Consider the following 72,089-nt stretch of genomic DNA (forward strand, 5'->3'; position numbering starts at 1 on the left):
GAGCTTGCTCTTTCTGAGCTTGGTGGTTTAAGTGGCTTGTGAACTAGGTGGAGTTCTAAAACCGGAGTTGAAAAGAGGAGTTGAAGCCCCAGTAAGTACTCTTCTTTTCTTTGACAATTGTTCGCTGTTTTGGTGTAACTTGGATAATGGATAGCAAGATTGGAGGTTTTCTTCAGTGCACAGTTTGTCATATGTATACACGACTGGAGCCGGAGTTCCAGGGTGAATATCTCTGTGGCAGATGTGAGCATGTTGTTCACCTGGAAGCTCGTATTAGAGATCTGGAGGAGCAGAATGCAACACTGAGGAGGATAGACAATTTTGAGCGGAGCTTGCTGCTCACAGAGCATGCAGTTAGTGGGTTAGAACTGGAGGGTGAAGACATGGGTGAGCAGGATCAGGTAAGTAGCTGGGTTAATGTAGTTAGGGGCAGTAGAAAGGGGTCAAAGACAAGGAAGGCCGATCCGGTTTCTGGCATTCCAAGCAAAATTGCCAGGTTGGGTGATGATGCGAGGGTGTCAGTCTCAGAAAAGGCAGCCCTAGTGGATACTGATCTCCCTAACAGCCGGGAGAACAGCCCAGCTAGTAGTCGGCGGGATGGTAATGCAGGCAAGCCAAGACAATTGATAGTTGTAGGGGATTCTATAATCAGGAAGACGGATAGAATAATTTGTCGCCAAGACCGCCTCAACCGAATGGTTTGCTGTCTCCCTGGTGCCAGGGTTCGGCATGTGGTGGAACGGGTGGACAAATTGCTGGGAGGGGCTGGTGATGATCCAGCTGTCGTGGTCCATGTCGGTACCAACGACAGAATAAATGGTAGGTGGAGGAGCCTTAAGAATAATTTTAAAGAACTAGGCTACAAGCTGAAGGGAAGGACCTCCAAGGTTGTATTCTCAGGAATACTGCCTGTGCCATGCGCATCACAGGAAAGACAGCGGGAGCTCAGGGAGTTAAATGCATGGCTGAAGTCTTGGTGTAGAGGAGAAGGATTTGGGTTCCTAGAGCACTGGGCTGACTTTTCATTGGGGTACAAACTGTATTCTGCAGATGATTTGCACCTAAATGGAAGGGGGTCCGCTGTGCTGGGGGAGAGAATTCTAGCTGGGGTGGCGGAGTATTTAAACTAGGGCTGAGGAGGGAGGTCAATGTAGAAAATAAAGGGGTAGCCAGGTTAGAGAGGGGTCAGACTATATTGGTGGGGGGAGAAACAGAATGTGGGGAGAGGACTAGACAACAGGATAAGGAGATCCTTTCGTTACAAAACATCAGTGTAAATAAAAAGGACCGATTAATGTCAAATCACATTTCTGATAATAAAAGTGAAAAACTGACAGGCAAGTTAAAGTGTATGTTCACAAATGCCAGAAGTCTAGCAAGCAAAATGGGGGAGCTGGAGGCCTTGATACTGGAAGAAAATATAGATATAGTTGGTGTTGCTGAAACATGGCTGGACTCTTCACATGACTGGGCTGTAAATCTACAGGGTTTTACACTTTTTCGTAAGGACAGGACAAATAGGAAAGGTGGTGGTGTATGTCTGTATGTGAGAAGTGATATGAAGGCGAGTGTGAAAGAGACAATAGTGGGTGAAGACTGTGAGGAGGTTGAAACCTTGTGGGTGGAACTAGAAAGGGAGGTAAACACTGAAAAAATTACTTTTGGTGTAATCTATAGACCCCCCAATATAACTGAGGAGATGGAAGGTCAGATATATAAACAGATGGAGCGGGCTGCACAGGCGGGTACTGTAGTGATAATGGGAGATTTTAATTTCCGGGATATTAATTGGTGTCATGGTTCGGCTTCAACTGCAAAGGGGAGACATTTCCTCAACCTGTTGCAGGAAAATTTTATGGGCCAGTTTGTGGAAGACCCGACTAGAGGTGAAGCTCTGTTGGATCTGGTCATTTCTAATAATGCAGATCTTGTTGGGAATGTCAATGTTCGTGAAAACCTCGGTAACAGTGATCATAATATAGTTACATTTTACCTATACTGTAAAAAACAAACGCAGGCTGGGAGGGCAAAAACATTTAATTTTAAGAAAGCCAATTTCCCCAGGATGAGGGCTGCAATTCAGGATATAGACTGGGAAGAACTAATGTCAAATAATGGAACAAATGATAAATGGGAGATTTTCAAATCTACTTTGAGTTATTATAGTGCAAAATTTATTCCTACAGGTAATAAGTATAAACGACTCAAATTAAACCCCACATGGCTTACACCTTCTGTGAAAGGGGCAATACATGACAAAAAAAGGGCATTTAAAAAATACAAATCTGAGGGTACAGCTGTAGCCTTTGTAAAATATAAAGAGCTTAATAAAATCTGTAAAAATGTAATAAAATTAGCAAAAATACAAAATGAAAGGCAGGTGGCCAAGGATAGTAAAACAAATCCTAAAAAATTCTTCAAGCATATAAATGCAAAAAAGCCAAGGTCTGAACATGTAGGACCCTTAGATAGTGGTAATGGGGAGTTGATCACAGGGGATCAAGAGAAGGCAGAGTTACTAAATGGGTTCTTTAGCTCTGTATATACAACAGAAGAAAGAGCAGCTGATGTAGCCGGTGCCAGTGCTGTTAATATATCAGTTGATATACTGAATTGGATGAATGTAGAGATGGTCCAAGCTAAATTAAATAAAATAAATGTGCACAAGGCTCCGGGACCAGATGGGTTACACCCTAGAATTCTTAAAGAGCTTAATTCAGTTATTTCTGTCCCCCTTTTCATAATATTCAGAGAATCTCTAGTGACTGGTATAGTGCCAAGGGACTGGCGCAGGGCAAATGTGGTGCCTATTTTCAAAAAGGGCTCTAGGTCTTCCCCGGGTAATTATAGACCAGTAAGCTTAACATCCATCGTGGGGAAAATGTTTGAGGGGCTATTGAGGGACTATATACAGGATTATGTGACAATAAATAGCATTATAAGTGACAGCCAGCACGGTTTTACTAAGGACAGAAGCTGTCAAACTAACCTAATCTGTTTTTATGAAGAGGTGAGCAGAAGTCTAGACAGAGGGGCCGCTGTGGATTTAGTGTTTTTGGACTTTGCAAAGGCATTTGACACTGTCCCCCATAGACGCCTAATGGGTAAAGTAAGGACTATAGGTTTAGAAAATATAGTTTGTAATTGGATTGAGAATTGGCTCAAGGATCGTATCCAGAGAGTTGTGGTCAATGATTCCTTCTCTGAATGGTCCCCGGTTATAAGTGGTGTACCCCAGGGTTCAGTGCTGGGACCACTATTATTCAACTTATTTATTAATGATATAGAGGAAGGGATTAATAGCACTATTTCTATTTTTGCAGATGACACCAAGCTATGTAATATAGTTCAGACTATGGAAGATGTTCATGAATTACAGGCAGATTTAAACAAACTAAGTGTTTGGGCGTCCACTTGGCAAATGAAGTTTAATGTAGATAAATGTAAAGTTATGCATCTTGGTACCAACAACCTGCATGCATCATATGTCCTAGGGGGCGCTACACTGGCGGATTCACTTGTTGAGAAGGATCTGGGTGTACTTGTAAATCATAAACTCAATAACAGCATGCAGTGTCAATCAGCTGCTTCAAAGGCCAGCAGGATATTGTCGTGTATTAAAAGAGGCATGGACTCGCGGGACAGGGATGTAATAATGCCACTTTACAAAGCATTAGTGAGGCCTCATCTAGAATATGCAGTTCAGTTCTGGGCTCCAGTTCATAGAAAGGATGCCCTGGAGTTGGAAAAAATACAAAGAAGAGCAACGAAGCTAATAAGGGGCATGGAGAATTTAAGTTATGAGGAAAGATTGAAAGAATTAAACCTATTTAGCCTTGAAAAAAGAAGACTAAGGGGGGACATGATTAACTTATATAAATATATTAATGGCACATACAAAAAATATGGTGAAATCCTGTTCCTTGTAAAACCCCCTCAAAAAACAAGGGGGCACTCCCTCCGTCTGGAGAAAAAAAGGTTCAAGCTGCAGAGGCGACAAGGCTTCTTTACAGTGAGAACTGTGAATTTATGGAATAGCCTACCGCAGGAGCTGGTCACAGCAGGGACAGTAGATGGCTTTAAAAAAGGGTTAGATAATTTCCTAGAACAAAAAAATATTAGCTCCTATGTGTAGAAATTTTTCCTTCCCTTTTCCCTTCCCTTGGTTGAACTTGATGGACATGTGTCTTTTTTCAGCCGTACTAACTATGTAACTATGTAACTATGTAACTATGTAACCCTGGCTTGCCTGACTATTCTACTGCTCTGTGTTGCTACTACGTTTTCTCCTGGTTTGATTCGGCTCGTTCATCACTGTCTGTTGCTCACGGTTTTCCGTGGGTAACTGCCCCTACTTCTCTTTTGCTTCTGTGTGCCCTTGACTTGTGTTGCAGCCGTACTGTAAATTGCTTTTATTTTTGTACAATAACAACAACAATGTGTTTCAAGGCTGTACCGGCCCCTTCATCAGGTTAGGTACAAGTGATTAGTCTATTCACGATGTCTGTGATTATATAGCTGGTTTAGAGATCGGTAGTCTAGATGGCTACCGGGTTAGGTTATAGCTGCAGCAGGGCCAGGAAACCAACAGAGAAGAATCACAAGCAAAGGAGGAACAGGAAAGGCAGGTATAAATAGACAGAGGGCGGGAGCTAGCTCCGTCTGGCCAGGCTGTGATAGGCTCTCCCACTCCTAAGCCTGCCATCCTGGGTGGTGGAAGATGGAGTCAGTCTCACAGACATAGAAGCAGGTGCAGACTGATTACCTATGGGCGTCAACACAGAAGTTGTGTCTGGCAGATCCTTTACACACGGTGTTGCCGTGGGCAACCGCCCCTTTTCCCTTGCTTCTGTGTACCCTTGTCTGTTTGTCTGTCGTGCACTTATTGAGCGTAGGGACCGTCGCCCAGTTGTACCCCGTCGCCTAGGGCGGGTCGTTGCAAGTAGGCAGGGACTGAGTGGTGGGTAGATTAGGGCTCACTTGTCTGTTTCCTTACACCCATCATTACAAGTTTTTTATGTTTTACTACTTGTACAAGGAAAAAACGTTTTGTTAAGAAAAACATTTTTTTGTGTTGCTGTTATGAGAGCCATAACTTTTTGTATTTTTCCATCAATTAAACAATGGGAGAGCTTGTTATTTGCGGAGTGAGCTATAGTTTTTATTGGGACCATTGTAGGGTACATAAATCTTTTGAGCACTTTTTATTCCATTTTTTTTGTGGGAGATGAGATGACCAAAACAAGCTATTCTGGCATTTTTGTTTTTTTACAGCGTTCACCCTGTGGATTAAGTAACGTGAAATTGTAATAGTTCTGACTTTTACAGATGGTGGTAATACCAGCTGTGTTTTTATAATTTATTTTTTACATGGCTTTTTTTAACTTTTAAAAATTTTTTGTACATAAAAAAACTTTAACCGTTTTTTACTTTTTTCTTTAGTCCCCCTAGGGGACTTGAACCAGTGATCATTGGATCGTTTGCATGATATAGTGCAATAATAACGTATTGCAGTAAAACGTGATTTTCATAGGATTCTATTAAACGCTGTTGCAGGCAGAGCTTAATATGAGTACAAAGACGGCAGACCAGGAGGCCTTCATTTGGCCCCCAGGCTGCCATGATGACGATCTGCACCCGATGGGCTGTCAGAGGGGGCCGCCTCTCTCTTTCTAACAGCTAAGATGATGGAGCCGTGAGCCTGCTCCATACTCCCGCTTCCCTTCTATGACATAAGTATAGGTCAAATGTTGATGAAGGGGAGCCGGTTTGGCTCTGAAACATGTTGCATGTTACGATATTAATAAAAGGTTAACATTTGCATGACTCCAGAGGATCATCCTTAATATCGCAAAGGAAACAGCGCCTTCGTAAAGGGTAATTTTTCACCGTTTTACACTCAGAATATCCTAGTGCATCTCAGCATTCGATACTGATTATTCTCTGACTGGGACTCTAGTGGCTAGTAGTCCCCCGAACCAGCACTTGGACTATATAGACATCTTTTTGACTACCAGGTTGTCGTGTCCCCAACACAATACCGCCAGGGGAGTGTACACCTCTCACTTTCCTGCCTCTCCTATTTATCATGAGATGATTCCCGCTGTTGCGCCAATGAGGGCTTTTCTTTAAAATAATTAAGAAGTATTGGTCATGTTGCTAAAACAGTCCATTCCCATTTATTAAAAAGTGTTTTATTAGATGTTACAGGTTTAGGACTTGCTTATATTTTTCTTTGATCGCACCTGATTTAACGGTAGGTTTATGAGAATATACAAATGCAACAATGAACTAATGACATCTGCAAAAGTGGGAGTGATTTTCTATAAGGCACATAATTGCCATTGTAGCAGTTTTCTACTAGGGTATGGCCCTTTAATGACCAGCAAATTTAATAGTGACAAATATCAAAATGCTGCTCAGATTTTGTATGGCTGTGAAAATGGTGAGAAAATGCAATAACTAGAATTTGGAGGATCGGCACGTTCTCGCATTATACCGAAAGCCCATAGTTTTGAAGTGTGTAATTCATTGCCTTAAAGGGTAACTTAAACGTTTCACAAACTTCTGACATGTCATAGTGACGTCAGAAGTTTTGATTGCTGGGGTTCCAAGCACTGAGACACCCTCCAATCGCTAGAACGAAGCAGCTGAAGCGCTTGTGTGAGCGCTCAGACGCTTCATGTCTGTTCGGCTTTTTCCTGAAATAAATGTATCGGTGTACGGACTCAATAAAAAGTCTATGAGCCCGTACTCCGATACATCGGCTTTCCGGAAAAAGCCGAACAGACACAAAGCAGCTGAGCGCTCACACGAGGGCTTCTGCGCCTTCGTTCTAGCGATTGGTGGGGGTCTCAGTGCTCGAACCCCCACCAATCAAAACTTCTGACATGTCACTATGACATGTCAAAAGTTTTTCAATCGTTTAGTTACCCTTTAACCCTGTTGGTGGCACTGCAGCGAAATAAAGCCTTTCATAGATTACATCTGATCGCTGGGGTTCTCAGCAACATCGACAACCTCTTCATGTTCCTTCCAATCTTTTCGCTGGCCGGACGGCTGAGGGGTGTGGCTTAGTAAGGGATGGGGGAAAATGGCTGATCTTGGACCCACACAAAAGAATTTCTCAGGCAAAACAGGACGAAGTGGATTGTTTTGATTTATATGTATTTTTTACCTTTAGGCTACATGCACACGTTGTGTATTTTACTGTGGAAAACACACAGCAAAACCTCAGGAAAAAAACACACCTGAAGGTGATGCGTTTTTCAGTGCGTTTTCTCCCATTTGATTAGTTTTTCGGTGCCTTTTCATGCTGAGAAATTTTGGTGCGATTTTTCCTCTGCACTAGACAGATAGAATTTGCAAGCGGAAACGCAAGATAAAATGACATGCTGCGGATTCTAAACAATACACCACAGGTCAATTTCAGTCCCGAAAAATACCGTACCGTGTACATGAGATTTCTTGGAATCTCATTGAATATGCTGGTACTGTATTACTCTGCAGAGGTGCTGCACGCATATCCGCTCTCCAAAAACGCGCGTAATACGCATCGCGTGCCATCGATCCTTAGTGTTCCTTTATAGTAGTAGCATTTATATGGATCATATGATGTATTTCTCTTCTGTATGTGTATATTATCCAATGCTTCATGGAATCAACCATATTGGATTATCAGCAGCAAAATAACTATAATAACCTCCCATAATATAAACTAATACCTGACAGCTATATAATATTGAGAAATGACGAGGAGACAGAGCTTTCATTTTTAAACACAATTTATTTAAATAAAATTCCTAACTAAAGCTATTGATCCAGAAGAAGGCAAAAACCCTGCGCACGTTTAGCCAATTTGTGCCACAGGGGAAAATTCCTTGTTGACCCCGAGAAAAGGCGATCAGTCCGAGAACCCAGGATCAGAGCTTGTAATGCAACTAACTAACTAACATCTTACTGATAGCTACGACATTATATGGAATAGTAAGTTATAAGATGTCCAATCCCAGATGTTCTCCACGACGTCCCGGTATCATGCAGGTCGCTCCTCCACTTATCGGACTATGGAGATCATAGCTCGGCTATGGTCATCTCTGCTGGTGAAAGAGAAAGAAAACACTGCCCTCCTATGTCACAGGAGAAGGCCAGTTCCATTATACCAGGTCCCTGATGTGGTGTAAAGCAAATGGCCGACTCCAGGAGGGCAGGGATTAGGCCTTTGGTCTGAAAGCCATTTTTTACACAATCAACTTCTTAGACTCACAATTGATGTCCTCCCTCTTTGAGTTTTTCTCCTCCTAATGGCCACAAGTAACATGCAATTACCTCCTTCCCAGCTTGGATTTGCCTCACTGGTGAACATAGCATATAGCAGATGTCTTCTGCTTGAACTGTGGGAAACCATCTTTCCCTGTTATCCCACCAAAAAATAGTCATGGACCACTGAGAAATGTTCAGCCTCTATGCAGACCAAACAAGGTCCATGGTCTAGGAGGACATAACCATGAGAGGCTATGGGATAACGTGTAAGGAATCTTGGCATGTGTGACACGGAGGAGTTATAGGATGACATCAAACATGGGTCTTGCTAAAGTCATAATACATTCCATGTAGAGATGAGCGAACTTATGAAAAGTTCGGTTCGGCTGGTTCACCGAATTTCACGAAAAAGTTTGATTCGGACCGAACTAGTTCTGACCGAACCTGTAATTTCCGTGCGCCGACCATGGTACTGTCCAGGGTGCTGAAAGAGTTAATGGGCTGCACTAACTCTTTCAGCAACCTTGACAGTACCATGCTCGGCGCGCGGAAAACACAATTTTAATGTAATAAAAAAATTTTAAAAATACGTTCATACTTGCATTCCTCCTGTCCGGCCTCCAGCGATGACGTTTCATCCATGTCGCCGCTGCAGCCAATCACAGGCTGTAGTGGCGGTCACGCACACGTCACGTGACCGCCTCTGCAGCCAATCACAGGCTGCCGCGGCCGCTGCAGCCAATCACAGGTCAAAAAAAAAAAAAATGTCTCTCTTCAGGAAACATACAGAAGTTAGATTCATGTTTAAAGGTGGGTCATGAGAAATTCATGACCTTGTGACTAACGCAGTATTGAAACATGTACATATACACCAGGGGTCTCAAGCACGCGGCCCGCGTGCCGCATGCGGCCCCTGGGGCTGTCATCTGCGGCCGCGTGTAGGAGGAACTACCGCTGTCGATACGACTTCTTTTATACTTCTTTACTTCAGCGAGCAGATAACAGTAAATCTTCTTCTATGGAGCAGACAGGAATCCTGAGGTTGAGGACTTCGATCCCGCTGGAAGTCCCCCGGAGAGAGGTTGTGCCTGACCCCACGTTGCCGGCTTGGCTAGGGACACGCCGCGGTCAGTCACGGCGGGAGCTACCCGCTACTGGCAGCCTACCCTAGGGTAAGAGTCACACTCTCGGCCCACGGGTCGCGTCGTGGGAATCAGCGACTAACGTACCTACTAGCACCGTCACGGGTCCTTGCGGAGCTATCCGCTACCTTTCATGACAACCCTCTCTCTCCTCAGTCGGTGGTCCGAACGGTGGACCCCCTAGGACGCAACTGAACTGGCGGGCTGACGCTAAGGTTTACACGAAGTCCAGCTAATAGTCCGATAAAGTTCCGTCAACCCGGCCGTTCCTTCTGCCTGCTCCTGTTCCAGCAAGATTCATCAACAACAATTCCATGCAAGTATTACAGGCGGTACTTTGTCAACAACAGTTCCATGCAAGGGTTACATGCGGTGCTTTATCAACAACAGTTCAATGCAAGGGTTACATGCGGTGCTTTATCAACAACAGTTCCATGCAAGGGTTACATGCAGTGCTTTACTCTGGAGGACACGCAGGGACAATGGCGCGGTTAATAAGCTAGCAAGTCTGCCCTGCCTTTGGGCCTAGCTCAGGATGAGTTGTTTGTCCCTTTTGGGACTAGTCTTCTGGGCGTACGGTGGCGGTAGTTAGTGAGGGACGTCACTCCAGGAAACAGTCACTGACAAGGACAAGGGCACTTTCTTTAAGACGGGACTCTAGCTCTTGGTCAGGGGTCTTAAGGTCTGGGACCGGTAACTGTGTCTGTTGCCACACTCCTTGTGCTCCGGCAGATCCTCTGTCCTTCTGAAGGGTTGTAGCAGCAACACCTGTGCTGTTCTTTTGTCCTCTGTCTCCAAGGCTGCAGTGGGGAGTCCACGTGCTGTCGGGCTCCTGCCTCCTCTCTCCCCGCGACCTTCCTTGCAGCTCACTTTCCCTGTCCGGACCCCTGTTCGGCGGTCTCTCTCTCTGGTCCGGACACCTGCTCTCTTAAAGAGGCTCTGTCACCAGATTTTGCAACCCCTTTCTGCTATTGCAGCAGATAGGCGCTGCAATGTAGATTACAGTAACGTTTTTATTTTTAAAAAACAAGCATTTTTGGCCAAGTTATGACCATTTTTGTAGTTATGCAAATGAGGCTTGCAAAAGTCCAAGTGGGTGTGTATTATGTGCGTACATCGGGGCGTTTTTAATACTTTTACTTTTACATTGCAGCGCCTATCTGCTGCAATAGCAGATAGGGGTTGCAAAATCTGGTGACAGAGCCTCTTTAAACTTCTCCTCTTGTCTCTCGTCACCTCTCCGTCCTACTCCTTTTTCGTGCCACTCGCTTGCTCCACCCCCCTCGCTTGCCGCGCTCCCTGTCATCCGGCCGTGTCCCTCCTCTTCTCTCCTCCTCCAAGTCCCGCAGCGCGAGACTTCGCCCTGTTTGCCATTGGGCGCATGCGTCATGGCTGTCGGCAGTGCAGCCGTTGCCATGACGCCCAAGATGCTCCTTCGTCCGGAGCCGACTTCTGAGCCGCCCGACAAGCCCGTATTCCTGCGTTGGCCCCCCAGGGAGAGGTAAGTACGAGTGCACCCTTACACTTCCCCCTTGGTTATCAAGTGCAGTCCTCTGCACTAAACTTCATAGTCTTGCAAATAGGCCGGTTGTGGGTTGCGAGTACACCTCTGGGGGTAACGCAGTCCACGATTCACTTCCGTTGCAGGTGTTTCCACGCACTCCGTTGGGTTCTCTGTCCCTGTCGGTCGTGACGCCCAGGGTACGCTAAGGTCGTCTGATGGAACCACCAACCACCAATCTCAGTCAATATTTGTCGGCGGAGCACTCTGCGGTTCTTCTTGCCTTGATGACGTGACGGATTCTGGTGTCCGAAAGGTACATGGCCGCAATAGGTTGCGATGCAGCCTTCTGCTCGGTCCCTGGTCACCCTCTGGTTTCACTTCATACACAGGAAGCCCGGGGTCAACGCGTTTTACCACCACATATGGTTTCTTCTCCCATCGGGGTTCCAGCTTACGGCCACGTGCCGCCCTGCGATTCCGCACCAGCACCTGATCCCCTGTATGAAATGCTTGCTGGCGTTCTTCCACGAGGGGAAAGCTCTCCGTGGGCTGAGCTTTCTCCATTTCGCCCTTCGTGGCGCTCAACCGTCGTTGATGTTCCTGTACCCATTGTGACGGTGATCGATTGACTTCCACCTCCGGCGTCTCTAACAGAAGATCCAAAGGAACTCGGCTTGGTCGGCCAAACATTAATTGATATGGTGCATACCCGGTAGTTCGATGCACAGTGTTGTTATAGACACATACCAGGACGTCCACATATTCAGGCCACCGTTCCTGTCGTTCATCCCCGATGGTCTTTAGTAGGCCGAGTAAGGTGCGATTGAATCGTTCGCAAGCCCCATTCCCTTGGGGGTGATATGGGGTCGTTCTGGATTTCCGAATTCCATGTAAGATACACAGCTCCTGGAAGAGATCAGACTCAAAATTCGGTCCTTTATCCGACAAGATGCGTCTGGGGCACCCATACGGACGGATGACATGCTTCCACAGTGCAGCCGCGGTAGTCGTCGCAGTCTGGTCCCCCGTAGGAATCACCACGGCAAATTTCGAATAATGGTCCAAGCATACTAACGCATATCGGTTCCCTGAGGTAACTTCTTGGACTGTTAAAAAGTCTATCGTCAGCAGTTCTAGGGGCTCACCCGTCACGATGGTCATGGGCCTCTCCGGCTGTTCCGTCGCTTTGTGCAAGACACACTCCGTGCATTCCTTGTAGACATCTTCCATTATTCTTTCCAAGTTTGGAGCATAGAAGTGATTCCGGATGATCTGTACAGTCTTTTGCACCGTGAAATGACCTCGGTTCTCGTGCATCCACTTGCATATGGGTTTGATGTCGGCGATGGGCAATACCAACTGCCATATGTCGCGAAATTCCCGTGGGACCCACACTCTTCTGTACAATACTCCATCATGGTGTTCCAGTCGCTCCAACTGCCGAACCAATGCTTTAGCTGGTGCTGACAACCTGCTTCGCTCCGCTTTCGTGGGCCTTCCCTGCCGACGCACCCACTTGTCGATGGTTTGGATATCCTGGTCTTGCTGCTGCCGCTTCTTCCACTCGGCCCTATCATACATCTCAATCCCTTGTATTGCTGTCACTACCCGCTGCTGCTGCAGTGGGGGATGAACCACACGTAATGGGGGTATCTCTACTTCTTCTAATTCCTCGTCCACCTCTCCGACCGGGGTCTCACACGGCTGTCGGGAGAGTGCATCTGCGTTGTTATGGTTCTTACCGGGCTTGTAACGAATGGTATAGTTGAATCGAGCCAGTCGGGCTATCCATCGTTGTTCCATCGCTCCCAGTTTTGCCGTTCCAAGATACGCCAGGGGATTGTTATCCGTGTAAATTTCCACTTGACTTCCGACCAGGTATTCGGCAAACCGTTCGGTAACAGCCCACACGATGTCCAATAGCTCGAGCCTGAACGAGCTGTAATTGGTTGGATTGCGTTCTGATGGTCGCAGACTACGACTACCATAGGCGATGACGCGTTCCATGTCCCCTTGCTGTTGGGCCAGGACTGCTCCCAGTCCCTTCAGGCTGGCGTCAGTGTACAGCTGGAATGGCTGAGCGAAGTCTGCAAAAGCGAGGATGGGTGCGGTCACCAGTCGTGCCTTCAATGCTTCGAATGCCGCTTGTTGTGGCTCCTGCCATTGTTCCACTACACTGGGGCTTCGGCTCCCCTTCTTTTGGGTGGGTTGTCCACAGGGGAGCTGATTCAGAGGACTTGCAATTTTGGAGAAGTCTCGGATGTACCTCCGATAGTAACCGACCAACCCGAGATAGGCTCGTACTTCCGTGGTGTTCTGCGGAATGGCCCACTCCTGTATGGCTTTAATCTTATCTGGGTCAGGTGCAATTCCTGTTGCATTCACGACATGGCCTAAGTATTTGATCTGCTGGTGGCCCAGTCGGCATTTGCTGGGTTTTAGTTTGAGTCCATACCTTCCCAATCGTTCCAACACGACCTGTAGATGTGTTCTGGGAAGGTCTTTGAAAAAATGACAATATCGTCCAAATAGATCAAGACTGACTCATAATTTAGATCTCCCAGACAATGCTCCATTAGCCGTTGGAATGTACTGGGCGCATTTGTTAGCCCGAACGGCATCCGATTGAATTCAAACAAGCCTGAGGGAGTGATGAACGCCGTCTTCTCCTTGTCCGCTTCCTTCATGGGTACCTGCCAGTACCCACTTGCTAAATCGAGCGTCGTGTAGTACCGAGCCTCCTGCATGGCGGTTAATGATTCTTCCACTCGGGGCAGTGGGTAGGCATCCCTATGAGTACAGGCGTTCAACTTGCGGTAATCCACACAAAACCGGAGTGACCCATCCTTCTTCCTTACCAGCACAATCGGGGCTGCCCATGGGCTCTGACTCTCTCGAATCACCTGTCCGTCTAACATCTTCTAGAGGAGCTCTTTTACCTCTCGATACAGCGCGGGGGGTATATTGCGATATCACTCTCTGATGGGCGGCGCCGCCCCCGTGTGAATCCCATGTTTGATGGTAGTGGTGCACCCAAAGTCCTCTTCATGCTGAGCGAAAACCCAGCCGAAGCGTTGCAGAAGCGTCCTCAGTTGCTCCTCTGACTTGGTATCCGGGGCTATTCCGTCCAGTTCGAGTTGGCGCCACAGTCGATCAGTCTGCTCGTTCACGTTGGCCTCACTCCCTTCATCTCTCAACGATGTCTCTTTTAACGTTTCGGCCATGTCTGGGTCCGTCACGTCCTCGGGCCTCACCATCTCAACATTAGCTAGCACCGTGCCGGCCGGTATCTCGATCACCCCTTGGGTCGGATTCAGCACTCTGACGGTCGCCATTCCTTTGGTTATCCGACACACCGTTCTTCCTACCACCCAGGGTGGCGTACTCTTGAGACTTCGCATGGGTTCCACCATGACCATGGCATCCTTTAAGCAATGATGAGTCCCTACGGAGAGGGGAATGGCGACTTCCTGTAGAGGTGGTACTTGCAGCACTGCCTTACCTGGAGCCCTCACCGGCCCTGTAGCGTCTTCAAGTCAGCCTGTCATTGGCAGATTTGATGCACCTGAAACAAAGCTTGCCGGGCGGTCTGATCGGTTGCCAGCTCCTCTCACCGGGCACCGCTCGTCTCGTTGAACATCATACCATGTAATTCCTGCAACACATTCATGCCAATTATAACAGGCATACCCGGCCTTGCACAATTATGTACTACCACAATACCAGCACGGGGAAAATTACGATTAAATACTTCTAATTCTAACCACGTAACACCGGCAATGGGAATTGGAAGGCTATTAGCCGCCGTACGTTCAATCCAAGGGGCTTCTAGAGTCTGTCGACCTTGGAACTATTCATGGAACAACTGATAAGTCATGGTGGTTACCTCCGACCCAGTGTCGATAAGGCAAGGAACGTTAACCTCCCCGATCATGGCTGTAACTACGGGGCATATTCCTGTCAAAAGTTCCACCCTTTCTTTTGGGTCCGTCGATGGAATGCCCGCTGCTTGGCCCTCAGCGAGGGGGTACCTTAGTTTAAAGGTGGCTGTTCCCGTCTTGGGTAGCGTCTCATCCTGCAATCTCTGGCGAAATGACCCAGCTGATCACACTGCCAACAGCGTCGAGGCCCTCCTTGTGTCGATCGGGGTGGACTAGAAAGATGTTCCTGTCGATCGGCCATTACTCTTAATTGAGCGACATCGGTCTTCAATTCCCGAATAGCCTCCTTGACATCCCGGGTGAATTCTATGAACACCGCTTCTGGCCGTCCGGTCTCCCTTGCAGATGGCTCGGGTGCACCCACTTTTTGCAGGGCCTTACTCGCTTCTCCCAACTCCTCTCGATGAACTTTGAGCGCTTCTCGTAACACCTCACTCATCGTGGCGGCGGGGGTTACCCGGACGAGGTCTCTTACGGCGCGCCTCAGGTTTCGGCTGTCTAGTCCGGATACAAACTGGTCTCGCACTATTCGGTCCGGCTCTGTTAAGGCTGCGCACCCCGCGGGATCCTTCCGTACTAGTCGACTCCACATTCCTTGTAATCCTACCGCAAATTGCTGGAGTGATTCCCCGTTCCTCTGTACCCTGGTATAAAATTTCTTCCGGAGGTCGGCGGCTGAGGTGACATCTCCATAGAGGGATTCCAATTGGCTGATGATTGCTTCTAGAGTGTCATTGTGTTCTAGCGGTAAAACCAAGACAGCTTGTCTCGCGTCCCCTTTGAGTGAGTTGAAGGCCAGGTCGGCTTGGTGGGTCACCGGTACCTGGAATAACCGGGCCTCAGTACGAACTCGTTCCGTCCAGTCCGCGATCGATACACTCTTCCCGTCAAACTTGGGAATGTTCATTAGGGCTGCCCCCATGGGTATCATGACAGTCGGGGTCGGCGGTAATGTCCCGCTGCTGGACGGTTCCATCGCGGCGAGGTTTCGGATCCTGCCGACTAGGCAATTTTATGTAGGAGGAACTACCGCTGTCGCTACGAAATGACAGAGACACACCTTCTTTTATACTTCTTTACTTCAGCGAGCAGATAACAGTAAATCTTCTTCTATGGAGCAGACAGGAATTCTGAGGTTGAGGACTTCGATCCCGCTGGAAGTCCCCCGGAGAGAGGTTGTGCCTAACCCCACGTTGCCGGCTTGGCTAGGGACACGCCGCGGTCAGTCACGGCGGGAGCTACTTGCTACTGGCAGCCTACCCTAGGGTAAGAGTCACACTCTCGGCCCACGGGTCGCGTCGTGGGAATCAGTGACTAACGTACCTACTAGCATCGTCACGGGTCCTTGCGGAGCTATCGCTGGGGCTGTCATCAGCCCCTGGGGCGGTCATCTGCGGCCCGCGGGACACAGAGCCGCTAGTATCGGCTCTGCTCCGAGACTATGGAATTCCCTGACATCGTTGTCCACATACGAACATCGATGTCTGGGGTTTCCCCAGAGCCGGAGTCCCGGGCAGAGCGCTAGCGTACAGGCTCTGCTCGGGGACTCGGTGGAATTCCCTGACATAGCTGCTCATATATGGACAGTGTGGGGAAGCCCCAGACATCCCCCAGACATCCGCTACCTTTCATGACAACCCTCTTTCTCCTCAGTCGGTGGTCCGAACGGAGGACCCCCTAGGACGCAACTGAACTGGCGGGCTAATGCTAAGGTTTACACGAAGTCCTACTAATAGTCCGATAAAGTTCCGTCAACCCGGGCCGTTCCTACTGCCTGCTCCTGTTCCAGCAAGATTCATCAACAACAATTCCATGCAAGTATTACAGGCGGTACTTTGTCAACAACAGTTCCATGCAAGGGTTACATGCGGTGCTTTATCAACAACAGTTCCATGCAAGGGTTACATGCAGTGTTTACTCTGGAGGACACGCAGGGACACTGGCGCGGTTAATAAGCTAGCAAGTCCGCCCTGCCTTTGGGCCTAGCTCAGGATGAGTTGTTTGTCCCTTTTGGGACTAGTCTTCTGGGCGTACGGTGGCAGTAGTTAGCGAGGGACGTCACTCCAGGAAACAGTCACTGACTAGGACAAGGGTACTTTCTTTAAGACGGGACTCTAGCTCTTTGTCAGGGGTCTTAAGGTCTGGGCACGGTACCTGTGGCTGTTGGCACACTCCTTGTGCTCCGGCAGGTCCTCTGTCCTTCTGAAGGGTTGTAGCAGCAACACCCGTGCTGTTCTTTTGTCCTCTGTCTCCAAGGCTGCAGTGGGGAGTCCACGTGCTGTCAGGCTTCTGCCTCCTCTCTCCCTGCGACCTTCCTTGCAGCTCATTTTCCCTGTCCGGACCCGTGTTCGGCGGTCTCTCTCTCCGGTCCAGACACCTGCTCTCTTAAACCTCTCCTCTTGTCTCTTGTCACCTCTCCGTCCTACTCCTTTTTCGCGCCACTCGCTTGCTCCGCCCCCCTCGCTTGCCGCGCTCCCTGTCATCCGGCCATGTCCCTCCTCTTCTCTCCTCCTCCAAGTCCCACAGCGCGAGACTTCGCCCTGTTTGCCGTTGGGCGCATGCGTCATGGCTGTCGGCAGTGCGGCCGTTGCCATGACGCCTAAGACGCTCCTTCGTCCCGAGCCGACTTCTGAGCCGCTCGACAAGCCCGTATTCCTGCGTTGGCCCCCCAGGGAGAGGTAAGTACGAGTGCACCCTTACACGCGGGACACAGAGCCGCTAGTATCGGCTCTGCTCCGAGACTCTGTAATTCCCTGACATCGTTGTCCACATACGAGCAGCGATGTTTGGGGCTTCCCCAGAGCCGTAGTCCCGGGCAGAGCGCTAGTATCGGCTCCGCTCCGGGGCGCTGCGGAATTCCCTGACATCGCTGTCCACATATGAACAGCGATGTCTGGGGCTTCCCCAGAGCCGGAGTCCCGGACAGAGCGCTAGTACAGGCTCTGCTCCGGGACTCTGTGGAATTCCCTGACATCGCTGCCCCTATATGGACAGTGTGTCAGGGTCTTCCCCAGAGCGGAGTCCCGGGCAGAGCGCTATTATCGGCTCTGCTCCGGGACTCTGAGAAAGCCTCTGACATCGCTGTCCATACATCGACAATGATGTCAGGGGCTTCCCCAGAGCAGGAGTCCCAGGCATGTTAGGAGCCCAGCTGGAGTCCCAGGAAGAGCCTACTAGCGCTCTGCCCGGGACTCCGGCTCTGGGGAAGCCCCAGACATCGCTGTTCATATGTGGACAGCGATGTCAGGGAATTCCACAGAGTCCCGGAGCAGAGCCGATACTAGCGCTCTGCCCGGGACTCCGCTCTGGGGAAGACCCTGACACACTGTCCATATATGGGCAGCTATGTCAGGGAATTACGCAGCGTCCTGGAGCAGAGCCGATACTAGCGCTCTGCCCGGGACTCCGCTCTGGGGAAGACCCTGACACACTGTCCATATATGGGCAGCTATGTCAGGGAATTCCACCGAGTCCCGGAGCAGAGCCTGTACTAGCGCTCTGCCCGGGACTCTGGCTCTGGGGAAGCCCCAGACATCGCTGTTCGTATGTGGACAACGATGTCAGGGAATTCCAGAGTCTCGGAGCAGAGCCGATACTAGCTTCTCTGTGTCCCGCGGGCCGCAGATGACAGCCCCAGGGGCCGCATGCGGCCCGCGGGCCGCGTGCTTGAGCCCCTGATTTAAATGCTGAGAAGGAGAGAAATGGGTGCACAGCACCAAAGCCATTCGTACTCACGCCAAACTCCCGCCAATCACAGGCTGCCGCTACAGCCAATCACAGGCTGCCGCGGCGGGAAAGGTCGGACTGGAGGAAGAAGAGGGACTCGTCACCAAGACAATGACCGGGTACGTATGAAATGCTTTTTATTTTATTTTTAATCAGCAGCATGGAATTGTTGTTGATGAATCTTGCTGGAACAGGAGCAGGCAGAAGGAATGGCCCGGGTTGACGGAACTTTATCGGACTATTAGCTGGACTTCGTGTAAACCTTAGCGTCAGCCCGCCAGTTCAGTTGCGTCCTAGGGGGTCCTCCGTTCGGACCACCGACTGAGGAGAGAGAGGGTTGTCATGAAAGGTAGCAGATGTCTGGGGGATGTCTGGGGCTTCCCCACACTGTCCATATATGGGCAGCTATGTCAGGGAATTCCACCGAGTCCAGGAGCAGAGCCTGTACGCTAGCGCTCTGCCCGGGACTCCGGCTCTGGGGAAACCCCAGACATCGCTGTTCGTATGTGGACAACGATGTCAGGGAATTGCAGAGTCTCGGAGCAGAGCCGATACTAGCGGCTCTGTGTCCCGCGGGCCGCAGATGACAGCCCCAGGGGCCGCATGCGGCCCGCGGGCCACGTGCTTGAGACCCCTGATTTAAATGCTGAGAAGGAGAGAAATGGGTGCACAGCACCAAAGCCATTCGTACTCACGCCAAACTCCCGCCAATCACAGGCTGCCGCGGCCGCTACAGCCAGTCACAGGCTGCCGCGGCCGCTGCAGCCAATCACAGGAAAGAAGGTCGGACTGGAGGAAGAAGAGGGACTCGTCACCAAGACAACGACCAGGTACGCATGAAATGCTTTTTATTTTATTTTTAATCAGCAGCCTATTTTCTCTATCAGTGATTGATAGAGACAAGTGGCTGCCGATTAGTATAATATTTTTGTAATGTTTTTTCTGCCCGCCCAGGTTCGGTCAAAACGTGTTCGGCTGTACCCGGTGAAGTACGGATTCGCTGCGAAGCGAACTTTTCGCGATGTTCGGACCGAAACCGGGTCGGTTGTCCCGATTCGCTCATCTCTAATTCCATGTATTTGCCTTGACCTGTATAATCAGTGTATTATGACATCGGAAGGCACCAAATATAGAATTATAAATAGAATTGTCACGTTACATACGATTTTGATCAATCTCACAGTTCTCAACTTCATCTTCAGCCGCTCGTCCAGATCTCCTCCCTGCAATAAAATAATAAGGGCAAAATTTGTGCCATTTTAACATAGTTTACTTTAATAAATGGGACTTAATCTATGTCTCCTTGGAGACCACGCCCACTTTTTAGTCACTTTTTAAATTTGTCAAGTGACGAGAGAAGATACATTTTACACCAAATTTCTTGCATGTCACCGTTTGCAACTTTATTTGGTTAACTTACAAAATAAACTGACATAAACTACCCAGTAAATATGGGCCATAATGTATAACAAACCCCCAAATTCTCAAATATCCCACATTTTCAGATTAAATGAACATATATATTATGTACATACCTTCAATGTTTGGAGACTGCTGGCATCATGGTGGCAGATTTTCCTCCACATTACTGTTTTTCTTCTTGGTCCCAAAACCTGAAAGTAAATGACTGAACCTCCTATCACCGTGTATATAAGCCCCCGGTTTTCCTGTTGTTCTTCCCCTGCCATGCGTCTCGTGCATGAAGTTCTCCTCTTCCAGTGTTCCGGATTCCGACTGGTGACTTCACAAACATCAGAAGCTTCCGCTATTCCCTGTGAGATCCTCATGGTGAAGTATCTTGTGTCTGTTTATCTTCATATCCTGGACTGAGCAGTCGCCCCCCCCTAAACCCCAGTTCTTATAGAGTCACAGTCATTATGACATCATGCAGTGAGGTAACAATGGCCTCCTGTACTTTATCTGATGATGTCACAAATATGACCAGAAGTGACATCTCCTGCTATAGTGTTAATAATAAGTATTTACAATATCACAGTGCAGATTGGTTAGCATTGCTGCCTTGCAGTGCAGAGTCCTTAATAGTGATAAGCGAATTTACTTTTAAATCGGCCGTTCGTTTCGGTCTAAATTCGTTTTGCGTATCGCAGGTCCCCCGATAGGCCTATCAGACTATTTAACGTCTTCTAGGACTGAATCTAAGTTGGTTACAGTCCTTGAAAACATCAGAGGGTCAAACAAGGCAATCAGGGTACATGCGATTTCACAAAAATAAGAACAATCACACTCAACACATACGCTGTACTACAGTAGCGACACGTCGCTACCGGCAGGTGAGATGACGTAGCTGTCCCATGTGATCACTGCGGCCTGGGATTGGCTGCAGCGATCACAGCTACGTCATCTCACTTTCCGGCAGGGACACGTCTGGAGACCAGGGAAGGTGGTGAGTATGTTTAGTTTTTTGTTTTTTTTTTAATAATCCTCTTCTCCCCTCTTTTTTTTATATAATTGGCAAATTGGCGGAGAGCGCTCACCGGTGGCCACCATTTTGACAATTCTTGCGCTGCGAACACCAAAACTTTCACATTTTGACGAATTTTAAGCTTTTGGGAAATTTGGACCTAATGTGATAATAGGTTTGCTCATCTCAAGTCCTTTATTCTTTCATGAAACAGTTATTTTGGCCTTTAACTCCTTAGTGACCAGCCTATTTAGGCCTTAATTTCCAAGCTATTTTTTTCGTTTTTCCATCGTCGCATTTGAAGAGCTATAACATTTTTATTTTTGCATCGACATAGCCGAGGACTTTTTTTTTGTGGAATTAGTTGTATTTTTTAATAATTAAATAATTAAATAATTATTTAACGATGGAGCAAACAAGTCATTTGTAATTTTTAATGGCACCATTTCGGGTACATATAATTTTTTGATTAACTTTTATTGGAGGGGAATAGAAAAAAAACCCAGCAATTCCGCCATAGTTCTATGCTGTTTACCGTGCGGCATAAATAACATGTTACCTTTATTCTATGGGTCAGTACGATTACGGTGATACCACATATGTATAGGTTTTTTATGTTTTACGACTTTTGCACAATAAAAACACATTTGAACTGAAATTATTTGTTTTTGCATCGTCACTTTTTAATTTTCCGTCAATTTAGTAATATGTGGGCATGTTTTTTGTGGTACTTTTTGGGGGTACATGCAGGGGCGTAGCTAGGGGGGACAGGCGGGGCATGTGCACCAGACGCAACTAAGGGGGAAAGTGGGGGGGTTGCCAGGACTTCACTATCCATGACAGCGCCCTACTACCTCTCTAAGAGGGGTGGCGGCGCCAATGTCACCAGCATCCCCTCCTGCACTGTAGGAGATGAATGGATGGGTACGTTCTGTGCCCGGCTATTCAGCGCCTTTCAACGACTCAAGCGATGTGGTTACTTCTTTGCGCCGCTTGCATTGTTGAAAGGCGCTGATTGACAGGGCAAGTCATAGTGCCCTGCCAATCACGGCCTTTCATAGACGCAAGCGGCGCGATGCTTGCGTCTATGAAAGCAACTGATTGGCAGAGCAGAATGACTTACCATGTCAATCAGCGCCTTTCAACGACGCAAGCAGCGTGAGGATGTAACTCCAGCAGACCTGCTCAGAAGATATCAGGTCTACATTGCCACTGGACGGCGTGGGAGCAGGAGTGTGTCAAGTTTTTTTTTTTATTCTAATAAAAATGTGAGTGATATTATCTACAGGGGGGGCTTTATCTACAGAGGTCAGCTCTATCTACAGGGGGGCTATATACAGAGGTCAGCTCTATCTACAGAGGGGGCTATATACAGGGGTGGGCTATATGCGGAGCACTATATGGGGAGCTATATGTGAGGCACTATATACAGGGGTTGGCCATATGCAGGGGTGGGCTATATGTGGAGCACTATATGGGGAGCTGTTAGTGAGGCACTATATACGGGGGTGGGCTATATGTGGAGCACTATAGGGGAGCTATATGTTTGGCACTATATACAGGGGTGGGCTGTATGTGGAGCACTATTTATAAGGGGTGATATATGTAGGGCACTATCTACAGGGATGGGCTATATGTTGGACACTATATGCAGGGGTAGGCTATATGTGGAGCACTATCTACAGGGAAGCTATATATGGGGCACTATCTACAAGGGGGGCTACATGTGGGGCACTATTTTCAGAGGGGGCTATATGTGGGGCAATATCTACAGTGGTGGCTATATATGGGACACTACAGGGGGCTATATGTGGGCACTATCTACAGGGGTGGCTATATGTGGGACACTATCTACATGGGGCTGTATGTGGGGCACTATCTACAGGGGCTCTACGGGATCACTATCTACAGGAAGTTCTATGTAGAGCACTATCTACAGGGGGCTCTATGGAGGGCACTATCTACAGGGGGCACGGTGTGTGTGTGTGCGTGTGTGTGTGTGGGACACAATGTATGGTGCTATTATAATTAGAGGTGCAGTGTATGGTGCTATTATAATCAGGTGCAGTGTATGGTGCTATTATATTTAGGTGTGCAGTGTCTGGCACCATGATAACTTTATCTTTGTTTATAGGTGCAGAAATGTTTGAACAGTAAGAAGCTGGAGACATGGAGTTGCAAACTGCAGAAATGGGCTGTGGCCGGGAGAAGTCATCATAGAGGTCTGGACCAGATGGGGAATAAAAGTGAAAAAGAACAACTAGAATCTGAGATCGTCACTGGTGAGTTACTTAATGTAAATGTTTATTCTGCCTCTAATCTACTGTAGTCACTGTATGATCTGCTGCAAGATGATGGGTGGTATGTTTTTTTGTGTGAAACAGCCACTCCCAGCATATCGTTAACATTGTTTGGGCCAAGCTGGGAGCTGTATACAATTTAGTGCAAACCTATACTGCAGGGGTTGCAATTAATTGAGCTGTATTTGTGCTGGTGTTGTATTTATGTACTAAGCTTTGTTCTGGCACTGTATATATGTACTGAGCTTGGTTCTGGCACTGTATATATTTACTGAGCTTGGTTCTGATGCTGTATATATGTACTGAGCATGGTTCTGGCACTGTATTTATGTACTGAGCTTGGTTCTGACACTTTATATATGTACTGATCTTGATTCTGATGCTGTATAAATGCACTGAGCTTTGTTCTGGTGCTGTATATATGTAATGAGCTTTGTTTTGGTGCTGTATATATGTAATGAGCTTGGTTCTGGTGTTGTATATATGTAATGAGCTTGTTCTGGTGTTGTATATATGAAATGAGCTTGTTCTGGTGCTGTATATATGTAATTAGCTTTGTTCTGGTGCTGTATATATGTAATGAGCTTTGTTTTGGTGCTGTATATATGTAATGAGCTTGGTTCTGGTGTTGTATATATGTAATGAGCTTGTTCTGGTGTTGTATATATGAAATGAGCTTGTTCTGGTGCTGTATATATGTAATTAGCTTTGTTCTGGTGTTGTATATATGTAATGAGCTTTGGTTCTGGTGTTGTATATAGAACAGTATTGCTTGTAAAATGTACAAATGGCTTTATGCTCGAGTTACATAAAAAAAATGTGACACCTCATTGATTGTTAGGGGAAACAAACATTGCGAGGGAGAAGGATATGTCGGGAAAGTGGTTCGGTGGGGGGGGCAAACTGAATCTTTGCCCCGGGTGCTAGAGAAACTAGCTACGCTTCTGGGTAAATGGGACTTATCTTTTCTTATCACCTTTTTGGGGGGCAATGGAAAAAAATAGCAATTCCGCCATCATTTTTTCCGTTTTTTTTTTACGGTGTTCCCCTTGCAGTTTAAATTTCATGTTAACTTTATTGTTTGGGTCATTACGGTCGTGGCGATCCAATATATGTGTACTTTTATTTCTTTTTTACATCTTTAATAAATAAAACCCCTTTTAAATGGAAAAAATGGTTTGTTGTTTTATTTACTGTAATCTTTATTAATAATTGTTATTTAACATTTATTACTTATTTTTTTTAGTCCCACTAGATCTTTTGATCGCAGATATAATGCTTTGGTATAGTCAGTATTGCATTTGCGGGTGACAGAGGGAGCTCCCTCTCTCTGTAAATGACTTGAATGCCGTGGTCGCTATTAACCGCAGCATTTAAGGGGTTAAACGGCCCCGATCTAAGTAAACTTCGATGGCTACCGTTGGAGCAAGATCCCGGCAGTCATCAGGACTTAGACTAGGCTGCCGTGAAAAAGCGGCGGCGGCCTAGTCTAAGACCCCTTAGTAGCCGCCATGAAAAGGCGTATTGGCGGTCACTAAGAGGGATGCAGTAATTATTTTATTTTTTTATCACTACGTTCCGTGGGCCATAACTTTTTAGTTTTTCTGTTTACGTAGCCATATAAGGGCTTGTTTTTTGCAAAACAAATTGTATTTTTTTATTTTATTTTTTTGATTTATTCTTTACGATATTCTTTGTGCGACAAAAATAACTATATTTTGCGGCTTGTTATAAGTATAGCGATAATTAATTTGTGTATTTTTTATTTATTTTTTAATCTCTGTTGCATATTACAACATTTTAAACCTGCGCCATTCACCCTGCTGCATAAATAATATGTTACCTTTATTCTATGGGCCAGTAAGATTACGGCGATACCAAATATGTATTTTTTTCTACTATTGCAAATAAACCCCTTCCCGCCACAGCCATTTATCGGATTTTCATTTGTGCTTTTTCCTTTCCCTCCTTCCTTAATTTTCACCATATAATGTAGTAGAAATGGAATGGAAAAAAAACAGTGATTCCTCCGCTGTTTTTTGGGTTTAGTTTTTACGGTGTTCACTATGCAATAAAAACGACATGTTAACTTTATTTTGTGGTACAATTACAGCAATAGCAAACCTATGTTGTTTTTAATGTTTTTCTACTTGGATAAAGAAAAAACGTATTGTTAAGAAAAAAATTTTTTGTGTTGCTATGTTATGAGAGCCATAACTTTTTTATTTTTCCATCAATGAAACAATGTGAGGGCTTGTTATTTGCGAAGCGAGCTATAGTTTTTATTGGGACCAATGTAGGGTACATAAATCTTTTGATCACTTTTTTTCCATTTTTTTGTGGGACATGAGGTGACCAAAACCAGTTATTCTGGCATTTTTGTCTTTTTACAGCGTTCACCCTGTGGATTAATTAACGTGAAATTGTAAGGGCATGACCAGACGTGGCGGAATTGCTCTGGAATTCCGCTGCGGACACTCCGCAGCGTAAATCCGCAGCGTACACGTTTCTCCATTGCCTTCCACAGCTTTTTAGTAGGGTTCGTTTACACGTTGCGGACAATTCCGCTGCGGAGCATAGGCTGCGGTGCGGAATTTGGTGTCCGCAGCATACAATGGTTGTTGCGGACGTGTCGCGGACTTGTTGCGGACTCATTGCGGAATTTCCCCATTGACTTCAATGGAGAGTAAAAATTCCGCAATGAAGTCCGCAGATGTTATGTGTGCTGCGGAGCGTATTGGTTTTACTAACATGACATTTCTTCATTCTATCTGGACCTATGTATTTCTAGGTCTACAGCCAGACTGAGGAAGTCAATGGGGCTCCCGTAATTATGGGTGACTACGTGTGTGCACCCGTAATTACGGGAGCGTTGCTAGGCGACGTCAGTAAATAGTCACTGTCCAGGGTGCTGAAAGAGTTAAACGATCGGCAGTAACTGTTTCAGCACCCTGGACAGTGACTTCCGATCACAATATACATCAACCTGTAAAAAAAATAGAAGTTCATACTTACCGAGAACTCCCTGCTTCTTCCTCCAGTCCGGCCTCCCCGGATGACGTTTCAGTCCAAGTGACGGCTGCAGCCAATCACAGGCTGCAGCGGTCACATGGACTGCCGCGTCATCCAGGGAGGTCGGGCTGGATGGCGAAAGAGGGACGCGTCACCATGACAACGGCCGGATAAGTATGAATTTCTTTTTACTTTTACTAGGGAAAGGACTGTAACTTCTCTCTATCCTGCACTGATAGAGAAAAGGGAAGCCCTCTTCCCCTCAATATGCAACGGCTAGTCCGCATCAACTTAATGCCCATTTTAAGCAAAGCCGCAACAGAATCTGCAATGCAGATTCTGTGCGGCATTGATGCGGACAGAGGCGGAAGAGATACGCCACGCCTGGGCATGCCCTAACAGTTCTGACTTTTACAGATGGTGATAATACCAGCTGTGTTTTTATAATTTATTTTTTACATGGCTTTTTTTAACTTTTAATAATTTTTTATACATAAAAAAACGTTTACTGTTTTTTTACTTTTTTTTATTAGTCCCCGTAGGGGACTTGAACCAGTGATCATTGGATCGTTTGCATTATATAGTGCAATAATAACCAGGGGCGTAACTAGGAAAGACTGGGCCCCATAGCAAACTTTTGACTGGGGCCCCCCTCCCCTGGGTGTCACACAACCCCCCCCCTTGTAGATAGTGCCTTTTTTACAGCCCCCCTGTAGATAACGCCATAAAGCGCCCCCTAGTAGATAACGCCATACAGCCCCCCCTGTAGATAACGCCATACAGCCCCCCCTGTAGACTGTGTGGCGTTATCTACAGGGGGGACTGTGTGGTGTTATCTACAGGGGGGACTGTATGGCGTTATGTACAGAGGGGGACTGTATGGCGTTATCTACAGGGGGGACTGTGTGGCGTTATCTACAGGGGGGACTGTGTGGCGTTATCTACAGGGGGGACTGTGTGGCGTTATCTACAGGGGGGACTGTGTGGCGTTATCTACAGGGGAGTTTGTGTGGCGTTATCTACAGGGGGACTGTGTGGCATTATCTACAGGGGTGACTGTGTGGCGTTATCTACAGGGGGGACTGTGTGGCGTTATCTACAGGGGGGACTGTGTGGCGTTATCTACAGGGGAGACTGTGTGGCGTTATCTCCAGGGGAGACTGTGTGGCGTTATCTACAGGGGAGACTGTGTGGCGTTATCTACAGGGGGACTGTGTGGCATTATCTACAGGGGGGACTGTGTGGCTTTATCTACAGGGGGACTGTGTGGCGTTATCCACAGGGGGGACTGTGTGGCATTATCTACAGGGGGGACTGTGTGGCTTTATCTACAGGGGGACTGTATGGCGTTATCCACAGAGGGGGCTGTATGGTGCTAACGCCATACAGCCCCCACTGTAGAGAACGCCATAGAGCCCCCCTGTAGAGAACGCCATACAGCCCCCCCTGTAGGGAACGCCATACAGCCCCCCCTGTAGGGAACGCCAAACAGCCCCCCCTGTAGGTAACGCCATACAGTGCCCCCCCTGTAGGTAACGCCATACAGTGCCCCCCCTGTAGGGAACGCCATACAGCGCCCCCCTGTAGGGAACGCCATACAGCGCCCCCCTGTAGGGAACGCCATACAGCGACCCCCCTGCAGGGAACGCCATATAGCGCCCCCCCCCCTGCAGGGAACGTCATACAGCGCCCCCCCCTGCAGGGAACGCCATACAGCGCCCCCCCTGCAGGGAACGCCATACAGCGCCCCCCCCTGCAGGGAAGGCCATACAGCGCCCCCCCTGCATGGAATGCCATACAGCGCCCCCCCCTGCAGGGAACGCCATACAGCGCCCCCCCCTGCAGGGAACGCCATACAGCGCCCCCCTGCAGGGAACGCCATACAGCGCCCCCCCCCCTGTAGGGAACGCCATACAGCCCCCCCCCCCAAAAAAAAATGCGACCTATAGTGTGTCCTACAAATAACATGCATCCCCTATCCACACGGATAGGGGATACTTGTGTGATCGGTGGCAGCGATAGGGAGAACGGGGGACTGAAAGTCCCCTGAAGTTCTCCATGACTAACCTCCGACTTCCGGCGTCCGTGTCGGCAGCTCAATATAAATGAAAGGAGCGCTGGTCACGCATGCGCACAAGCGCGACCGGCGCTCCATTCATTTCTACGGAGCTGCAGACACAGACCCCGGAAGTCCGAGGTTTGTGATGGAGAACTTCAGGGGACTTTCAGTCCCCCCGTTCTCCCTATCAATGCCAGCGATCACACATGTATCCCCTATCCTGTGGAGAGGGGATACATGTCTGTTGTTTAATGGCAGAGCGGGGAGATACCTCCCTGCTCTGCCGTAGTGTTCAGTGGCGTCCCGCTGTAGCAGCCATAGCGGCTGCTAGCGGAGCCTTCGGCCATGGTGGGGACCCGTACCGGCGGGCGACATGGGCCCCCTCATGCCGCGGGCCCCGTAGCAGTCGCTACGGCTGCTACGGTGGTAGTTACGCCACTGATAATAACGTATTGCAGTAAAATATGATTTTCATAGGATTCTATTAAACGCTGTCGCAGGCAGAGCTTAATAGAAGTACAAAGATGGCAGACCTGGAGGCCTTCATTTGGCCCCCAGGCTGCCATGATGACGATCTGCACCCGATGGGCTGTCAGAGGGGGCTGCCTCTCTCTTTCTAACAGCTTAGCTGATGGAGCCGTGACCCTGCTCCATACTCCCGCTTCCCGTCTATGACATAAGTATAAGTCAAATGTCGATGAAGGAGCCGGTTCGGCTCTGAAGCATGTTGCATGTTACGATATTAATAAAAGGTTAACATTTGCATGACTCCAGAGGATCATCCTTAATATCGCAAAGGAAACAGCGCCTTTGTAAAGGGTAATTTTTCACCGTCTTGCACTCAAAATATCCTAGTGCATCTCAGCATTCGATACTGATTATTCTCTGCCTGGGACACTAGTGGCTAGTAGTCCCCCGAACCAGCACTTGGACTATATAGACATCTTTTTGACTACCAGGTTGTCGTGTCCCCTGCATATACCGCCAGGGGAGTGTACACCTCTCACTTTCCTGCCTCTCCTATTTATCGTGAGATGATTCCCGCTGTTGCGCCAATGTGGGCTTTTCTTTAAAGTAATTAAGAAGTATTGGTCATGTTGCTTAAACAGTCAGTTCCCTTTTATTAAAAAGTGTTTTATTAGGTGTTACAGGTTTAGGACTTGCTTTATATTTTTATTCGGTCGCACCTGATTTAACGGTAGGTTTATGAGAATATACAAATGCAACAATGCACTAATGACATCTACAAAAGTGGGAGTGATTTTCTATAAGGAACATAATTCCCATTGTGTCAGTTATCTACTAGGGTATGGCCCTTTAATGACCAGCAAATTCAATAGTGACAAATATCAAAATGCTGCTCAGATTTTGTATGGCTGTGAAAGGGTCCAAGCACTGAGACCCCCACCAATCGCTTAAACGAAGCAGCAGAAGTGCTCATGTGAGCGCTCAGCCGATTCGTATCTGTTCGGCTTTTTCCGGAAATGAATGTATCGGAGTACAGACTCGAGAAAAATGTCTATGAGCCCGTACTTCGATACATCGGCTTTCCTGAGAAATCCGAACAGACACAAAGCAGCTGAGCACTCACACGAGGGCTTCTGCTGCTTCATTTGAGCAATTGGTGCAGATCTCAGTGCTCGGACCCCCACCAATTTAAACTTCTGACATGTCACTAAGACAGAAGTTTTTCAAACGTTTAGTTACCCTTTAACCCTGTGGTGGCACTGCAGCGAAATAAAGCCTTTCATAGATTACATCTGATCGCTGGGTTTCTCAGCAACATCGACAACCTCTTCATGTTCCTTCCAATCTCTTCCATTTTCGCTGGCCGACGGCTGAGGGGTGTGGCTTAGTAAGGGATGGGGGAAAATGGCTACTCTAGGACCCACACAGAAGAATTTCTCAGGCAAAACAGGAGCAAGTGGATTGTTTTGATTTTTATGTATTTTTTATCTTTAGGCTACATGCACACGTTGTGTATTTTACTGTGGGAAACACACAGCAAAACCTCTGGAAAAAAACACACCTGAAGGTGATGCGTTTTTCGGTGCGTTTTCTCCCATTTGATTCGTTTTTCGGTGCCTTTTCATGCTGAGAAATTTTGGTGGGATTTTCCTCTGCACTAGACAAATAGAATTTGCAAGCGGAAACGCAAGATAAAATGACATGCTGCGGATTCTAAACAATACACCACAGGTCAATTTCAGTCCCGAAAAATACCGTACCGTGTACATGAGATTTCTTGGAATCTCATTGAATATGCTGGTACTGTATTACTCTGCAGAGGTGCTGCACGCATATCCGCTCTCCAAAAAGGCACGTAATACGCATCGTGTGCATCGATCCTTAGTGTTCCTTTATAGTAGTAGCATTTATATGGATCATATGATGTATTTCTCTTCTGTATGTGTATATTATCCAATGCTTCATGGAATCAACCATATTGGATTATCAGCAGCAAAATAACCATAATAACCTCCCATAATATAAACTAATACCTGACTGCTATATAATATTGAGAAATGATGAGGAGACAGAGCTTTCATTTTTAAACACAATTTATTTAAATAAAATTCCTAACTAAAGCTATTGATCCAGAAGAAGGCAAAAACCCTGCGCACGTTTAGCCAATTTGTGCCACAGGGGAAAATTCCTTGTTGACCCCGAGAAAAGGCGATCAGTCCGAGAACCCAGGATCAGAGCTTGTAATGCAACTAACTAAAATCTTACTGATAGCTATGACATTATATGGAATAGTAAGTTATAAGAAGGTGTCCAATCCCAGATGTTCTCCACGACGTCCTGGTATCATGCAGGTCGCTCCTCCACTGATCGGACTACGGACATCACAGCTCGGCTATGGTCATCTCTGCTGGTGAAAGAGAAAGAAAACACTGCCCTCCTAGGTCACAGGAGAAGGCCAGTTCCATTATACCAGGTCCCTGATGTGGTGTAAAGCAAATGGCCGACTCCAGGAGGGCAGGGATTAGGCCTTTGGTCTGAAAGCCACTTTTTACACAATCAACTTCTTAGACTCACAATTGATGTCCTCCGTCTTTGAGTTTTTCTCCTCCTAATGGCCACATGTAACATGCAATTACCTCCTTCCCAGCTTGGATTTGCCTCACTGGTGAACATAGCATATAGCAGGTGTCTTCTGCTTTAACTATGGGAAACCATCGTTCCCTGTTATCCCATCAAAAAATAGTCATGGACCACTGAGAACTGTTCAGCCTCTATGCAGACCAAACAAGGTCCAGGGTCTAGGAGGACACAACCATGAGAGGCTATGGGATAACGTGTAAGGAATCTTAGCATGTGTGACATGGAGGAGTTATAGGAGGACATCAAACATCGGTCTTGCTAAAGTCATAATACATTCCATGTATTTACCTTGACCTGTATAATCAGTGTTTTATGACATCGGAAGGCACCAAATATAGAATTATAAGTAGAATTGTCACGTTACATACGATTGTGATCAATCTCACAGTTCTCATCTTCGTCTCCTTGGAGACCACGCCCACTTTTTAGTCACTTTTTAAATTTGTCAAGTGACGAGAAAAGATACATTTTACACCAAATTTGTTGCATGTCACCGTTTGCAACTTTATTTGGTTAAGCTTACAAAATAAACTGACATAAACTGCTCAGTAAATATGGGCCATAATGTATAACAAACCCCCAAATTCTCAAATATCCCACATTTTCAGATTAAATGAACATATATATTATGTACATACCTTCAATGTTTGGAGATTGCTGGCATCATGCCGGCAGATTTTCCTCCACATTACTGTTTTTCTTCTTGGTCCCAAAACCTGAAAGTAAATGACTGAACCTCCAGAAGAGGCCGTACTGAAAGAAGAAAAAAGGAATAAGGGAAGGCCTCCATGACTAAAATAGATGGGAGGGACACAGAGTTGGCTGGCCTATGAGAGGAAAGGGGGGGGGGACAGCAGGAGGGCTTGAGTGAGAAGGGGTGGGGATTGAAGGGGATGTACCTGTTTCCTGTTTGTGCTCTCCCTCTCTTCGCCAGGACACAGAAGCAGGAACATGTTTGTTACCCCTGCTGCGTCTGATGAGGAGGCTATGGAGCTGTTGCGGGCCGCAGCAGCCTCTCAGGGTCCTGGATGGCTCGGAGCACGAGTAGCGACGCTGCTGCAGGGACAATCGGGCGCTCCGGTCCAGGAGCGAGCAGAGTCGGCTGGAGCAAGCGGGGAGCGCTCTGTCATGCCGGTGGTCGCGGGGCTGCTGGAGCAGGCCGAGGTACAGGACCGGCGTACCAGGGGGTCGGGCAGGAGAAGAGGAGAGCCCGTTTCCCCCATGACTCAGGCCAGGGCTGGCACTCCCGGCGTGACGCGCAGCACGAGGCGCTCGCGCCCGCCCGCAAGGCTGAGTCCTGAAGACATCCCGCGGGCGCGGCGGCGCAAGAGGAGCCCATCAGTGGACCCTGCAGGCCAGACCCCAGGGCGGCCTGCCGCTGCTCTTTCGTCTGGTCCTGGGAGGAATCCCAAAACGCGGCAGCGCCCGGCGGCAGCGGCGAGGAGGACGCGGCCTTCACTTCCGGTCACATCCTCTCCTTCTTCAGCACGTGGCGGAAGGGCAACGGCGACCCTGCATGGTGATGTGCCAGCCAGAGGGTCGGCTCATGGTGTCATCGAGGTGGAAACGACCAGAGGTCGCAGGATGAGGTCGGTGGTTGGAGTGCCAGGGACGGAACAGCTTGGAGCTGGTTCAGCGGGACGGATGAGGCATGAACTGGACCTCGGCCAATTGGATGATGCGATGTCACCCCCCCCTTTACTCAGACGAAAATCGGAATTCCCCGTGCACACATTGCCAATGCGGACAGCGCCAGAGGGAGTCCGGAGCATTGGAGGACGGTGAGCGGCGGGCCTCTCCACGTGGACATGGGGGTCCGGCTGACGGGTTCACAGCCCCTGGGCAGCCTGGTGAGTTGACACCTACGTTACCATTTCCAGCTTTATTGATGTCGGGTATCGGTGTAGAGGGTGTCGAGGCGGTGGGCGTCGCGGCGGAGTCGGGGGTCCCGTCGCTACAGGCGGGTGCGGGGGATAGTTTGGCGGAGTTAGTGGGATGTTTAAAAGTGTTAGTGGGGCGGCTAGGTGGTTCCCCTTCCCAAGAATCGTCAGGTGTGGCGCCGGCCGCGGTGTGGGGGGGCAGTGTTGGAAGCGCTCCGGTTCGTCAAAACGGTGGGGGGTTGAATGCCGGGGCAGCGGTGGCAGTGGCGGCGGCGGTTCAAACAGACTCGCCAAAGGAGGTTGATAGGGTGCGTCTTGATGATCGTGCGCGCGGGGAGGTTTATGTTTGTTATGAGGGCCCGTTAGGGGCGCATTTAAAGCAGGAGGTAAAGGAAAGGATTTGGAAGGACGAGTATGTGGAGATTTTTTCCTTGCTTCCGCTGGAGAAGTTTAATTTAGATAAGGTGAAGCGGGATGAAACAAAAAAGGATGAGGAAGAAAAGAGACGGTACAGGTTGATTCCAAAAACGTTCGTCAATTGGATGCAGGCTTTTGCAATTTTGGCGAGCGTTATTGGGGAAAAGGCGCCAGATAATTGTTCCGGCTTGTTTTGTTATTTGGATGCGGTGGGGGAGGCGCATCGGGTTTATGGGGGCCAGGCCTGGCTTCGTTACGATGAGCAGTTTCGGCAGAGGAAAGCGGTGCGGCCGAATATACGGTGGGACCATAAGGACATAGCCTTATGGTTGAAAGTGACGGCACTTTATAAGCAGGGGCAGTCCTTTCCCGGGAGCGGGAATGCAGCAGGAACTTCCGGCGGGGGTAGTCAGGCCTCAGGTTCAAAATTTGGGACGTGTTGGCAGTTCAATGAGGGGCAGTGCAAATTTGGAGCGACGTGTAAATTCAAGCATGCGTGTTCACATTGCAGCGGGCAGTCACATGGAGCGTCTAAATGTTTTAAGAAGGGTAAACGACAAGGGGGAGCCAGCGGTGCGTCTGGTTATGGGGGAGACTCCGGTGAAACTCATAAAGATGGCCCCCTTTCTAAGTAGGTACCCCAATAAGGAGGGGGCGCGGTTGATTAGTTTAGGTTTTGGTTACGGTTTCATTATTCCGCCCCCTTTGCATGAGGTCCCTTTCACGCAGCGCAACCTTAAGTCGGCATATCAGCATGCGGGGGTAGTCTCGGAAAAAATCCGGAAGGAGATTGATCTGGGCAGAATGGCGGGCCCCTTTAGCACGATCCCAGTTCCAGGTTTGGTGGTGTCACCGTTGGGGGTGGTTCCAAAACGAGAAGGTAACAAATTCCGGCTTATTCAGCATTTGTCCTTCCCGAAGGGGGCGTCGGTTAACGATGGCATTGACCAGGATCTCTGTTCTGTGGTCTACACGTCGTTTGATGCGGCGGTAGCGTTGGTACGTGGTTACGGAAGAGGGGCTCTGATGGCAAAAACTGATATTCAAGCGGCATTTCGTTTGTTGCCGGTTCATCCGGACAGCCAGAGGTTATTGGGATGTTATTGGGAAGGGGATTATTACATTGATCGATGCCTTCCCATGGGTTGTTCGTTGTCGTGCGCGTACTTTGAGGTGTTTAGTTCTTTTTTGGAATGGGTAGTCAGGGAGGTCGCGGGGGTGGAATCAGTTATTCACTATCTCGACGATTTCTTGTGCGTTGGCCCGTCGTGTTCGGGGGTTTGCGCAAATTTGTTGGAGACGGTCAATTGGGTGTCAAGGGAGTTCGGTGTACCCTTGGCTGTGGAAAAAACTGAGGGTCCGGTGACGACCATTTGTTTTTTGGGAATTACTATCGACTCCGTAGCAATGGAGTGCAGATTGCCGGAGGATAAGTTGGGGGATTTGCGGTTGGTAGTGGAGCGAGCGTGTCGGATTAGGAAAATTACGCTACGTGAATTGCAGTCCTTATTGGGGAAGTTGAATTTTGCCTGCCGCATCATGCCGATGGGCAGGGTTTTTTGTCGGCGGTTGGCAGCGGCGACGGCGGGGGTTCGGGAACCCCATCATTTCATTCGTCTGGCTGCAGAGCACAGGGAAGATTTACAGGTCTGGCTCCATTTTCTGGCACAGTATAATGGGCGCTCTCTGTGGATGTCCCGGGCGTTAGATAGCTTCGATTTGGAATTGTTCACTGACGCGTCTGGGGCGGTGGGGTTCGGGGCGTTCTTTAAAGGTCAATGGTGCGCGGGAAAATGGCCGGTTGCATGGGTGGAGGCGGGACTGACGCGTAACTTGGCCCTACTCGAACTGTTTCCCATCGTGGTGGCAGTCACCATTTGGGGAGACAGGTTCCGGGACAAAAAAGTGCGTTTTCATTGCGACAATTTGGGGGTGGTGATGGCTATAAATAATACTTCGGCGTCGTCCCCTCCAGTGGTTCGCTTGTTGCGTCAGTTGGTGCTTTCCTGTTTGAGTTTAAATGCATGGGTGGTGGCGGTGCATGTTCCCGGGGTAGAGAATTGTATTGCTGACGCGCTTTCTCGCTCGCAGTGGGATCGTTTCCGGCAGCTGGTCCCGGACGCGGAGTTAACAGGGGTGGACTGTCCCAGTCATCTGTGGGAGCTGGTATCCAGGCGGCAGGTGCATTGATTAAACGTTCACTGGCCAGTGCGACGTGGTCGTCGTATGCGGCTGGATGGAGGCAATGGGAGGAGTGGGTGAGATCGTTGGGAGATGTGTGCTCGGATGATGATAGGATGGTGGCCTTGCTGTTTTGGTTGGGGGATGCGTTCGCCCGGGGTTGCACGGTCGCTAAGGTTAATCGCTTTGTGGCGGCCATTGCTTTCGGTTGTAAGTTACGGGGGTTGGCAGATATCACGAAGCGGTTTTTGGTGGGCCAGGCATTGAAAGGGCTGAGACGGGGTGTAGTGGTGAGGGATAAGAGGCGTCCCGTGTCATTTCAATTGTTGTGTTCCCTGGAGGTGGTGGTGCGGCAGGTGTGTCGTTCAGAGTATGAGCGCAAGCTTTTCCGGTTGGCTTTTGCGTTAGCCTTTTTTGGAGCTTTTCGGGTAGGGGAATTGGTTTCCCCCAGTTCGGTGAGAGCGGGGGGCTTGTTGCAGGATAATGTCGATTTGTATGAAGACAGGGTGGAGATAGTGTTGCGAAGGTCTAAAACGGACCAAGGAGGGGCAGGACGTCGAGTGGTTTTGCTGGCGGTCCCAAAGAATCCGGTTTGTCCAGTGTTGTGTGTCAAGGAGTACTTGGCTGGTTTAGATCTCTCAGACGGGCCGTTGCTGCGGCACGAGGATGGCTCGTTTCTGTCGCGGTATCAGTTTATTTCGGTTTTCAGAAAGTGTCTGGTGGCTAGCGCGGTGCAGGCAGAGCAATACTCGTCTCATTCTTTCCGTATAGGGGCAGCGACGGAGGCGGTGAGATGGGGTTTAGATGATGCAGGCGTGCAGCGGATAGGGCGTTGGGAGTCGGCGCGTTTCCGTTCTTATGTGCGCTTGAACATGTTGTGATATATTGATGTATAGCATGTTCCGGGTGCGTGCGTTTCCGCCTGAGTATTAATGGTACGCGGCAGCAAGAGGTGGTGCGTGTATGTTCTTCATTTGTTTTGCAGGCCGTGACTCATGCATGGTGTGGATTATGGGGCATTCTTTTGTGTACTGGGGTGCCCTTCGCGCGGATGTACGGCCGGACGGTCGACAGCTCAGGATTCCGCGGGATGCGGCGGTTGTGAGGTGGATGGGTATACGGGGAATGACATGGAACAGGGTATTGCCCGAGTTTCACAATTTTGTACTGCTTGACAGGGCGCCGGAGGTACTGGTGTTGCATGTGGGAGGCAACGATTTGGGTATACGCCCTTTCCGGGAGTTGGTACGGGACGTCAAGCATGATTTGCTCTGCTTATGGGCAACTTATCCTAAATTGGTGACGGTGTGGTCCGAGATGGTCCCTAGGAAGAACTGGCGGATGGCCCGTTCTGTGGGAAAAATTAACAAGGCTCGCATTAAGGCTAATAGGGCCATATCGAGCTTCGTGACGCGTAATGGTGGGGTTGCGGTGCGCCACTGGGATCTGGAGGCTGGGACAGGCAGCTACTGGAGAGAGGACGGTGTGCACCTCAATGAGGTGGGGATGGATATGTGGAGTCTGGCTTTGACCGATGGAATTGAGCGAGCGGTGGGAGTGTGGAGGAGCTCGCAGGCGTGAGGTGGTCAAGGCCTGTTTCGCTTTGGCGGGGGGGAGTCCTTGAAGTAGGTCGTAAAAAGTGGTGGGGGGGAATGCATCACGGGATGCACCCCCAATTTGTCGGCTTCTTAGGGTGTTACCCCTTTTGAAAGCTGGGTTATATATATTTATATATATATGGTGGTCATCTGCAAAAAGGTAATTTGGTGCTCCTGGGCCGGGTTACGGCTGGGGGTAAGGTATTTGTGGGCAGATGGCCAAAATTAAGTATCGGTGGCTTCAAGGACTTGCCCCTGTCATTCTGGTTGGTTTATAATGTTATGACCCTGATAGGGTCGCAGTGGGTTATTTGTTGTTATGATGTATCCCCTTTTTTGGGGATTCAAAAATTATGGTATTTAAAGTTATTGTTATTTAAATAATAAACGGCTGCTGTGGCCATTAAAATCCAACTCTGTTTCAGTGTCTGCTTTGGGAGGGTAGATTTACATAAGGGGAGAAGCGACTCGACTTATTTGAGTCATGCAACTTTATTTGGTTAAGCTTACAAAATAAACTGACATAAACTGCTAAGTAAATATGGGCCATAATGTATAACAAACCCCCAAATTCTCAAATATCCCACATTTTCAGATTAAATGAACATATATATTATGTACATACCTTCAATGTTTGGAGATTGCTGGCATCATGGCGGCAGATTTTCCTCTACATTACTGTTTTTCTTCTTGGTCCCAAAACCTGAAAGTAAATGACTGAACCTCCTATCACCGTGTATGTAAGCCAAAGCCCCCCGGTTTTCCTGTTGTTCTTCCCCTGCCATGCGGCTCGTGCATGAAGTTCTCCTCTTCTATTGTTCCGGATCCCGACTGGTGACTTCACAAACATCAGAAGCTTCCGCTATTCTCTGTGAGATCCTCATGGTGAAGTATCTTGTGCCTGCTTATCTTCATATCCTGGACTGAGCAGTCGCCCCTCCTAAACCCCAGTTCTTATAGAGTCACAGTCTTTATGACATCATGCAGTGAGGTAACAATGGCCTCCTGTATTTTATCTGATGATGTCACAAATATGACCAAAAGTGACATCTCCTGCTATAGTGTTAATAATAAGTATTTACAATATCACAGTGCAGATTGGTTAGCATTGCTGCCTTGCAGTGCAGAGTCCTTAATAGCGATTAGCAAATTTTCTTTTAAATCGGCCGTTCGTTTCGGTCCAAATTCGTTTTGCGAATCGCAAGTCCCCCGATAGGCCTATCAGACTATTTAACGTCTTCTAGGACTGAATCTAAGTTGGTTACAGTCCTTGAAGACATCAGAGGGTCAAACAAGGCAATCAGGGTACATGCGATTTCACAAAAATAAAAACAAACACACTCAATACATACGCTGTACTACAGTAGCGACACGTCGCTACCGGCAGGTGAGATGACGTAGCTGTCCCATGTGATCACTGTGGCCTGGGATTGGCTGCAGCGATCACAGCTACGTCATCTCACTTTCCGGCAGGGACACGTCAGGAGACCAGGGAAGGTGGTGAGTATGTTTCGTTTTTTTAATCCTCTTCTCCCCTCTTTTTTTTATATAATTGGCAAATTGGCGGAGAGCGCTCACCGGTGGCCACCATTTTGACAATTCTTGCACTGCGAACACCAGAACTTTCACATTTCGACGAATTTTAAGCTTTTGGAAAATTTGGACCTAATTTGATATTTGTCGAATAGGTTTTCTCATCTCAAGTCCTTTATCCTTTCAGGAAATAGTTATTTTGGGCTTTAACTCCTTAGTGACCAGCCTATTTTAGGCCTTAATTTCCAAACAATTTTTTTCGTTTTTCCATCGACGCATTTAAAGAGCTATAACTTTCTTATTTTTGCATCGACATAGCCGAGGACTTTTTTTTTGCGGCATTAGTTGTATTTTTTAATGGCATAATTTCGGATACATATCATTTTTTGATTAACTTTTATTGGAGGGGAATAGAAAAAAACACAGCAATTCCGCCATTGTTCTATGCTGTTTACCATGCGGCATAAATAATAATTACCTTTATTCTGTGGGTTGGTACGATTACGGTAATACCACATACGTATAGTTTTTTTTTTGTTTTTTTTGGGAAAATAACATTTTATTGAGGTTTTACAGAAAGGCAAAATGCGAATTACAATATGCATAAGCGCCACAGTACATACAATATACGAGTAATTGTTAGAATTCACAATAAGAAGACACGTATGTACAATGCGTTATCTCAATATTAAACAGAACATATTATACAAACCGAACAATAAGGAAGTATGAGCTTCCTGGCGTATGTTCACACCACTTGCACCAACGTCAAGGGGAAGGGGGTAAAGAAGGAGGGGATAGAAAAGGAGGGAAAAGAAACGTGCAAGGAGAGAGGTCTCCAAGGACATCAGACCTTTCGGGAAAGTTTAGAAAGTAGTCCCAAACTAGAATAACAATCGTCCTTATCCAATGCAGTGGGAGTCTGCACCCCAGAGGTGTTGAAAGGAGTCATTTTTGCAGAATTCAAACCAGGGTGCCCAGATCTTTCGGTACTTGGCATGAGAGTGATACTCAAGATGCGAGAGCTCCTCCATTCTCGCCAGCTGGGCTCCATCCTAAGCCAATGACTTATTCGTGGCACAACCTCGGTCTTCCAATACAACAGTAATAGAGATTTGGCCGCCGCGAAGAGATGTAACCATAGCTCCCTGGGGGCCCCCCCAGGGAATGTTGGCCATAGGTTTAGGAACACTACACGAGGGGAAATGACAATAGAGGAATGAGTTATAGTATTGAGGACAGTTTGTATCTCGGCCCAAAAGGGGGAGATTTTCTCACACTCCCACCACAAATGTAAATATGTTCCCGGGTTTTTATGACACCTCCAACAATCTGGGGAAATTTCGTTACACATTTTATGCAATACCCAGGGAGTCTTGTACCACCTAGATGTCAGTTTGTATGAGGATTCTTGAGGTACCAAGGGAGTTTCGAAAAACTGCCCTGGTGTCCTCGTCAGAAAAAGTAGTCTTAAGTTCCAACTCCCAAGCTTTAAGAAAAGAGGGCTGTATGGACGAATTCATCTTAATGAGATTATTATAATATCGTGTAATAAACGCTCCCAGGTAACACCTTTTGAGGTGAGTGTAAGTGAGAAAATTGACAGACGAGAAACCAGGTTGAGCCTGCAATTCAGTGAGGGTAGGAACAGCCCCGTTAGTCAATATGGAATCGTACGTGCTGCAGGATGCCTTTCCAGGCAGGGAAGAACAGTCTCGAAACCTCTGTCTGCGACTGCACAAGGTCACGAACCGTCATCAGGGGAGACAAAATTTTGTGCAGAGATTTCATCCGCTCACCTTTCATCCATGTTTGATATGAAGCAGAGGTAAGGGAGTTGCGTGACTTAAAAAGGGCTGCGTTGGGTTTGTTAAGCCACAGAAGGGAGGTAAGGGACATGCCTATGGTGGCCTCCTCCACGAGAACCACAAGTCTAATTGAGGCATTATCAAACCACTCAGTTATCCTGGCTAATTGTACGGAGTGGTATTCGGATTCAATATCCGGAAGCCCTCTCCCCCTGAACGTTTTGTACGAATAAGAGTGTGAAATGCTATTCTGGGTTTAATATTATTCCAAATGTATTTAGAAAACTGTTGTCTAATGGTAGCAAAAAAGGCTCTAGGGAGGGGAATCGGGAGAGTTTGGAATAGATAAAGGAGTTTGGGGAGAATAATAATTTTAAGTATGTTGGTTCTACCAATCCATGAAATATATGGGATATGCCAAGACAGGATAGTGGCTTTAATCTCGGAGAGTAAAGGTGTGTAATTGTATTGATACCAGTGTTCAAGTGAGGGAGTTAAATTAATTCCTAGGTATTTTATACTATCTGAACGCAGTAGGAAGGGGGAGCTGAGTTTCAGAGACTTTAATAGAGCCGGAGTGCAGGAGACACATAGTCCCTCGGATTTGCTAGAAATAATTTTGAAATTGGATAAGTCACCAAAATGGATAAACATCTCTTGAAATCGGGGTAGGGCTGTGGAGGGATTGGTGATGAAAATAAGCAAGTCATCGGCAAATGCCGCTGTGCAATGCACTCTGTCACCAATGGCGACCCCCGACAGAAGTGGCTCCTGACGCAGACTCTGGATCAAAGTCTCAATTGTGAGGACAAAAAGGAGGGGAGAGAGTGGACAACCCTGTCTTGTTCCATTCATGATCTGGAAAGGCCTCGATAGGTGGCCATTTACTCAATCCTTAGCATGTGGGGAAGTGTACAGAGACAGGATTTTGTGAACGAAGAGTTGTTGAAAGCCGAAACGGGAAAGCGACTTGACCATAAAGGTCCAGTCCACCCAGTTGAAAGCTTTCTCTGCATCAGTAGACAACTGAACAAAAGGGATATTTCTTGACCTGGTGTACTGGATCAGATGGAGAACTCGCGTAGTGTTGTGTTTACCTTCTCTCCCCTTAACAAAACCCATCTGCACTGGGTCAATTAGGAATGAGAGTAAGGATTGCATCCTGTTAGCTATGATTTTGGCATATAATTTAACATCCACATTCAAAAGTGATATAGGGCGATAACTACCGCATAGCGAAGGGTAATACCGAAATATGTGCTTCAAGCGCTGAAGGAGAGAAATGTTGAGAAGCGTTAAGAGAGTTACATACTCTGAGGAAGAATGGCAGCAGGACGTCTCCAAACTGTTTATAGTATGAGGCCGGAAAACCGTCAGGACCTGGGGACTTACTATAGGACATACTGGAGAGCGCATCACGGATTTCTTTAAGTGTAAAAGGGGATTCTAGTTGGGTTTTTTGCGTAGCAGTTAAGGTACGAAGAAAGAGGGAGTCAAGGAAAGATTCAATCAGCTCAGTTCTGTCCGCACGCTCCTTGGGTGTCTCTCCAGGACGTAGGTCATACAGTATTTGATAGGAGCAAAACTCAGCCGCAATGTCATTGGTATCCTCAAGTACAGCTCCAGTAGGAGACCTGATTTTGGGGATATAGTTCTGCTGTCTTCTCTTTTTAGCTAGATAAGCCATGAGTTTGCTCCCCTTATCACCATGCATGTAGTGTTTGTGAGCAGCAGAGGTATATGCCTTTGCCGTGCGCAAATTCAAACATTGTTTGAGTATTTCTCTGGAAAGTATAAGCGAGGAGAGAACACCTTGAGCCGCGGACCGTTTATGCTGGTTTTCAAGGTCAGATATTCGGGAAAGAAGGTCATAAATCTCTCGGTTCCTCTCTCTCTTCATAAACGAACCCATGATTATGAGTACTCCTCTGATCACTGGCTGATGGGCTTCTCAGATAGTGCTAGTGGAGACATCCTGCGTATTATTCTCAACAAAGTAGGTCTTCAGCGCCGCCTCAACTCGCTGCTTATTGCGCGACGAGTAGAGGAGAGTTTCATTAAGTCTCCAGTTATATTGCCTAGGCAAAAGGCTGTGTATTGTATGTTGAGAAACATGGACATTGGGGCATGGTCAGACAGGAGAATGTTGCCTATAGAGGGGGAATCTATTAAAGGGAGTTGGCTATCCATGATGAGCAGGTAATGTAGTCTTTGGTAAGAATGATGGGGGTGGGAGTAGAAGGTATAGTCCCTATCCGTGGGGTGGAAGAATCTCCACACATCCATCAATCTTAAAGATGTGAGGAGTCTACGGATTTTCCTCAGAGCTGAGTAGCTGTGAGCAGAGGTTCCCGTGGAGGAGTCCAGAAGGGGCTCAAGCACAATGTTGAAGTCCCCTCCCAGAAACGTTAGGCCCTCAGAGAACTGAGAAAACTTGTCTAGAGTCGCAGATAGCCAAGGAATCTGGCTCGAGTTCAGGCTTAAATATTCCCAATGGTAGTCAGGGTGTTCGCCACTTTACCTTTTATGAAACGAAAGCGGCCTGCGCCATCAGCAATCTGGGAGACAAATTCAAAGGGAATGTCAGACCGTAGAGCTATACTGACACAGTTACGTTTGCCACTATCATTGCATGAATGGAACCATGTAGTGTAAGGTCATTTAGGAAGGTTTGGAATTTTACCTTTCAAGTGGGTTTCCTGTAGCAGCAGCACAGACGAATCCATTTTTTTAAGGGAGTGTTTGACCTGGGAGCGTTCAGTAGGGGAGTTGAAGCCCTTGACATTCAATGTCGTACCCTGAATACGTGACATAAATGCACCAGTATGAAGAGAGAAAGAAAGAAAAGATGAGAAACACAGAAAAGAGAACAATAAGAAGTAATTGTTTTCAAATGCTGTAGTAAAGATATTTGCACTGATCCACAGTGCGGTATTAGTCAGTTAAGCACTGACTGACAGAGAGGCGTGGCGGCGGAGAGAAGAGTGAACGAGTGAATAAGAATATGCACCCCTCATCCCGGCACCCAAACAACAAAAATTCAAGGCAGACTGTAGCTAAACATTTTTAAAGCACAGATTTTAAACCACCTAAAGAGAAAAAGTAAAGACAATAAACCTGTACACAAACATATCTCTAGACAGACATAGAATGGATGCAAATAAAACACAATCCTAAGCAGGGCCGCAAGTCTGTCAGAGAGGATTATTTGCTGGTCTCTTCTTAGTCGGACGGGGTCTGGGATTCAGCCAGACATCAGGCTTAGGCAGAGAGGGAAGAGAGGCTACATCTGTGTAAGGTTTCCAAAAGGGGATGGCGGTATGGTCGAGGTCTAGTGGAGGGCAAGCATTCTCTAGGTCTTCCGCTGAATGAACAATGGACAACCGACCTTGGAAATGATAGGATAGTCCAAAAGGGAAGAGCCATTTCTACGGTATTTCTAGAGATCGGAGACGATCCGTGACGATCCCAAGAGACCTACGTTTGGATAGGGTGGTCGGGGAAATATCCTGAAAAAAAGTCATTTTATGACCCTCAAACATAAGGTCAGGTATATCGCGTGTCTTGCGGAGTACCGCTTCTTTGACAGGAAAAGACAGTAGCTTGCATACAATATCCTTTGGTGGTTCACCTTCTTTGGGTTTTGGACTAGAGCCCTATGAGCTCTTTCAATCTGTAGGTCTGGGGGTGAATCAGGGCTGAGGACAAAGTCTGGAGGGAAGTTTTCCGGCATTCCCCTTATCCGCAGATTATTGCGCCTCCCCTATTATCCTGATCTTCCAGATAGGTGTGAAGAGAATTCAGATGAGTTTGGACAAGCCTGACGTGCCAAGGAGGTCGCATCTCCGTGAGTAAGAAGAGCAGTTTGGGTTTCTTCAAGTAACTCAACTCTAGCTCCAATGTGGTGGACTTCCTGCTTAATATCGTCAAGTTCTCGCATTACAGGTTGTAGGGCTTTCTCGATAATCTTTTGCAAGCCTTTAGTAGAAATGGAGATCATAGAAGGTGGGTCAGGTGCCACTTCTTCCTCCATGTAACTTTCAGCATCAGAAGTGTCACGATGATCGTTAGGCAGCAATGACCGTTTAGTGGAAGATGTAGATCATTGGGGGTGAGTCTCAGTGTTTAGCCTGACCAATTTTCACCATCTTGCTTTGTATATGTCTCTGAGGGAGCCGGGGATGGGAAGGCCACGCTCCAATCACATTTGCTAGCAAAGATTCAACAAATACGTGGAAGTGAGATCAGCCTGAGCGAAGCAATGATCTAAGCGGTGGGAGGGTACCCCAGTGTCTAGAAGGCAAGGCAGCCGTGTAGCGTATGAAGGCCTGCGTAGAGACTAGATGCGGCACTCAAGCAGGTCTAGGCAGGAAAAGATACTCCTGTGGACAGGAAAGGGCAGGGGTTGCCCACTGTAAGGAATGCCAAGCCGAGCAGGCGTGTTAACAAGGGTCCTCTTGGGGTACCCCCCAGTTGGGAAAACGGGGGCAGTTACACTTACCCCCTAACATGCAGGACTAGAAAGCTGCACGCTGGAGGCAGGGATGGGGGAGGCTGGTGTGGTACGCCACCTGTATCCCAGAAGCAGGTGAAGCCTCCTGGTTAGTGTTGAGGTCTGAAGCAGCAGTTCAGTATAGTGAGGCAATCCTCCTCCAACTGCTTTTTTGTGTTGCTATGTTATGAGAGCCATAACTTTTTTATTTTTCCATCAATTAAACAATGTGAGGGCTTATTATTTGCAGAACGAGCTATAGTTTTTATTGGTACCAGTGTAGGGTACATAAATCTTTTGATCACTTTTTTTCCATTTTTTTGTGGAAGATGAGGTGACAAAAACCAGCTATTCTGGCATTTTTGTCTTTTTACAGCGTTCACCCTGCTGATTAAGTAACGTGAAATTGTAATAGTTCGAACTTTTACAGATGGTGGTAATACCAGCTGTGTTTTTATAATTTATTTTTTACATGGCTTTTTTTAAATTTTGAATAACTTTTTTGGACATAAAAAAACTTTAACCGTTTTTTTACTTTAATCCCCCTAGGGGCTTGAACCAGTGATCATTGGATCGTTTGCATGATATAGTGCAATCATAACGTATTGCAGTAAAACTTGATTTTCATAGGATTTTATTAAACGCTGTTGCAGGCAGAGCTTAATATGAGTACAAAGATGGCAGACATGGAGGCCTTCATTTGGCCCCCAGGCTGCCATGATGACGATCTGCACCCGATGGCCGCCTCTCTCTTTCTAACAGCTTAGATGATGGAGCCGTGAGCCTGCTCCATACTCCCGCTTCCCGTCTATGACATAAGTATAGGTCAAATGTCGATGAAGGAGCCGGTTCAGCTCTGAAACATGTTGCATGTTACGATATTAATAAAAGGTTAACATTTGCATGACTCCAGAGGATCATCCTTAATACCGCAAAGGAAACAGCGCCTTCGAAAAGGGTAATTTTTCACCGTCTTGCAGTCAGAATATCCTAGTGCATCTCAGCATTCGATACTGATTATTCTCTGCCTGGGACACTAGTGGCTAGTAGTGCCCCGAACCAGCACTTGGACTATATAGACATATTTTTGACTACCAGGTTGTCGCGTCCCCCAACACAATACCGCCAGGGGAGTGTACACCTCTCACTTTCCTGCCTCTCCTATTTATTGTGAGATGATTCCCTCTGTTGCGCCAAAGAGGGCTTTTCTTTAAAATAATTAAGAAGTATTCGTCGTGTTGCTAAAACAGTCCGTTCCCATTTATTAAAAAGTGTTTTATTGGTTGTTACAGGTTTAGGACTTGCTTTATATTTTTATTCGGTCGCACCTGATTTAACGGTAGGTTTATGAGAATATACTAATGCAACAATGCACTAATGACATCTGCAAAAGTGGGAGTGATTTTCTATAAAGAACATAATTCCCATTGTAGCAGTTATCTTGTAGGGTATGGCCCTTTAATGACCAGCAAATTTAATAGTGACAAATATCAAAATGCTGCACAGATTTTGTATGGCTGTGAAAATGGTGAGAAAATGCAATAACTAGAATTTGGAGGATCAGCGCGTTCTCGCATTATACCGAAAGCCCATAGTTTTGAACTTTGTAAGTCATTGCATTAAAGGGTAACTTAAACGTTTGACAAACTTCTGACATGTCATAGTGACATGTCAGAAGTTTTGATTGCTGGGGGTCCAAGCACTGAGACCCCCTCCAATCGCTAGAACGAAGCAGCTGAAGCGCTTGTGTGAGCGCTCAGACGCTTCATGTCTGTTCGGCTTTTTCCAGAAATAAATGTATCGGTGTACGGACTCAATAAAAAGTCTATGAGCCCGTACTCCGATACATCGGCTTTCCCGGAAAAAAGCCGAACAGACACGAAGCAGCTGAGCGCTCACACGAGGGCTTCTGCTGCTTCGTTCTAGCGATTGGTGGGGGTCTCAGTGCTCGAACCCCCACCAATCAAAACTTCTGACATGTCACTATGACATGTCAGAAGTTTTTCAAACGTTTAGTTAACCTTTAACCCTGTGGTGGCACTGCAGCGAAATAAAGCCTTTCATAGATTACATCTGATCGCTGGGGTTCTCAGCAACATCGACAACCTCTTCATGTTCCTTCCAATCTCTTCCATTTTCGCTGGCCGACGGCTGAGGGGTGTGGCTTAGTAAGGGATGGGGGAAAATGGCTGATCTAGGACCCACACAGAAGAATTTCTCAGGCAAAACAGGACCAAGTGGATTGTTTTGATTTTTATGTATTTTTTACCTTTCGGCTACATGCACACGTTGTGTATTTTACTGTGGAAAACACACAGCAAAACCTCAGGAAAAAAACACACCTGAAGGTGATGCGTTTTTCAGTGCGTTTTCTCCCATTTGATTAGTTTTTCGGTGCCTTTTCATGCTGAGAAATTTTGGTGCTATTTTCCTCTGCACTAGACAGATAGAATTTGCAAGCGGAAACGCAAGATAAAATGACATGCTGCGGATTCTAAACAATACACCACAGGTCAATTTCAGTCCCGAGAAATACCGTACCGTGTACATGAGATTTCTTGGAATCTCATTGAATATGCTGGTACTTTATTACTCTGCACGCATATCCGCTCTCCAAAAACGCACGTAATACGCATAGTGTGCCATCGATCCTTAGTGTTCCTTTATAGTAGTAAAATGTATATGGCTCATATGATGTATTTCTCTTCTGTATGTGTATATTATCCAATGCTTCATGGAATCAACCATATTGGATTATCAGCAGCAAAATAACCATAATAACCTCCCATAATATAAACTAATACCTGACTGCTATATAATATTGAGAAATGACGAGGAGACAGAGCTTTCATTTTTAAACACAATTTATTTAAATAAAATTCCTAACTAAAGCTATTGATCCAGAAGAAGGCAAAAACCCTGCGCACGTTTAGCCAATTTGTGCCACAGGGGAAAATTCCTTGTTGACCCCGAGAAAAGGCGATCAGTCCGAGAACCCAGGATCAGAGCTTGTAATGCAACTAACTAACTAACATCTTACTGATAGCTACGACATTATATGGAATAGTAAGTTATAAGAAGATGTCCAATCCCAGATGTTCTCCACGACGTCCCGGTATCATGCAGGTCGCTCCTCCACTGATCGGACTATGGAGATCACAGCTCGGCTATGGTCATCTCTGCTGGTGAAAGAGAAAGAAAACACTGCCCTCCTATGTCACAGGAGAAGGCCATTTCCATTATACCAGGTCCCTGATGTGGTGTAAAGCAAATGGCCGACTCCAGGAGGGCAGGGATTAGGCCTTTGGTCTGAAAGCCATTTTTTACACAATAAACTTCTTAGACTCACAATTGATGTCCTCCCTCTTTGAGTTTATCTCCTCCTAATGGCCACAAGTAACATGCAATTACCTCCTTCCCAGCTTGGATTTGCCTCACTGGTGAACATATCATATAGCAGGTGTCTTCTGCTTGAACTGTGGGAAACCATCGTTCCCTGTTATCCCACCAAAAAATAGTCATGGACCACTGAGAAATGTTCAGCCTCTATGCAGAACAAACAAGGTCCAGGGTCTAGGAGGACACAACCATGAGAGGCTATGGGATAACGTGTAAGGAATCTTGGCATGTGTGACACGGAGGAGTTATAGGAGGACATCAAACATGGGTCTTGCTAAAGTCATAATACATTCCATGTAGAGATGAGCGAACTTATGAAAAGTTCGGTTCGGCTGGTTCGCCGGATTTCACGAAAAAGTTCGATTCGGACCGAACTAGTTCTGACCGAACCTGAAATTTCCGTGCGCCGAGCATGGTACTGTCCAGGGTGCTGAAAGAGTTAATGGGCTGCACTAACTCTTTCAGCAACCTTGACAGTACCATGCTCGGCGCGCGGAAAATAAAATTTTAATGTGATAAAAAAAAATACGTTCATACTTACATTCCTCCTGTCCGGCCTCCAGCAATGACGTTTCATCCATGTCACCGCTGCAGCCAATTACAGGCTGTAGTGGTGGTCACGCACGTCACGTGACCGCCTCTGCAGCCAATCACAGGCTGCCGTGGCCTCTGCAGCCAATCACAGGCTGCCACGGCCGCTGCAGCCAATCAATAAAAAGCATGCCGCGGCTGCTGCAGCCAATCACAGGCTGCCGCTGCAGCCAATCACAGGCCGAAAAAAAATAAAATGTCTCTCTTCAGGAAACATACAGAAGTTAGGTTCATGTTTAAAGGTGGGTCATGAGATATTCATGACCTTGTGGCTAACGCAGTATTGAAACATGTACATATACACCAGGGGTCTCAAGTACGCGGGCCGCATGCGGCCCCTGGGGCTGTCATCTGCGGCCTGCGTGTAGGAGGAACTACCGCTGTCGCTACGAAATAACAGAGACACACCTTCTGGCGGGCTAACGCTAAGGTTTACACGAAGTCCAGCTAATAGTCCGATAAAGTTCTGTCAACTTGGCCGTTCCTTCTGCCTGCTCCTGTTCCAGCAAGATTCATCAACAACAATGCCATGCAAGAGTTACATGCGGTGCTTTATCAACAACAGTTCCATGCAAGGGTTACATGCAGTGCTTTACTCTGGAGGACACGCAGGGACACTGGCGCGGTTAATAATCTAGCAAGTCCGCCCTGCCTTTGGGCCCAGCTCAGGATGAGTTGTTTGTTCCTATTGGGACTAGTCTTCTGGGCGTACAGTGGCGGTAGTTAGCGAGGGACGTCACTCCAGGAAACAGTCACTGACTAGGGCAAGGGCACTTTCTTTAAGACAGGACTCTAGCTCTTGGTCAGGGGTCTTAAGGTCTGGGCACGGTACCTGTGGCTGTTGGCACACTCCTTGTGCTCCGGCCGGTCCTCTGTCCTTCTGAAGGGTTGTAGCAGCAACACCCATGCTGTTCTTTTGTCCTCTGTCTCCAAGGCTGCAGTGGGGAGTCCACGTTCTGTCAGGCTCCTGCCTCCTCTCTCCCGGCGACCTTCCTTGCAGCTCACTTTCCCTGTCCGGACCCCTGTTCGGCGGTCTCTCTCTCCGGTCCGGACACCTGCTCTCTTAAACCTCTCCTGTTGTCTCTCGTCACCTCTCCGTCCTACTCCTTTTTCGCGCCACTCGCTTGCTCCGTCCCCCTCGCTTGCCGCGCTCCCTGTCACCCGGCCGTGTCCCTCTTCTTCTCTCCTCCTCCAAGTCCCGCAGCGCGAGACTTCGCCCTGTTTGCCGCTGGGCGCATGCGTCATGGCTGTCAGCAGTGCGGCCGTTGCCATGACGCCCAAGACGCTCCTTCGTCCGGAGCCGACTTCTGAGCCACCCGACAAGCCCGTATTCCTGCGTTGGCCCCCCAGGGAGAGGTAAGTACGAGTGCACCCTTACACTTCCCCCTTGGTTATCAAGTTCAGTCCTCTGCACTAAACCTAATAGTCTTGCAAATAGGCCGGTTGTCGGTTGCGAGTACACCTCTGGGGGTAACGCAGTCCACGATTCACTTCCGTTGCAGGTGTTTCCACACACTCCGTTGGGTTCTCTGTCCCTGTCGGTCATGATGCCCAGGGTACGCTAGGGTCGTCTGATGGAATCACCAACCTCCAATCTCCGTCAATATTTGTCGGCGGAGCACTCTGCGGTTCTTCTTGCCTTGATGACGTGACAGATTCTGGTGTCAGAAAGGTACATGGGCGCAACAGGTTGCGATGCAGCCTTCTGCTCGGTCCCTGGTCACCCTCTGGTTTCACTTCATACACAGGAAGCCCGGGGTCAACGTGTTTTACCACCAAATATGGTTTCCTCTCCCATCGGGGTTCCAGCTTATGGCCACGTGCCGCCCTGCGATTCCGCAACAGCACCCGATCCCCTGTATGAAATGCTCGCTGGCGTTCTTTCACGAGGGGCAAGCTCTCTGTGGGCCGAGCTCTCTCCATTTCGCCCTTCGCGGCCCTCAACCGTCATTGATGTTCCTGTACCCATTGTGACGGTGATCGATTGACTTCCACCTCCGGCGTCTCTAACAGAAGATCCAAAGGAACTCGGCTTGGACGGCCGAACATTAATTGATATGGTGTATACCCGGTAGTTCGATGCACAGTGTTGTTATAGACCCATACCAGGTCGTCCACATATTCAGGCCACTGTTCCTGTCGTTCATGCCCGATGGTCTTTAGTAGGCCGAGTAAGGTGCGATTGAATCGTTCGCAAGCCCCATTCCCTTGGGGGTGATATGGGGTCGTTCTGGATTTCCGAATTCCATGTAAGATACACAGCTCCTGGAAGAGATCAGACTCAAAATTCGGTCCTTGATCCGACAAGATGCTTCTGGAGCACCCATACGGAAGGATGACATGCTTCCACAGTGCAGCCGCGGTAGTCGTCGCAGTCTGGTCCCCCGTAGGAATCACCACGGCAAATTTTGAAAAATGGTCCAAGCATACTAACGCATATCGGTGCCCTGAGGTAACTTCTTGGACTGTTAAAAAGTCTATCGTCAGCAGTTCTAGGGGCTCACCCATCACGATGGTCATGGGCCTCTCCGGCTGTTCCGTCGCTTTGTGCAGGACACACTCTGTGCATTCCTTGTAGACATCTTCCATTATTCTTTCCAAGATTGGAGCATAGAAGTGATTCCGGATTATCTGTACAGTCTTTTCCACCGTGAAATGACCTCGGTTCTCGTGCATCCACTTGCACACGGGTTTGACGTCGGCGATGGGCAATACCAACTGCCATATGTCGCGAGATTCCCGTGGGGCCCACACTCTTCTGTACAATGCTCCATCATGGTGTTCCAGTCGCTCTAACTGCCGAACCAATGCTTTAGCTGGTGCTGACAACCTGCTTCGCTCCGCTGCCGTGGGCCTTCCCTGCCAACGCACCCACTTGTCGATGGTTTGGATGTCCTGGTCTTGCTGCTGCCGCTTCTTCCACTCGGCCCTATCATACATCTCAGTAAGATCCTCAATCCCTTGTATTGCTGTCACTACCCGCTGCTGCTGCTGCAGTGGGGGATGAACCACACGTAATGGGGGTATCTCTATTTCTTCTTGTTCCTCGTCCACCTCTCCGACCGGTGTCTCACACGGCTGTCGGGAGAGTGCATCTGCGTTGGTATGGTTCTTACCGGGCTTGTAACGAATGGTATAGTTGAATCGAGCCAGTCGGGCTATCCATCGTTGTTCCATCGCTCCCAGTTTTGCCGTTCCAAGATACGCCAGGGGATTGTTATCCGTGTAAATTTCCACTTGACTACCGACCAGATATTCGGCAAACCGTTCGGTAACAGCCCACACGATGGCCAATAACTCGAGCCTGAACGAGCTGTAATTGGTTGGATTGCGTTCTGACGGTCGCAGACTACGACTACCATAGGCAATGACGCGTTCCACGTCCTCTTGCTGCTGGGCCAGGACCGCTCCTAGTCCCTTCAGGCTGGCGTCAGTGTACAGCCGGAATGGTTGGGCGAAGTCTGCAAAAGCGAGGATGGGTGCGGTCACCAGTCGTGCCTTCAATGCTTCGAATGCCGCTTGTTGTGGCTCCTGCCATTGTTCCACTACACTGGGGCTTCGGCTCCCCTTCTTTTGGGTGGGTTGTCCACAGAGGAGCTGATTCAGAGGACTTGCAATTTTGGAGAAGTCTCGGATGTACCTCCGATAGTAACCGACCAACCCGAGATAGGCTCGTACTTCCGTGGTGTTCTGCGGAATGGCCCACTCCTGTATGGCTTTAATCTTATCTGGGTCAGGTGCAATTCCTGTTGCATTCACGACATGGCCTAAGTATTTGATCTGCTGGCGGCCCAGTCGGCATTTGCTGGGTTTTAGTTTGAGTCCATACCTTCCCAATCGTTCCAACACGACCTGTAGATGCCGCAGGTGTTCTGGGAAGGTCTTTGAAAAAATGACAATATCGTCCAAATAGATCAAGACTGACTCATAATTTAGATCTCCCAGACGATGCTCCATTAGCCGTTGGAAAGTACTGGGCGCATTTGTTAGCCCGAACGGCATCCGGTTGAATTCGAACAAGCCTGAGGGAGTGATGAACGCCGTCTTCTCCTTATCCGCTTCCTTCATGGGTACCTGCCAGTACCCACTTGATAAATCGAGCGTCGTGTAGTACCGAGCCTCCTGCATGGCGGTTGATGATTCTTCCACTCGGGGCAGTGGGTAGGCATCCCTATGAGTACAGGCGTTTAACTTGCGGTAATCCACACAAAACCGGAGCGACCCATCCTTCTTCCTTACCAGCACAATCGGGGCTGCCCATGGGCTCTGACTCTCTTGAATCACCTGTCCGTCTAACATCTTATGGAGGAGCTCTTTTACCTCTCGATACAGCGCGGGGGGTATATTGCGATATGGCTCTCTGATGGGCGGCGCCGCCCCCGTGTGAATCCCATGTTCGATGGTAGTGGTTCACCCAAAGTCCTCTTCATGCTGAGCGAAAACCCAGCCGAAGCATTGCAGAAGCGTCCTCAGTTGCTCCTCTGACTTGGTATCCGGGGCTAGTACGTCCAGTTCGAGTTGGCGCCACAGTTGATCAGTCTGCTCGTTCACGTCGGCCTCACTCCCTTCATCTCTCGACGATGTCTCTTTTAACGTTTCGGCCATGGCCGAGTCCGTCACGTCCTCGGGCCTCACTATCTCAACATTAGCTAGCACTGTGCCGGCCGGTATCTCAATCACCCCTTGGGTCGGATTCAGCACTCTGACGGTCGCCATTCCTTTGGTTATCCGACAGACCGTTCTTCCTACCACCCAGGGTGGCGTACTCTTGAGACTTCGCATGGGTTCCACCATGACCATGGCATCCTTTAAGCGATGATGAGTCCCTACTGAGAGGGGAATGGCGACTTCCTGTAGAGGTGGTACTTGCAGCACCGCCTAACCTGGGGCCCTCACCGACCCCACTCGGCCCTGTAGCGTCTTCAAGTCAGCCTGTCGTTGGCAGATTTGATGCACCTGAAATAAAGCTTGCCGGGCGGTCCGATCGGTTGCCAGCTCCTCCCACCGGGCACCGCTCGTCTCGTTGAACATCATACCATGTATTTCCTGCAACACATTCATGCCAATTATAACAGGTATACCCGGCCTTGCACAATTATGTACTACCACAATACCAGCACGGGGAAAATTACGATTAAATACTTCTAATTCTAACCACGTAACACCGGCAATGGGAATTGGCAGGCTATTAGCCGCCGTAAGTTCAATCCAAGGGGCTTCTAGAGTCTGTCGACCTTGGAACTGTTCATGGAACAACTGATAAGCCATGGTGGTTACCTCCGACCCAGTGTCGATAAGGCAAGGAACGTTAACCCCCCCCCCCGATCATGGCTGTAACTATGGGGCATTTTCCTGTCAAAAGTTCCACCCTTTCTTTTGGGCCCGTCGATGGAATGCCCGCAGCTTGGCCCTCAGCGGCGGGGTACCTTAGTTTAAAGGTGGCTGTTCCCGTGTTGGGTAGTGTCTCATCCTGCAATCTCTGGCGAAATGACCCGGCTGATCACACTGCCAACAGCGTCAAGGCCCTCCTTGTGTCGATCGGGGTGGACGAGAAAGATGTTCCGGTCGATCGGCCATTAGTCTTAATTGAGCGACATCGGTCTTCAATTCCCGAATAGCCTCCTTGACATCCCGGGCGAATTCTGTGAACACCGCTTCTGGCCGTCCGGTCTCCCTTTCAGATGGCTCGGGTGCACCCACTTTTTGCAGGGCCATACGCGCTTCTCCCAACTCCTCTCGATGAACTTCGAGCGCTTCTCGTATACACCTCACTCATCGTGGCAGCGGGGGTTACCCGGACGAGGTCTCTCGCGGCGCGCCTCAGGGTCCGGCTGTCTAGCCCGGATACAAACTGGTCTCGCACTATTCGGTCCGGCTCTGTTTAGGCTGCGCACCCCGCGGGATCTTTCCGTACTAGTCAACTCCACATTCCTTGTAATCCTACAGCGAATTGCTGGAGTGATTCCCCATTCCTCTGTACCCTGGTATAAAATTTCTTCCGGAGGTCGGCGGCTGAAGTGACATCTCCATAGAGGGATTCCAATCGGCTGATGATTGCTTCTAGCGTGTCACTGTGTTCTAGCGGTAAAACCAAGACTGCTTGTCTCGCGTCCCCTTCAAGTGAGTTGAAGGCCAGGTCGGCTTGGTGGGTCACCGGTACCTGGAATAACCGGGCCGCAGTACGAACTCGTTCCGTCCAGTCCGCGATCGATACACTCTTCCCGTCAAACTTGGGAATGTTCATTAGGGTGGCCCCCATGGGTATCATGACAGTTGGGGTCGGCGGTAATGTCCCGCTGCTGGACGGTTCCATCGCGGCGAGGTTTCGGATCCTGCCGACTACGCCAATTTATGTAGGAGGAACTACCGCTGTCGCTACGAAATGACAGAGACACACCTTCTTCTTTTATACTTCTTTACTTCAGCGAGCAGATAACAGTAAATCTTCTTCTATGGAGCAGACAGGAATCCTGAGGTTGAGGACTTCGATCCCGCTGGAAGTCCCCCGGAGAGAGGTTGTGCCTGACCCCACGTTGCCGGCTTGGCTAGGGACACGCCGCGGTCAGTCACGGCGGGAGCTACCCGCTACTGGCAGCCTACCCTAGGGTAAGAGTCACACTCTCGGCTCAGCTAATAGTCCGATAAAGTTCCGTGAACCCGGCCGTTCCTTCTGCCTGCTCCTGTTCCAGCAAGATTCATCAACAACAATTCCATGCAAGTATTACAGGCGGTACTTTGTCAACAACAGTTCCATGCAAGGGTTACATGCGGTGGTTTATCAACAACAGTTTCATGCAAGGGTTACATGCAGTGCTTTACTCTGGAGGACACGCAGGGACACTGGCGCGGTTAATAAGCTAGCAAGTCCGCCCTGCCTTTGGGCCTAGCTCAGGATGAGTTTTTTGTCCATTTTGGGACTAGTCTTCTGGGCGTACGGTGGCAGTAGTTAGCGTGGGACGTCACTCCAGGAAACAGTCACTGACTAGGGCAAGGGCACTTTCTTTAAGACGGGACTCTAGATCTTGCTCAGGGGTCTTAAGGTCTGGGCATGGTACTTGTGGCTGTTGGCACACTCCTTGTGCTCCGGCCGGTCCTCTGTCCTTCTGAAGGGTTGTATCAGCAACACCCGTGCTGTTCTTTTGCCCTCTGTCTCCAAGGCTGCAGTGGGGAGTCCACGTGCTGTCAGGCTCCTGCCTCCTCTCTCCCTGCGACCTTCCTTGCAGCTCACTTTCCCTGTCCGGACACCTGTTCGGTGGTCTCTCTCTCCAGTCCGGACACCTGCTCTCTTAACCCTCTCCTCTTGTCTCTCGTCACCTCTCCGTCCTACTCCTTTTTCGCGCTACTCGCTTGCTCCGCCCCCTCCCTTGCCGCGCTCCCTGTCATCCGGCCGTGTCCCTCCTTTCCTCTCCTCTTCCAAGTCCCGCAGCGCGAGACTTCGCTCTGTTTGCCGTTGGGCGCATGCGTCATGGCTGTCGGCAGTGCGGCCGTTGCCATGACGCCCAAGACGCTCCTTCGTCCGGAGCCGACTTCTGAGCCGCCCGACAAGCCCGTATTCCTGCGTTGGCCCCCCAGGGAGAGGTAAGTACGAGTGCACCCTTACACGCGGGACACAGAGCCGCTAGTATCGGCTCTGCTCCGAGACTCTGGAATTCCCTGACATCGTTATCCACATACGAACAGCGATGTCTGGGGCTTCCCCAGAGCCAGGGTCCCGGGCAGAGCGCTAGTACAGGCTCTGCTCTGGGACTCGATGGAATTCACTGACATAGCTGCCCATATATGGACAGTGTGTCAGGATCTTCCCCAGAGCGGAGTCCCGGGAAGAGCGCTAGTATCGGCTCTGCTCCGGGACGCTGCGGAATTCCCTGACATCGCTGTCCACATATGAACAGCGATGTCTGGGGCTTCCCCAGAGCCGGAGTCCCGGACAGAGCGCTAGTACAGGCTCTGCTCCGGGACTCTGCGGAATTCCCTGACATCGCTGCCCATATATGGACAGTGTGTCAGGGTCTTCCCCAGAGCGGAGTCCCGGGCAGAGCGCTATTATTGGCTCTGCTCCGGGACTCTGGGAAAGCCTCTGACATCGCTGTCCATACATCGACAATGATGTCAGGGGCTTCCCCAGAGCAGGAGTCCCAGGCATGTCAGGAGCCCAGCTGGAGTCCCAGGAAGAGCCTACTAGCGCTCTGCCCGGGACTCCGGCTCTGGGGAAGCCCGAGACATCGCTGTTCATATGTGAACAGCGATGTCAGGGAATTCCGCAGCGTCCCGGAGCAGAGCTGATACTAGCGCTCTGCCCGGGACTCCGCTCTGGGGAAGACCCTGACACACTGTCCATATATGGGCAGCTATGTCAGGGAATTCCACCGAGTCCCGGAGCAGAGCCTGTACTAGCGCTCTGCCCGGGACTCCGGCTCTGGGGAAGCCCCAAATATCGCTGTTCGTATGTGGACAACAATGTCAGGGAATTCCAGAGTCTCGGAGCAGAGCCGATACTAGCGGCTCTGTGTCCCGCGGGCCGCCAATGACAGCCCCAGGGGCCGCATGCGGCCCGCGGGCCGCGTGCTGGAGACCCCTGATTTAAACGCTGAGAAGGAGAGAAATAGGTGCACAGCACCAAAGCCATTCGTACTCCCGCCAATCACAGGGTGCCACGGCCGCTACAGCCAATCACAGGCTGCCGCAACCGCTGCAGCCATCACAGGCTTGTGCGGCCGCTGCAGCCTATCACAGGCTGCCGCGGCCGCTGCAGCCAATCACAGGCTGCCGCGGCAGGAAATAAGGTCGGACTGGAGGAAGAAGAGGGACTCGTCACCAAGACAACGACCGGGTACGTATGAAATGCTTTTTATTTTATTTTTAATCAGCAGCCTCTTTTCTCTATCAGTGATTGATAGAGACAAGTGGCTGCCGATTAGTATAATATTTTTGTAATGTTTTTTCTGCCCGCCCGGGTTCGGTCAAAACGCGATGTTCGGACCGAAACCGGGTCGGATGTCCCGATTCGCTCATCTCTACTTCCATGTATTTGCCTTGACCTGTATAATCAGTGTATTATGACATCGGAAGGCACCAAATATAGAATTATAAATAGAATTGTCACGTTACATACGATTTTGATCAATCTCACTGTTCTCATCTTCATCTTCAGCCGCTCGTCCAGATCTCCTCCCTGCAATAAAATAATAGGGGGAAAATTTGTGCCATTTTAACATAGTTTACTTTAATAAATGGGACTTAATCTACGTCTCCTTGGAGACCACGCGCAATTTGTTGCATGTCACCGTTTGCAACTTTATTTGGTTAAGCTTACAAAATAAACTGACATAAACTACCCAGTAAATATGGGCCATAATGTATAACAAACCCCCAAATTCTCAAATATCCCACATTTTCAGATTAAATGAACATATATATTATGTACATACCTTCAATGTTTAGAGATTGCTGGCATCATGGCGGCAGATTTTCCTCCACATTACTGTTTTTCTTCTTGGTCCCAAAACCTGAAAGTTAATGACTGAACCTCCTATCACCGTGTATATAAGCCAAAGCCCCCGGTTTTCCTGTTGTTCTTCCCCTGCCATGCGGCTCGTGCATGAAGTTCTCATCTTCCAGTGTTCCGCATTCCTAATGGTGACTTCACAAACATCAGAAGCTTCCACTATTCTCTGTGAGATCCTCATGGTGAAGTATCTTGTGTCTGCTTATCTTCATATCCTGGACTAAGCAGTCGCCCCCCTACACCCCAGTTCTTATAGAGTCACAGTCATTATGACATCATGCAGTGAGGTAACAATGGCCTCCTGTACTTTATCTGATGATGTCACAAATATGACCAGAAGTGACATCTCCTGCTATAGTGCTAATAATAAGTATTAACAATGTCACAGTGCAGATTGGTTAGCATTGCTGGCTTGCAGTGCAGAGTCCTTAATAGTGATGAGCAAATTTTCTTTTAAATCGGACGTTCGTTTCAGTCCAAATTCGTTTTGCGAATCGCAAGTCCCCCGATAGGCCTATCAGACTATTTAACGTCTTCTAGGACTGAATCTAAGTTGGTTACAGTCCTTGAAGACATCAGAGGGTCAAACAAGGCAATCAGGGTACATGCGATTTCACAAAAATAAAAACAAACACACTCAACACATACGCTGTACTACAGTAGCGACACGTCGCTACCGGCAGGTGAGATGACGTAGCTGTCCCATGTGATCACTGTGGCCTGGGATTGGCTGCAGCGATCACAGCTACGTCATCTCAATTTCCGGCAGGGACACGTCAGGAGACCAGGGAAGGTGGTGAGTATGTTTAGTTTTTTTGTTTTTTTTAATCCTCTTCACCCCTCTTTTTTTTATATAATTGGCAAATTGGCGTAGAGCGCTCACCGGTGGCCACCATTTTGACAATTCTTGCACTGCGAACACCAAAACTTTCACATTTTGACGAATTTTACATTTTGGGAAATTTGGACCTAATTTGATATGTGTCTAATAGGTTTGCTCATCTCAAGTCCTTTATCCTTTCAGGAAACAGTTATTTTGGGCTTTAACTCTTAGTGACCAGCCTATTTTAGGCCTTAATTTCCAAGCAATTTTTTTAGTTTTTCCACCGTCGCATTTAAAGAGGTATAACTTTTTTATTTTTGCATCGACATAGCCGAGGACTTTTTTTTGCGCCATTAGTTGTATTTTTTAATGGCATCATTTCGGGTACATATCATTTTTTGATTAACTTTTACTGGAGGGGAATCGAAAAAACCCCAGCAATTCCGCCATTGTTCTATGCTGTTTACCATGCGGCGTAAATAATAATTACCTTTATTCTATGGTTTGGTACAATTACGGTAATACCACATATGTATAGTTTTTTTTTTGTTTTTTTTTGGAAAATAACATTTTATTGAGGTTTTACAGAGAGGCAAAATGCGAATTACAATATGCATAAGCGCCACTGTACATACAATATACGAGTAATTGTTAGAATTCACAATAAGACACGTATGTACAATGCGTTATCTCAATATTAAACCGAACATATTATAGAAACAGAACAATAAGGAAGTATGAGCTTCCTGGCGTATGTTCACACCACTTGCACCAACGTCATGGGGAAGGGGGTAAAGAAGGAGGAGATAGAAAAGGAGGGAAAAGAAACGTGCAAGGAGAGAGGTCTCCAAGGACATCAGGCCTAGTGGGAAAGTTTAGAAAGTAGTCCCAAACTAGAATAACAATCGTCCTTATCCAATGCAGGGGGAGTCTGCACCCCAGAGGTGTTGAAAGGAGTCATTTTTGCAGAATTCAAACCAGGGTGCCCAGATCTTTCGGTAATTGGCATGAGAGTGATACTCAAGATGCGAGAGCTCCTCCATTCTCGCCAGCTGGGCTCCCTTCCTAAGCCAATGACTTATTCGTGGCACAACCTCGGTCTTCCAATACAACGGTAATAGAGATTTGGCCGCCGCGAAGAGATGTAACCATAGCTCCCTGGGGGCCCCCACAGGGAATGTTGGCCACAGGTTTAGGAACACTACACGAGGGGAAATGACAATAGAGGAATGAGTTATAGTATTGAGGACAGTTTGTATCTCGGCCCAAAAGGGGGAGATTTTCTCACACTCCCACCACAAATGTAAATATGTTCCCGGGTCTTTATGACACCTCCAACAATCTGGGGAAATTTCGTTACACATTTTATGCAATACCCAGGGAGTCTTGTACCACCTAGAGTTCAGTTTGTATGAGGATTCTTGAGGTACCAAGGGAGTTTCGAAAAACTGCCCTGGTGTCCTCGTCAGAAAAAGTAGTCTTAAGTTCCAACTCCCAAGCTTTAAGAAAAGAGGGCTGTATGGGTAAATTCATCTTAATGAGATTATTATAATATAGTGTAATAAGCTTCAAGGTGGTTGCCGAAGGAGGAGGGTTGCTTCCAACCAGGATAGCGGGCGGTCTATTGGTCCCTGCCTAAACGCTCCCAGGTAACACCTTTTGAGGTGAGTGTAAGTGAGAAAATTGATAGACGAGAAACCAGGTTGTGCCTGCAATTCAGTGAGGGTAGGAACAGCCCCGTTAGTCAATATGGAATCGTACGTGCTGCAGGATGCCTTTCCAGGCAGGGAAGAACAGTCTCGAAACCTCTCAGTCTGCGACTGCACAAGGTCATCAACCGTCATCAGGGAAGACGAAATTTTGTGCAGAGATTTCATCCCCCCACCTTTCATCCATGTTTGATATGAAGCAGAGGTAAGAGAGTTGTGTGACTTAAAAAGGGCTGCATTGGGTTTGTTAAGCCACAGAAGGGAGGTAAGGGACATGCCTATGGTGGCCTCCTCCACGAGAACCCCAAGTCTAATTGAGGCATTATCAAACCACTCAGTTATCCTGGCTACTTGTACGGAGTGGTAGTCGGATTCAATATCCGGAAGCCCTATCCCCACTGAGCATTTAGGACGAATAAGAGTGTGAAATGCTATTCTGGGTTTAATATTATTCCTGTTAAGGATCTGCCAGGCACAGCTCCTGTATCTACGCCCATAGGTAATCAGTCTGCACCTGCTTCTATGTCTGTGAGACTGACTCCATCTTCCACCACTTAGGGTGGCAGGCTTAGGAGTGGGAGAGCCTATCACAGCCTGGCCAGACGGAGCTAGCTCCCGCCCTCTGTCTATTTATACCTGCCTTTCCTGTTCCTCCTTGCTTGTGATTCTTCTCGTTTGGTTTCCTTGCCCTGCTGCAGCTTCTTGTACTATTTGACCCTGCTTCATATTGACCCTGGCTTACTGACTACTCTCCTGCTCTGCGTTTGGTACCTCGTACACTCCTGGTTTAACTCGGCTTGTTCACTACTCTCCTGCTCTGCGTTTGGTAACTCGTACACTCCTGGTTTGACTCAGCTTGTTCACCACTCTTGTTGCTCACGGTGTTGCTGTGGGCAACTGCCCCTTTTCCCTGCTTCTGTGTACCCCCTTGTCTGTTTGTCTGTCGTGCACTTATTGAGCGTAGGGACCGTCGCCCAGTTGTACCCCGTCGCCTAGGGCGGGTCGTTGCAAGTAGGCAGGGACTGAGTGACGGGTAGATTAGGGCTCACTTGTCTGTTTCCTTACCCCCATCATTACAATTCCAAATGTATTTAGAAAACTGTTGTCTAATGGTAGCAAAAAAGGCTCTAGGGAGGGGAATCGGGAGAGTTTGGAATAGATAAAGGAGTTTGGGGAGAATAATCATTTTAAGTAAGTTGGTTCTACCAATCCATGAAATATATGGGATATGCCAAGACAGGATAGTGGCTTTAATCTCGGAGAGTAAAGGTGTGTAATTGTATTGATACCAGTGTTCAAGTGAGGGAGTTAAATTAATTCCTAGGTATTTTATACTATCTGAACGCAGTAGGAAGGGGGAGCTGAGTTTCAGAGACTTTAATAGAGCCAGAGTGCAGGAGACACATAGTCCCTTGGATTTGCTAGAATTAATTTTGAAATTGGATAAGTCACCAAAATGGGTAAACATCTCTTGAAGTCGGGGTAGCGCTGTGGAGGGGTTGGTGATGAAAATAAGCAAGTCATCGGCAAATGCCGCTGTGCAATGCACTCTGTCACCAATGGCGACCCCCGACAGAAGTGGCTCCTGACGCAGACTCTGGATCAAAGTCTCAATTGTGAGGACAAAAAGGAGGGGAGAGAGTGGACAACCCTGTCTTGTTCCATTCATGATCTGGAAAGGCCTCGATAGGTGGCCATTTACTCAATCCTTAGCATGTGGGGAAGTGTACAGAGACAGGATTTTGTGATCGAAGAGTTGTTGAAAGCCGAAACGGGAAAGCGCCTTGACCATAAAGGTCCAGTCCACCCAGTCGAAAGCTTTCTTTGCATCAGTAGACAACTGAAGCAAAGGGATATTTCTTGACCTGGTGTACTGGATCAGATGGAGAACTCGCGTAGTGTTGTGTTTACCTTCTCTCCCCTTAACAAAACCCGTCTGCACTGGGTCAATTAGGAATGAGAGTAAGGATTGCATCCTGTTAGCTATGATTTTGGCATATAATTTAACATCCACATTCAAAAGTGATATAGGGTGATAATTACCGCATAGCGAAGGGTAATACCGAAATATGTGCTTCAAGCGCTGAAGGAGAGAAATGTTGAGAAGCGTTAAGAGAGTTACATACTCTGAGGAAGAATGGCAGCAGGACGTCTCCAAACTGTTTATAGTATGAGGCCGGAAAACCGTCAGGACCTGGGGACTTACTAGAGGGCATACTGGAGAGCGCATCACGGATTTCTTTAAGTGTAAAAGGGGATTCTAGTTGGGTTTTTTGTGTAGCAGTTAAGGTACGAAGAGAGAGGGATTCAAGGAAAGATTCAATCAGCTCAGTTCTGTCCGCAAGCTCCTTGGGCGTCTCTCCAGGACGTAGGTCATACAGTGTTTGATAGGAGCAAAACTCAGCCGCAATGTCATTGGTGTCCTCAAGTACAGCTCCAGTAGGAAACCTGAATTTGGGGATATAGTTCTGCTGTCTTCTCTTTTTAGCTAGATAAGCCATGACTTTGCTCCCCTTATCACCGTGCATGTGGTGTTTGTGAGTAGCAGAGGTATATGCCTTTTCCGTGCGCAAATTCAAACATTGTTTGAGTCTTTCTCTGGAAAGTATAAGCGAGGAGAGAACCCCTTGAGCCGCGGACCGTTTATGCTGGTTTTCAAGGTCAGATATTCGGGAAAGAAGGTCATCAATCTCCCGGTTCCTCTCTCTCTTCATAAACATACCCATGATTATGAGTACTCCTCTGATCATTGGCTTATGGGCTTCTCAGATCGTGCTAGCGGAGACATCCTGCGTATCATTCTCAACAAAGTAGGACTTCAGCGCCGCCTCAACTCGTTGCTTATTGCGCGACGAGTAGAGGAAAGTTTCATTAAGACTCCAGTTATATTGCCTAGGCAAAAGGCTGTGTATGTTAAGAAACATGGACATTGGGGCATGGTCAGACAGGAGAATGTTGCCTATAGAGGGGGAATCTATTAAAGGGAGTTGGCTATCCATGATGAGCAGGTAATCTAGTCTTTGGTAAGAATGATGGGGGTGGGAGTAGAAGGTATAGTCCCTATCCGTTGGGTGGAAGAATCTCCACACATCCATCAATCTTAAAGATGTGAGGAGTCTACGGATTTTCCTCAGAGCGGAGTAGCTGTGAGCAGAAGTTCCCGTGGAGGAGTCCAGAAGGGGCTCAAGCACAATGTTGAAGTCCCCTCCCAGAAGCGTTAGGCCCTCAGAGAACTGAGAAAACTTGTCTAAAGTTGCAGATAGCCAAGGAATCTGGCCCGAGTTCAGGCTTAAATATTCCCAATGGTAGTCAGGGTGTTCGCCACTTTACCTTTTATGAAACGAAAGCGGCCTGCGCCATCAGCAATCTGGGAGACAAATTCAAAGGGAATGTCAGACCGTAGAGCTATACTGACACAGTTACGTTTGCCACTATCATTGCATGAATGGAACTATGTAGTGTAAGGTGATTTAGGAAGGTTTGGAATTTTACCTTTCAAGTGGGTTTCATGTAGCAGAAATGAATCAGGAATAGGGGAGGGGGAAAAGAATGTGGTTTGTGGGTTAATTAATATTTAACTTTTATTAATATGCATGATGTATTGAAGTAGCTGCGCTCAGCTGTCACCGCTTCTCGGCTGACAGCTGAGCGCGGCTACTTCAATACATCACGGCTGCTCTCACAACAGAGTCCAACTGTGGGACGGCTCCCTTACACCGCTTCCCAGCTGACAGCTGAGCGCGGCTATAGCATATATTGCGGCTGCTCCCCATGCTGCTGCTCTGGATCGCAGGGACACCAGCGTGAGGGTGCAGGTGTAAACTAACTGTTCACACTGTGCCGCAACAACATCGCATGGCAGTGCAATTGGCAAAATTTGCGCTCACTCATTGCACTGTCATAATCTGACATTAATACTCACTGCACGGCAAAGTTCAATTTTGCTGTTTTGAGATCGATTTACTGCTACACAATACAGCCCACTGGCTTAATTTAATGTCACTTGCCATGTAATTTGGCATCTAGACAGTATAGAAACCTATGTGTTTCTCACTAGAGCAATACTGACAGCATAATTATTCTTTATTTCAATACAATATTCTATTATACAACATATGGCCAATAGGTATGTGAGCTTGGGGGTCACTCACACATACCAGGTTGCACCAATGGACTTTTAACTAATTTTCTATCTTAATGAATATTAATAAAAGTTAAATATTAATTAACCCACAGACCACATTCTTTTCCCCCTCCCCTATTCCTGATTCAATTCTGCTCATCAAGGTGGTGTACACCAATGTGGTCTCCCTTATACAATATACATTTGTGTGATAGGCGATCTTTCCCAATATTTGGTTTCCTGTAGCAGCAGCACAGACTAATCCAATTTTTTAAGGGAGTGTTTGACCTGGGAGCGTTCAGTAAGGGAGTTGAAGCCCTTGACATTCAATGTCGTAACCTGAATACGCGACATAAATGCACCAGTATGAAGAGAGAAAGAAAGAAAAGATGAGAAACACAGAAAAGAGAACAATAAGTAAATTGTTTTCAAATGCTGTAGTAAAGATATTTGCACTGATCCACAGTGCGGTATTAGTCAGTTAAGCACTAACTGACAGAGAAGCGTGGCGGCGGAGAGAAGAGTGAACGAGTGAATAAGAATATGCACCCCTCATCCCGGCACCCAAACAACAAAAATTCAAGGCAGACTGTAGCTAAACATTTTTAAAGCACAGATTTTAAACCACCTAAAGAGAAAAAGTTAAGACATTAAACCCGTACACAAACATATCTCTAGACAGACATAGAATGGATGCAAATAAAACACAATCCTAAGCAGGGCCGCAAGTCTGTCATGGAGGATTATTTGCTGGTCTCTTCTTAGTCGGACGGGGTCTGGGATTCAGCCAGACATCAGGCTTAGGCAGAGAGGGAAGAGAGGCTACATCTGTGTAAGGTTGCCAAAAGGGGATGGCGGTATGGTCGAGGTCTAGTGGAGGGCAAGCATTCTCTAGGTCTTCCGCTGAATGAACAATGGACAACCGACCTTGGAAATGATAGGATAGTACAAAAGGGAAGAGCCATTTCTACGGTATTTTTAGAGATCGGAGACGATCCGTGCCGATCCCAAGAGACCTACGTTTGGATAGGGTGGTCGGGGAAATATCCTGAAAAAAAGTCAGTTTATGACCCTCAAACATAAGGTCAGGTATATTGCGTGTCTTGCGGAGCACCCCTTCTTTGACAGGAAAAGACGGTAGCTTGCATACAATATCCCTTGGTGGTTCACCTTCTTTGGGTTTGGGACTAGAGCCCTATGAGCTCTTTCAATCTGTAGGTCTGGGGGTGAGTCAGGGCTGAGGACAAAGTCCAGGATTTTCTCAGTCATGGACATGGTCTCATGTGGAGGGAAGTTTTCCGGCATTCCCCTTATCCGCAGATTATTGCGCCTCCCCCTATTATCCTGATCTTCCACATAGGGGTGAAGAGAATTCAGATGAGTTTGACAAGCCTGAAGTGCCGAGGAGGTCGCATCTCCGTGAGTAAGAAGAGCAGTTTGGGTTTCTTCAAGTAGCTCAACTCTAACTCAAATGTGGTGGACTTCCTGCTTAATATCGTCAAGTTCTCGCATTACAGGTTGTAGGGCTTTCTCGATAATCTTTTGCAAGCCTTTAGTAGAAATGGAGATCATAGAAGGTGGGTCAGGTGCCACTTCTTCCTCCATGTAACTTTCACCATCAGAAGTGTCACGATGATCGTTAGGCAGCAATGACCGTTTAGTGGAAGATGTAGATCTTTGGGGTGAGCGTCTTTTCAGGAATTTATCCATGTCCGGTTGGGATTTCTTTTGTTTGGGAGTAGTAGGCGGGTCTCCATGTTTAGCCTGACCAATTTTCACCATCTTGCTTTGTATATGTGTCTGAGGGAGCCGGGGATGGGAAGGCCACGCTCCAATCACATTTGCTAGCAAAGATTCAACAAATACGTGGAAGTAAGATCAGCCTGAGCGAAGCAATGATCTAAGCGGTGGGAGGGTACCCCAGTGTCTAGAAGGCAAGGCAGCCATGTAGCGTATGAATGCCTGCGTAGAGACTAGATGCGGCACTCAAGCAGGTCTAGGCATTAAAATATACTCCTGTGGGCAGGAAAGGGCAGGGGTTGCCCACTGTAAGGAATGCCAGGCCGAGCAGGCGTGTTAACAAGGGTCCTCTTCGGGTACCCCCCAGTTGGGAAAACGGGGCAGTTAAACTTACCACCTAAGATGCAGGACTAGAAAGCTGCACACTGGAGGCAGGGATGGGGGAGGCTGGTGTGGTACCCCTGCCACCTGGATCCCAGAAGCAGGTGAAGCCTCCTGGCTAGTGTTGAGGTCTGAAGCAGCAGTTCAGTATAGTGAGGCAATCCCCTCCAACTGCTTTTTTGTGTTGCTGTGTTATGAGAGCCATAACTTTTTTATTTTTCCATCAATTTAACAATGTGAGGGCTTGATATTTGCGGAGTGAGCTATAGTTTTTATTGGAACCATTGTAGGGTACATAAATCTTTTGATCACTTTTTATTCCATTTTTTTGTGGGAGATGATTTGTGGATCGTTTGCATGATATAGTGCAATAATAGCAACGTATTGCAGTAAAACGTGATTTTCATAGGATTTTATTAAACGCTGTTGCAGGCAGAGCTTAATATTAATACAAAGATGGCAGACCTGGAAGCCTTCATTTGGCCCCCAGGCTGCCATGATGACGATCTGCACCCGATGGGCTGTCAGAGGGGGCCGCCTCTCTCTTTCTAACAGCTTAGATGATGGAGCCGTGAGCCTGCTCCATACTCCCGCTTCCCGTCTATGACATAAGTATAGGTCAAATGTCGATGAAGGAGCCGGTTCGGCTCTGAAACATGTTGCATGTTACGATATTAATAAAAGGTTAACATTTGCATGACTCCAGAGGATTCGTAAAGGGTAATTTTTCACCGTCTTGCACTCAAAATATCCTAGTGCATCTCAGCATTCGATACTGATTATTCTCTGCCTGGAACACTAGTGGCTAGTAGTCCCCCGAACCAGCACTTGGACTATATAGACATCTTTTTGACTACCAGATTGTCGTGTCCCCCAGCACAATACCGCCAGGGGAGTGTACACCTCTCACTTTCCTGCCTCTCCTATTTATCGTGGGATGATTCCCGCTGTTGAGCCATTGAGGGCTTTTCTTTAAAATAATAAAGAAGTATTGGTCATGTTGCTAAAACAGTCCGTTCCCATTTATTAAAAAGTGTTTTATTAGATGTTACAGGTTTAGGACTTGCTTTATATTTTTATTCGATCGCGCCTGATTTAACGGTAGGTTTATGAGAAAATACAAATGCAACAATGCACTAACGACATCTGCAAAAGTGGGAGTGATTTTCTATAAGGAACATATTTGCCATTGTAGCAGTTATCTACTAGGGTATGGTCCTTTAATGGCCAGCAAATTTAATAGTGACAAATATCAAAATGCTGCTCAGATTTTGTATGACTGTGAAAATGGTGAGAAAATGAAATAACTAGAATTTGGAGGATCGGCACGTTCTCGCATTATACCGAAAGCCCATAGTTTTGAAGTGTGTAAGTCATTGCCTTAAAGGGTAACTTAAACGTTTCACAAACTTCTGACATGTCATAGTGACATGTCAGAAGTTTTGATTGCTGGGGGTCCAAGCACTGAGACCCCCTCCAATCGCTAGAACGAAGCAGCTGAAGCGCTTGTGTGAGCGCTCAGACGCTTCATGTCTGTTCGGCTTTTTCCAGAAATAAATGTATCAGTGTACGGACTCAATAAAAAGTCTATGAGCCCGTACTCCGATACATCGGCTTTCCGGAAAAAGCCGAACAGACACGAAGCAGCTGAGCGCTCACACGAGGGCTTCTGCGCCTTCGTTCTAGCGATTGGTGGGGGTCTCAGTGCTCGAACCCCCACCAATCAAAACTTCTGACATGTCACTATGACATGTCAGAAGTTTTTCAAACGTTTAGTTACCCTTTAACCCTGTGGTGGCACTGCAGCGAAATAAAGCCTTTCATAGATTACATCTGATCGCTGGGGTTCTCAGCAACATCGACAACCTCTTCATGTTCCTTCCAATCTCTTCCATTTTCGCTGGCAGACGGCTGAGGGGTGTGGCTTAGTAAGGGATGGGGGAAAATGGCTGATCTAGGACCCACACAAAAGAATTTCTCAGGCAAAACAGGAGCAAGTGGGTTGCTTTGATTTTTATGTATTTAGTACCTTTAGGGTACATGTTGTGTATTTTACTGTGGGAAACACACAGCAAAACCTCTGGAAAAAAACACACCTGAAGGTGATTCGTTTTTCGGTGCCTTTTCATGCTGAGAAATTTTGGTGGGATTTTCCTCTGCACTAGACAAATAGAATTTGCAAGCGGAAACGCAAGATAAAATGACATGCTGCGGATTCTAAACAATACACCACAGGTCAATTTCAGTCCCGAAAAATACCGTACCGTGTACATGAGATTTCCTGGAATCTCATTGAATATGCTGGTACTGTATTACTCTGCAGAGGTGCTGCACGCATATCCGCTCTGCAAAAACGCACGTAATACGCATCGTGTGCATCGATCCTTAGTGTTCCTTTATAGTAGTAGCATTTATATGGATCATATGATGTATTTCTCTTCTGTATGTGTATATTATCCAATGCTTCATGGAATCAACCATATTGGATTATCAGCAGCAAAATAACCATAATAACATCCCATAATATATACTAATACCTGACTGCTATATAATATTGAGAAATGACGAGGAGACAGAGATTTCATTTTTAAACACAATTTATTTAAATAAAATTCCTAACTAAAGCTATTGATCCAGAAGAAGGCAAAAACCCTGCGCACGTTTAGCCAATTTGTGCCACAGGGGAAAATTCCTTGTTGACCCCGAGAAAAGGCGATCAGTCCGAGAACCCAGGATCAGAGCTTGTAATGCAACTAACTAACTAACTAACATCTTACTGATAGCTACGACATTATATGGAATAGTAAGTTATAAGAAGGTGTCCAATCCCAGATGTTCTCCACGACGTCCCGGTATCATGCAGGTCGCTCCTCCACTGATCGGACTACCGAGATCACAGCTCGGCTATGGTCACCTCTGCTAGTGAAAGAGAAAGAAAACACTGCCCTCCTATGTCACAGGAGAAGGCCAGTTCCATTATACCAGGTCCCTGATGTGGTGTAAAGCAAATGGCCGACTCCAGGAGGGCAGGGATTAGGCCTTTGGTCTGAAAGCCACTTTTTACACAATCATCTTCTTAGACTCACAATTTATTTCCTCCCCCTTTGAGTTTTTCTCCTCCTAATGGCCACATGTAACATGCAATTACCTCCTTCCCAGCTTGTATTTGCCTCACTGGTGAACATAGCATATAGCAGGTGTCTTCTGCTTGAACTATGGGAAACCATCGTTCCCTGTTATCCCACCAAAAAATAGTCATGGACCACTGAGAACTGTTCAGCCTCTATGCAGACCAAACAAGGTCCAGGGTCTAGGAGGACACAACCATGAGAGGCTATGGGATAACGTGTAAGGAATCTTGGCATGTGTGACACGGAGGAGTGATCAATCTCACAGTTCTCATCTTCGTCTCCTTGGAGACCACGCCCACTTTTAGTCACTTTTTAAATTTGTCAAGTGACGAGAAAAGATACATTTTACACCAAATTTGTTGCATGTCACCGTTTGCAACTTTATTTGGTTAAGCTTACAAAATAAACTGACATAAACTGCTCAGTAAATATGGGCCATAATGTATAACAAACCCCAAATTCTCAAATATCCCACATTTTCAGATTAAATGAACATATATATCATGTACATACCTTCAATGTTTGGAGATTGCTGGCATCATGGCGGCAGATTTTCCTCCACATTACTGTTTTTCTTCTTGGTCCCAAAACCTGAAAGTAAATGACTGAACCTCCTATCACCGTGTATATAAGCCAAAGCCGCCGGTTTTCCTGTTGTTCTTCCCCTGCCATGCGGCTCGTGCATGAAGTTCTCCTTTTCCAGTGTTCCGGATTCCGACTGGTGACTTCACAAACATCAGAAGCTTCCGCTATTCTCTGTGAGATCCTCATGGTGAAGTATCTTGTGTCTGCTTATCTTCATATCCTGGACTGAGCAGTCGCCCCCCCCTAAACCCCAGTTCTTATAGAGTCACAGTCATTATGGCATCATGCAGTGAGGTAACAATGGCTTCCTGTACTTTATCTGATGATGTCACAAATATGACCAGAAGTGACATCTCCTGTTATAGTGTTAGTAATAAGTATTTACAATATCACAGTGCAGATTGGTTAGCATTGCTGCCTTGCAGTACAGAGTCCTTAATAGTGATGAGCGAATTTACTTTTAAATCGGCCGTTCGTTTCGGTCCAAATTCGTTTTGCGAATCGCAGGTCCCCCGATAGGCCTATCAGACTATTTAACGTCTTCTAGGACTGAATCTAAGTTGGTTACAGTCCTTGAAAACATCAGAGGGTCAAACAAGGCAATCAGGGTACATGCGATTTCACAAAAATAAGAACAATCACACTCAACACATACGCTGTACTACAGTAGCGACACGTCGCTACCGGCAGGTGAGATGACGTAGCTGTCCCATGTGA

General features: G+C 47.6%; 1 protein-coding gene across 1 annotated transcript; it reads right to left on the reverse strand.

Annotated features, from left to right (window-relative positions):
* Positions 1-11,145: 11,145 nt before the first annotated feature.
* On the reverse strand, positions 11,146-53,785 carry LOC142760409 (uncharacterized; the record flags this gene model as incomplete). Its single annotated transcript, XM_075863593.1, is given in 10 exon segments — positions 11,146-11,852; positions 12,711-13,394; positions 13,397-13,847; positions 13,902-14,353; positions 14,632-14,758; positions 15,094-15,851; positions 19,739-19,798; positions 50,964-51,033; positions 51,341-52,366; positions 52,460-53,785. Coding segments are annotated over 10 exon segments (5,661 nt in total), but the record flags the coding sequence as incomplete, so codon positions are not given.
* Between the last annotated feature and the right edge of the window lie 18,304 nt (positions 53,786-72,089).

Source organism: Rhinoderma darwinii, chromosome 4 (assembly GCF_050947455.1).
Source record: "Rhinoderma darwinii isolate aRhiDar2 chromosome 4, aRhiDar2.hap1, whole genome shotgun sequence".
Lineage (NCBI taxonomy): Eukaryota > Metazoa > Chordata > Amphibia > Anura > Rhinodermatidae > Rhinoderma > Rhinoderma darwinii.